General features: G+C 35.6%; 1 protein-coding gene across 9 annotated transcripts; it reads right to left on the bottom strand.

Moving 5' to 3' along the window:
- Window positions 1-13,300: 13,300 nt before the first annotated feature.
- On the bottom strand, window positions 13,301-63,751 carry LOC145664971 (uncharacterized). Of its 9 annotated transcripts, none has more exons than XM_081732125.1 (8): window positions 63,511-63,751; window positions 57,519-57,624; window positions 52,481-52,640; window positions 41,227-41,385; window positions 37,488-37,720; window positions 32,567-32,728; window positions 23,004-23,115; window positions 13,301-17,193 (listed from the first exon to the last, which is right to left on the bottom strand). In XM_081732125.1, exons 1-8 carry the CDS (start codon window positions 63,557-63,559, stop codon window positions 17,161-17,163), a joined length of 1,014 nt encoding a protein of 337 aa, XP_081588251.1. In that variant the 5' UTR covers window positions 63,560-63,751; the 3' UTR covers window positions 13,301-17,160. The 9 variants fall into 9 exon arrangements, 8 of the variants coding, with proteins under 8 accessions (XP_081588251.1, XP_081588252.1, XP_081588259.1 ...); XM_081732126.1 differs by having other exon boundaries at window positions 23,011-23,115; window positions 63,511-63,750; XM_081732133.1 differs by lacking the exon at window positions 63,511-63,751 and adding an exon at window positions 59,302-59,679.
- Between the last annotated feature and the right edge of the window lie 8,338 nt (window positions 63,752-72,089).

Raw genomic sequence — 72,089 nt, 5'->3', positions numbered from 1 at the left:
AACATGTGTATAATGAGTTTGTTGGAGGAGATATGTCTTATGATAAATTTAAAGAGATATGTTCAAAATGTTGGCAAGATGATTATGGTTTTATAGTAATTGATATGACAAGGAAGGTAAACAATGGTAAGTATAGGAACAAGATAAAACACTTCTTAAACGTTTGATGTTTATTGACGTTTATTTATGTTCTTTGATGTTTATTGACGTTTATTTATGTTCTTTGACGTTTATTGACGTTTGTTCGTTTTCTATATAATAAATGGATGAGAAAGATATTAATAAGAATATCAAGTTAAAGGAGTTCTTGATAAAGGGCTTCAAATCTTGGAAGAAAGAAAGAGCAGGTATATATGATAAATTTAAGACACAAGAACAACCTGTAATTGATGCTATTCAAAACTTAGGAAGTGAGATCAAAGAAGTAGCAGAACAAAATAAAAATCTAATAACTGAACTTGTTCCAGTTGTACATAAGACGGTTTCAATAGATCCTAGTCTACTAGAAACACCTAAAAAGATAACTTATGATAGTTCCCCAAGTAGTAGTGATACGCCTATAACGGGAGAAATAAAACAAATGAGAAAACAAATTAAAGACAAAGTTGAAGGAGTAGAGCCTTTAACAACAGCTCAATCATTTGGTAAGATTGCAACGAAATATTATAGTAAAAGAAATGATAGTGTGTTTGGAATAAGAACTGTAGAAGAAGATGGAAAAATAATAAATAAGATAGGAAATTCTGAAGTTAAAGTGAATGGCGATGATTTGATAATTAATGGTAAAACTTATAAGGGAACAGAAGGTCTATGGGAATTGTTAACGATGAATACTAATAAAACCATTGAAGATTATGATGATGATGATTTTGAACAGTACAAGGAAATAATAATAGAATCAGATGCTGCCTTCCAAAAATATAATCGAGATAAAAAAGTAGCATCTAATAGAGGTCTAAGTACATTAATATTATCAAGCCTATTTGGGATAATTATATTAAACCATCTTTACCTCCAACTCCTAAAAGGACTGGTGAAGGAATTAAACAATATACAGAGATACCTAAAGAATATATATGGATGGATGATGTGAGAAAGTCAATTGATCGGTTAATAGTTATAGATGGAGAAGAAAAGGCTGGTAATAATAACTTTTATAATGAGAAAGTAGGTATAGTGGGTATGATTAATAATAAGCTTTCACAATTTATTCCTAATGATCCAAAAGGTATAGGTTATTTGATAAAGATCTTAAATACATTACCACCACGATTCTGGAATGATGAGAAGCTTGGAAAAGAACTAATGAATAAGATTTTAAACATGAAGGGAATACCGGAGTTACATATACCAGGCTTCAGATTTTGCGGGCCTTTTACGAAGCTACAAGAAAGGTTAGAGAGAGGTGATGAAGGTATTAACCCATTAGATGAGGCTTGTAAAGAACACGATATATACTACAGAGATAATAAAGATACAGAGTCAAGACATATTGCAGATAAGGAACTAGAAAGTAAAGCATGGAAAAGAGCATTTAGTAGTGATGCGTCAATTGGTGAATGATTAGCTGCTTTTGGGGTTGGTACTGCTATGAATGCTAAGGTTAAGTTAGGATGGGGATTATATGTTTTTAATTGTTATTATGTATGATTCTTTTATGGGTATATCCCATAAAAGCGTTGTTTCAAGATTTTCTTTATAATAAATGGATAGTGTTGAGAGTTACGAGTTACAAAGCTTTAAAGCTAACACAAGAACATTTAATAATTTGAATGAAGCTAACAAAGATATTGAGTTTGATTTCGATGTGGGGGATGGCTTTATACATCCACACAAAGCAGATTGTCATATGACTTTTGAAGTTGTTGGTGCATCAGTCGGAGGAACATTTGGTGCAAATGATACTATAAAACTTGTAGATAACTTCTTACCATTCTTCTTTTCTCAAATTGAGGTTAGAAAGCATGGTGTTGTTATAGATAAGATTGAGCTACCAGGAATAACATCTACAGCTATCGGAACATTAAAGATTTCCAAACCAGAAGTTGAATATCTAAAACAAGCAGGATTTGAAACAGATGATAAACTTGGTCTAAGAAAGGACTTTAGTGTTTTATATCCATTAAGATTAATTCCTGGCTTTTTAAGCGATTATAAAGAGGTTATGTGGAAAGGTGGATTGAGAATAACATTTACAAAAGCTAACAACAATAACGATGTCTTGTATAAATGGACTGGATCAGGAGCAGGTGCAGCAGCTCCTCATGATGGAAAAATAACAATAAAAAGTATGGAGATAAGAATGCCTATTGTTGAATACGAATCTAATTATGAAAACAAGTTAAAGTTGAATATTCTTAAAGAACCTAAAATCATGTTTTCATTCCATACTTATCAATGTGTTCAAAAGACTGTTGTAGGTTCTTTCTTGGAGTTTGATGTTACTAAATTTAATTCTAGACAATTTGATATGCCTGATTTCGTAGTTGTAATGTTCCAAACTGATAGAAGTGGCAAACAAACAGCAGATGCAAGTAAGTTTGATCATTGTAAGGTAAAGAATATCTATCTTAAGAATGGAAGGAATGAGGTGTTTCCAAAAGAATCAAGAAACTTAGATATTGCTAACAAAGATTATTTTAAGATGTACGAAGATTATACTGCATTTAAGAGAATAACATGTGGCAATATCGAAATGTACTATGATCCTAAAGAGTTTATAGATAACAGACCAATGTATGTGATTAATTGTAGTAAGAGAAAGAATGTATCGGTAAATGAGAGAACAAACATAAAGATTGTAGTAGACTTTGCAGAAGCTGTGGCTGCTAATACTATATGTTATGCGAATTTTAATTGGACAAAAGAACTTTACATATGACCCTAAGAATGAGAAAGTAGTAGAAGAGTTTTAGATAGTTAAATGTATTAAAGTTTTTCCATAAACAAAATTGATAAAAAATGATTAAATATTTTTTTGGTGAAGATAAAAATTGAAGAGTGTTCGTTGATTTTCTATATAATAAATACGATGTCAAGTCATATTGAGCTTTTAAATAAACTTGGAAGTCTTGAACAAAAACAAGTTATTGGATTAAGAGAATTAGAATTAAATACAGAATATAAGATTGTGAAAATGGAAAAGATTAAAACTAAGTTTGGGAAGAGTATTTTAGTTGAATGTGAGGAGTTTAAGGTATTTCTTCCACCTAGATTTACAAAACACTTAACAGATAAAATGATTGATGAGATCGTTAAAGATGGAATAAAAATCAAATACACTGGTTTAAAAGATAATTATCCAACTGTTGAGTTCTGTATGTAAATTTTATGTATGTAAATGAGGATTGGTTTTATGAATTTCTCATAAAACGAACATTTTACTTATAATAAATAAACTATGGCTAATTATTTGAATAAAAAAATGATGTTAAAGCATTGAGATTCCTTCGCATAGATGAGTTAGAAAAAGGTAAAGCATACGAGATAACATTATGGAAATTGATTCAAACACATCGTTATGGTCAAAGAGTTTTAGTACATTTAGATGAGAAATATAAGACGTTATTACCACAAAGATATAATGATGAAACTGAGCAAGTATTGAAAGATTTGAAAAAGTATAAGCTGTTTGTTAAGTATGAGGGTTTGAAAGATTTAGATAATGGTTATAAAATACATCAGTTTTACTTTAGAAATGAATCCAAAAAATAAAACTTGTAATTTTAAGTGTATGTGTTCATTATCAATATCCGAACTTGTATTTTTAAGTGTTTTTATAGTATCAGACTATAAAAAACTAAAACCTTTGGATATATAGAACATAATGTCATTTGAATTTTAAAGATACATGTATAAATAATGGATTTATTTGAGTTTTTTGTAATTATATCCTTAGAGTTATGCAATTTATAAGACATTCAATAGATAGGAAATTTATTTGTCTATTGATTGTCGTTTGAATTTTGAAAATCGGTTAATAAACAACGGAGATATAACAAATTCGGAATATTATCCTTAGAGGTATGCAACCCACAATACATTCGAAAAATTTCAATTGGTTTCTCTATCGATTGCCGTTTGAATTTTGAAAATCGGTTAATATTTGATGAAGTTACAGCAAGTTCAAAATTTCGGGAATTTTTACGGGTTTATTTTTAAATTTTCTGGAAAATGTTATTCTTTAAAAAAGTCTTAAAATTTTATTCTAATTATGGTAGTATTTTTATTTTTTCGATTTGTTGAAATTTTGTGGAGATATTGAAAAAGGGAAAAGTATCCTTTGGGTTATGCAGCCATTTATGCATTTTAGAAAATTGGTTATGTTATTAGTATTCATTTGCCGTTTGAATTTTTGAAATCGGTTAATTAGGAGCCGAGGAATTAAATAATAACGTTATTTGGGGGTGGCACTCCCCAGTGTTGCCAACTCATTTTTAACAATTATCATATTTATTAGTAATGGGGTGAATTCATCCCTATATGTTTTAAAGCGATATCTTGAAAATTTAAAATCCTGGAACGTTCCGAAAAAATATATTGGGTTGGATACACTGCATGGTAAAACATTAGTTTCGTTGGCGGGTTTATTTAAACAGTTTCTCGTTCATGCTAGCTAAGTAACACGGAAAGTTTTTTAATTTGCATAGTTGAAGTTGTCCGTTCAAAAATTTTCATGAGGAATAACCTTGAATCAAGAAATCGAAGACAGACACTCCGGCAAAGGTTTCATCTGGGTTAATGCTGGCGGAGTTGCTTATAAAAAGAAAGAAAATATGTTGCAGCTGCTATAAGACTCTATGTGTATGCATATATGTATGTTGGAATGAGGAGAAGGAAAGAGAATCGAATTGGACGGTCCTGTGCTGGTACTGGAATCGTTCAAATGAATCAGTGACAGATCACCTATTCCAGTAAATGATTTTTTATTATACATTTCTTCTCATTGGCTTTTTAAAGCTAATTTTTAATCGATTTTCATGATTCAAGTGTCAAATGAAAGCTTATAAACTGGAGATTAACATGAAGTTTTTAGATGTAAGTTTTTATGATTTTAAATGTCATAAAAGCATATTCAATCTCACTTTAACATTGTAGTTATGGGCGCTCTGTAACTTTGAATAATTAGCTGGCTCCTTCTGCGTTAAAGTGTAATGGTTAGTGGTGGGTTCATAATGTTTTGGTAGTTAGGGGGTGGAAGGGGGGAAAGTGGGGCAGAACCTACATATGTACTCTACTTACTTTCTAAAATTATGCTTTTAAAATGAGATCCTTCTGGTCTCTTTAAATAACCACAACCATGTTTAAGGTACCAACCTTATGTGTAAATTGCTATTATGCTTTTTATGCTTTTGGGTTGCCCTAGATATTAATGTTATATCATATATATCATGGATCTATGGATACAGGACAGTTTAAAAGTGAGTAGAATGTGCATTTGTATATTCATTTGGCCTCATTAAAAAAAATCTAATTATGATGAAAGAACGTAGCCATATTTCAGTCATGAAATACACGAAGTTAAGACATTTCTAGCCATTTTTGAAGTTCTATTTTGCCAGTTTGTGTGTAGCTGTTGGTAACACTGGTCGCCACACGAGTTTTAGCTCTTCTTTACTTGTGTGACGCATTTTTCCACAACAATCACCAATAGTTCTTAATGCATATCTTGCGTTACGTTTCTTTGCAGTCAGCAAATTTTTCGAAGACAGGACTGAATGATGCCCTCATACTTCTTCCTGTTTTGAATCGAACATTTGATTTGGTAATATGAATAGATATCTCAAAAGTCCCGGTTTAAACAGGATAATCCCGGATTTGCATCGTCTGTCCCGAATAATTTTGCTGGACGTCAAAATATCCCGGCTGCTCTTCAAAAGACAAATTAATATCATTTGTGCGATGTTTAAAAAAATCATCGATAAACTAATAGAAATAAGTTACTTGGTTTGTAGCATTATGGAGCGACATAGTATCTCCTCTTATTAGGCTTTGCGCCAAAGCCACGTAAAATCAGCATTTAATTTGCGATATGAATAACATTTATAACTGATTTCTACAAGTTTTACGGTGCGTTGCGTTCTTCAACATTTAAGAAGGGATATCAGATAAGGTCCATAGCCAGCTTGAAATGTACTTATAACCAAGGGCGACGATTTCTCTGTAAAGGAGGGGTGGCGAAAAGGGCCAAAATCGGCCCCCTTGATTTTTCAATTCATTTATGCTATAATGGTAGTATTAGAGCAGATATGTATGAAAAACAGAATGTTAACAAAATATATTTTGCAATTAAGGTTTTACACAGCACCATTTGTTAACAAAAAATGCACAATCTTATGATATTGTAGGTAACATGGACAAGAAACTAACATTACTAATGAAAACGAAACAAAATGAATATTAAAAAGACAAAACTTTTCCTTTTTTAATGTTGTCAAAACACTATTTGTGGTATCCCGTATTAGAACTTCGTGATATAGGTCTACTACAGAATGACAATATCACAATAGTCATTTTATTAGTTTGTTCTTCACAGACCACTCAGAGCCGTAACACAACATGTAGAGAGACACATGGTTCTATTTTCACTTTCCTGTCAATCTGAGTCTCCTGCTTTGTCATCATCAGCATCTTCGTCATCAGACCAGCCAACTGCAGCATCTTGTATAAAAGCTTGATAATGTGCGGAGTGTCTTTCTTGTTGGTGATGAAGGTGTCGATAGTAACCAAGAAACCACAACACACAAGCAATGTGAGCACAGCATTCAACAACACGTGCTCCAACTTTACACTGGCAATACCAAGATCCAACTGTAGCTATATTATACTGTATCCATAGAGTGTGTATCTTGGACGATGTGTGTGGGCTCTGAATTAAAACTCTTATTACATCTGAACATTCTCTGTGTGAGAACAACTTGTAAAGCCTAGTTCATCTGTATGTTCTGTTGTATAAGAGGTCGCCTGTTTCAGCTGATATATACCCAAGGTCAGTTGTTTAAGTTCTTCAAGTGTTAAACGAGGGAAGTCGGTCAGTGTCAGCAGTCATTTCTTGCCAAATAACCCTTTTTCTTAATCACTTTTCTGCAGTCACGCGGTGTTGCAACTCATTGGGATGGAAGTGCAATGCTAACATTCTTTCTCCAATTATTTTTGCACTTTCCTCATCTTCCATTATTCGAGGAGGCCTAAATGCATTGCAGATGCTACTTACAATTTTGACATAGTTTCCTATGTATGGCACTTGAGAATTGGGCACGACGTGGGCTAGTGCTTGAAAAGTTTTTAGCAAACCATTTGAGGCTTCTACTACCCATCTCACTGATGTAACTAATCTCGACTCATTAGCCTCTTGTGTAGTATGTTGACTTTGTTTCTGTAGGAAATGTGGCATCTTTACTATTAGATTCAAGCCTTCCAAAAGATTCACACTGTCTCTGAATCCTCTATCTGCGATGATGATATCATCCTCATTAAGCCAACGTCTTAAACCCTCTGCTTGTTGTCGCATATGCGCTGTGATAATAGAGGCATCGTTGTTCTTCCCACCTGCAAAATATGGACCTAAGACATCCAAAATGTACCCTGTGGTGCTCACAATCAGCATGGGTTTAACCAGGGGTCTACCTTTATGGATTGAATATGTCCTCCTCTGAAACTGGTAGTTCGAGCTCTTCTCTATATAAATGTAAGTTCCATCCACAACTATTACAGCTTTATCCTCTCCTTGTGTGAAGATGGTCTTCGCAAATGCTCTGGTGTGTTTCTGAATAAAATCATCTCTAGCAATATGATTGAAACCGAGATGTTTCGGAACGAATTCAGACATGAGAGCCCTACGAACAGTGTGAGCACATCGTTTTATGACATCTTTTGATAAGGCAAAAAGGTTTCATTTACACTATGAGCGCTGTGGAGTACTGTGGCCATTTTTACAAATGTTAACGCTTATCTACTCCTACACAACATACTTAAAAATCATTTTCGTACTCCGTTGCGCTATATACGTAATAACTTAGTAAATGTCGAAAAACAACCCCTTTTCAAGGATTTTCTTGCAACAAGCCTCCTTCCACAAATATTTTCCTATAAACCACTCTGCACTGTATGAAAATGCTTATTATTTTTTGACGTTTTATATCTTATAGATTGCTCATATAGGTCAAATTCAGTCCGTACCGCTACTTTAAAAACGACCCCTCGCGGGGGCCGATTTTGGCCCTTTTCGCCACCCCTCCTTTGGGAGGCCCCATTCAAATGCAGAAGGTATATATATGAAGATTTTAAGACAAATTGCACTCAAATTATGCCTAATATTGTATATTCATAAATACAATACGAGGCCCACCTGAGCTTTGGGGGGCCCCTCGGCTCCCCCAGGATCGGCGCCCTTGCTTATAACTGTATATTAGTTACAGTTAATGGTGTAGTGAGGGTAGTGTCAAAAAATATCGGTCCAATGATGCGCGTTCCTGTTACACCGCACCAAACGCCGATTTTTTCATCATGGAGTGGTTAGTAACAAACAATATTAGGGTTCTCCGTTGCCCAGTACCTCGTGTTCTGTGAATTCACATGATCAGAAAGATGAAGCCATGCTTCATCACCCATGATGTAATGAAGAGAGTCTAACAAACCATTCTTGATGTTATTCAAAGGGGATACGAGCTACTTTTAACTGCGCCACCCTTTACATCTTTACTTAAACTGTCTGAGAATGTACAATATAGATAAGAATTTTTTTAAAATTGAACTGATGATTTTAATAATTCTGATGTATTCTTCTTGACAAAAAAATTAAAAAATTAATTAAATGATTATGATTAAATTCAACAATCTATAACAGAAGTAAGCATAACTATGGGTTACTTCACATCTATAATTAGAGACGAAACTTTTTCGCAACAATTTTGATATTTTGTAACATTAATTATCACAAATTTCGCATTTTTTTTTTTTTTTTTAATTAAGGAACTTGTAAACAGCATACTTTTGGTAGTAAGATGTATATCTCATACAAAAATGAGGATATACCTTCATTAGGTGCTCATTCTAACCAGGGGCGGATCCAGGACCGACTTCTGGGGGGGGCGGTGGGTTATCATATTGCTACTTTTAAGGGCTCCAAAGTTTGGGATGAGTTTTATTTATATATATAAAACAAGAAAGTTTCCTCTTCTGAGGGGGGCGATCGCCCCTGATTCTAACTAATGTATTTATTCAAATTAATGCAACAATGTAAACACTTCCTCTAACCTTATCCTTAGTTAAAGGATAATATGCAGCAAGACATTACCAATTCTTCTTTTAAGTTTGTTCTCCTGTCAGTAAGACCATATTATACTTGGAAAAGAATATCTCGGCATCAATACTCGAGACTGGTAACCATGTTGAACGTAACGAGCTGACAGCAAAAAACCTGTGGTTAACTTTTAAACTGTTTAACAATGGTCAACTTCCTTATCCTCCTCTTGAGAACTTCAACAACCTTACTTTTAAATTCACTTTAAGCAACCAACAAATCATGAACATTTTCACCACAAAACAATGCCAACGATTTAAACAAGTTCAGTTTCGTTGACGTCTACATCTTTACGAAGTGAAACAGTTTCTGGATCAAATAACTCCCAGAGCTTTTTCGTAAATGCAACGCTTTTTAAACTGAATAATATTGGAAATGTGCTTTTTAGTTATTAGTAATAATCAACAAAAATTTCACTTTTTTCGTTTTCATTCGCATTTATCGTAAGCAATGCCGAATTTCGCAAAAAAAAAAAAAAAATCGCGATAGTATAGAAGAATCTGAGGTTTCCTGAAATATATACGCATTTTTTAACGTTTCGCACATATCACATTAACGAAAAAGTTTCGTCTCTATCTATAATTTATACGAATCTATGAGATTTCAGTTCCAAACACGTCGAGTTGAAATGGGTTAATAGCCCACATTATCTTCAAGAATGGATTCTTGGAGGAAGTAAAAAAAAAAAAGCAACAAACACTACAAAACGTCTGTGCAACTTTCAAAATTTAAAGGGAAAAACAAAGAATCGTGTTTTGGAACCTTGCACGACAGGTCATTACCCGAGAGACCACTAATTTTAAACGTATTTCACAAGCACACGCTCATAGGTAAAATTGATCATATCATAAATTTGGCCACACTCAACTTTACAAAATTTGACACCCAAACAGGGACTCCAATCCAAAACCATTTTGGAAAAACAGTAAATTGTTTTAAGGACACGTAACGTGAGTGATGGAGTTAAAAGCGTAATTTATTAGTTGAATAAATTGAACAACTTAATAAAGAATGTCATACGATCGTCTACCCCTTTCACTTTACATTCTTTTGCCGGAAAAAAAAATCAGTGAAATAGCAGTGATTTGAAAACAATACATATATTGCAATAATTTCTGCGGTAATGAACAACAGAATTTCGTTTTTAACATGAATATTGAGAAAAAATGTTCAATCTATTTAATGTTTAATCTTTTAAACAGAGTATTGGTTTTCGTTTTTTAAAATGTAGAAGTGAAACTTACAGTGTGTTCATAAAGTCTGTATACATAGTGAATTCTATTTTTTTTTTTTTTTTTTTTTTTTTTTTTGCTTTTCCAGATTGAATTATGGTTCTGTATAAAGAACGAGTCGAGTTGGTACCCTTAAGTGGACGAGGATGGTCGTATCGCCAAATTGCGGGAGAATTTAACCTTTGACACCCTCATCGTCAACCTATTTGTTTTACTGTCGGGAAATTAATCACCAAATTTAAAGAAACAGGCAATGTGTTGGCCAAACCCCGTTCCGGACGACCAGACTTCAGACGAAACGAAAGAGGCTGTCTTGGCTAAGGTTTATGCTAGCCCAAAGAAATCGCTTCATCGGACATCCACGGAGTCGGGTGTTCCAAGATCAGCCATCCACAAAATCTGGCAAAGAAGTTTCATCCGTACACGTTAAAGATACTGCATTACTTAATGAGGATGACCCCGATAGACGCATGCAGATGTATGAACGGTTTGCGGATAAATTGGATGAAAATATCAACTTTACTAAAGACTGTGCTTGTTCAATGATGAAGCTGTGTTCTATGTCAATAGTGAACAGACAAAATCTTCGATACTGGTCTCAAGGCAATCCACATTGGATGAGTCCATCCAAACAACAGGGCTGCCAAAAACTGATGGTGTGATTTGTGGAAAGCTCATGTGCTAGGACCTTTCTTCTTTGATGAACATGTAACGGGGGAGACTTATCTGAACATGCTGAGAGACAAATTGATGTCTCAAATGTACTAAAATGTGCTTTTTGCCATGTACCCAGACTTTATGGACACCCTGTAGAATAAAAAGGTAAGAAAATTAGTAGAAAACCAAATATGACCAATTAAAAGAAATAATCTGGATCGTTATCTTATCCTTTCATATTCTACTAAAATTTTCTTAACCTTTTCATGCTAATTTTGCTTCTTCTACTTTTTAAAAATATAATGTTTCATGTGTTTCACGTATACGTTTGTATTTTTAGTAAGTTAAGAAATATAGTATTATTAGTGCAAAGTATATTGTGTAAGCTTAGATAGTTCATATTCATTTTAATATTAAAATTTAGTATATGCGTTACTTTCATTTACTTGTAACAAATAATGAGGCTAGAACGTTGTAATATATGAGTTTTGTTGACACCAATGGGTTGTTTCGAGCAAAGTACTACATATTTTATGCATAAAAGCAAATATATGTGTGTGTTAATTATATTGCTGCTTGAACACTTTTAGGAGTGTTCGCTTTCATTGCTTTAATATTTTAACACTGCATATGTACGAGATTAATTTCATTACCTATCATTGAGTTCCAGTTGACAAATACGTTAGCTTTACAAGAATACTTTCAGATGCCACAATTGCGTCAGAGACCTAGAAATATATCGCTGAAGGAAGAACAGATCTGTCAATGTGGATGTGACCGCAGTGAACAGGAAATGGATTATGTTAACCAGCGTTTGGACTGGTGAAAATGCATTGAACGTAGAGACAAAAAGAAACAGAACACAATAATTGAAACAAGAAATAAACCGAAACTTCTGCAACAGGAAACACACCTAATATAGACAAAACACCGGAAGACAGTACACCGAAATGTGGCAATGAGAAAGAAATAGAAAATGAATTCGTTCAGTTTAACGATGATTATGCCCGTTAGGCTAAGGGAGACGATGATTAAGGTGAGTGAGTGATAATGGAAGAATTGGTGGAATGAAATGTTGGAGGAAACGGGAGTACCCAGGGAAAACCTTGGCCGGGGATCGAACAGGGACCCCACGCACCAGAGGTAAACGCTCTACCACTGAACCATTGTGTTCCCCGAAAAAGAAATAGAGCCTACACATATTTAAGATGCTTCGTACCTTGATGGAGGAACATAAAAGCCTAAACAAGAGGTTTGATAAGAAATTTGATAAACAGAATGATGGGTTTGGTGAATAGAATATGAAGTTTGAAGAACTCAAAGAAGACCAAAAGAAAACCCAACAGATGAGAAGACGAAAAGAATTTGATTATAGAACATATTTTGAACGCCCAACAACATAAAAAGCTGAGGCTAGAAGTAGGTCTGACGCAAATGATCAATGAACAATTCTCGGAACACCACAATTAGGTTATGAAGATGGAGGAAATTATAAATGATAGGAGGAAAGACCAACAAGCGCAACCAGGCCAGGAAGAAATCGAAACAGAATCTTTACCTGCACAGAGGGCCAGAAGCCTGCTGTGAGGCAAAGCAACTGCAAGCATACAGCACCAATCCTGTTAGGATTCAAGTCAGGTATCGATGAGTCTCTCTTTCCGATGGAGAGGCTTGTAACTAGACCAAATGCTTTGAAGACTCCCAAAGTCAAGAGTCTCGTGTCCAGCCACTTCCTCCTGTTCCTCTACCTGAAGTAATTTTTGGCCGGATAATGTTTCGACAGCATAGCTGAGTTACAGTCGGTTGTCCTGGTTTTAGTCTTTGGTGGTAGAATTCTTTGACAGAGACATACAAAACCTGGTGCCTCGTTATGACAAATGCATCAAAAACAATGGTGCGCATGTTAGTAAGTTATATAAATACTTTTTTCTGATGCTTCTTTTCATTTAACAACCGTTTGGAATTTATTTTCTGGATGCGTGTTGTAAAAAGAAAGTTCCACATGTTTTTACTCCATTGCTATTAAAATATCCAACTTCTAAGAGTTCGTAAGCTTTTAAACATCACAATGTTTTGAGTCCAGTTTTGAAATCCGGGTCTAACAGAGTTAATTAAAGATACAACTTTATTGGAATAACTAATTTCATTTTATTGAGCTCTAAGAGGAAAGACAACGAACATAGTTTCTTGCACACAGGAAACTTATTATATCAAAAATCTTAATAAAGTACTTACTTATCAAAACTATTAAAATCTTATACGGTAATAAGCTGAAAATGAACCGAACTTGTTTTTCTTAGATACCAAATAAGCTCTTATTGAACTGTGTTATTCAACTGTTCTTAGCCACTCGTTAGCAAGCTTTTATGTATAGAACACACATACACTCCTTTTATTTTACATTCTTTTAGTTGGCATATATTTAAACATATATTTATACAAAAAGATACTACATACATGAATATGAAAAAAAAAGAACCAGTGTCTGCATTGCTAAATTATAAACTTAACCAGTCACCTAACAACATACAAGAAACAAATTGTCTTTCCTATATGCTACAACTATTCACATATGATACACACCAATAACAATTATATTTCCGTTGTCACAACATAAAATGTCGTCTATATCTGTTCAACACTTACTTAGATACTTGAGTCTCTTGTCTCTCCTGAGCTCACTTGTACCTTTGACGTTTATTATATACTCCTTGTACTTTAAGGAGTATTTTTCTGGAAATTAATCACGAGTAAAAAATAACTTACACTGAAACAAAACATACATTTCTTTTCGAGAAAAAAAAAACTAACTTTCCTTTGTAACAAAATGAACATGTTGTATTAAACTTATGCCTCACACGCTGTAAAAACACACCTTAACACAAGTATGCAATGATAACACCCAACGCATCGTTACTACAATGTTAACTATTTATCGTTTTTTTAAAGAGAGAAAAAGAAACATACCCGAGGAACAACTAATAACAAATGACCTCAATCATTATTTCATGAATAGTGTAACTGCTCAGAATAGTTCCATCTTACTGATGTATATATCACGATATTTTACTTCCCATTAGCGGTACACTTCAGAAAATAAAAACATAACTGGATAGTATACTGAATTAAAATGCTGCAGGTATTAAAAAGTAAAGGTCTGCCTTTATAAAGCCGAAGTATATGATACAAAATTAGAGTTAATGCAAACATATAGTGCAAAGTTAGGTAAAGTAGCTCTAACCAAAAGCGAAGCAGTCTCTGTTTAACGAAAAAGTAAAAGAAGATATTATGAAATAATGCGTAAATAACATTATTATTTCAAGAAATTTATATCCAGTAGTACTGTATTTTCGCATAAATTCTACTGATTCATAATGGATTACAACACTGTAACAATTACATGTAAATGTCCAGTTTTATTAATAGTTCTTTTTCCCACGTGTGATAGATGAAATAAATAATTCGACAAATAATAATAAATACTAAAAGAAGAAGTTAAGGAAACCAACACAAAAAACAGCAGTTTACTGTTATGCAATTTTTTTAAACTACATAAATAGAACTTTATTGATGAGATAATGGCGAACAAAGTTCAGTTTTCGATATAAAGAAGCATATCATGGAATTATAAAACATCCAAATAATATTACTCATTGTTCTAGTTCTACTGTGCTCAAGTTGTCATGCTTCCCAACGTACACTCTAAGGCACTAAAAGTTATATTTTTCGAGTCTAATCACTACACACTTCTACTGAACCGCTACTAAGATGAACAAGAACAGGATTTACATAAAGTACACAATACGACACTAGAAAAGAACTCAAAATAATAAATATTTTCATGTATCAAATACGAACTGCATACAACCTATACATTTATAGATTTGTTTCAGAAAACGCATTCAGTTGACAAAATACTGCTGCAATACATAAAAGAATTTGACTCGTCAGCAAACACCGTAACAGTGTAATACCAAGTACTTCCAGGGAAAAAGGAGTGTGTTGTAGGAAGGAACATTGTTATCATCAACTAAATTCAAGAAACTGATACAATGCATATCTATACACAAAGAAGAAGCTATAACTTATGCAAGCCTAAGATATAACATTTGCAGCCCTGCTAGAAATTACCTATGAAGGCACGTATTTTCTGCGTAGAACGGTCACTCTCAAGAAAACTCCTCCGCGCCTTATGCACCAAACTAGATTATCAAATCTTAACTCTTTTATATAAAGCACTATAAAATTATGAACTGTTTACATGCGACAAGCATCAGAAGCCAAAAAAAATTATTATTTCCTTGTATCAGGTAACATATTAGATAAATATACAATATTTTCTTAGAAGTTATAGAGTGGTATTCGGATTACATCTACTGAATATTCTTCCGTTTATGGCATTGGATACATGACTAGCCTGAAACGTCTGTTACTGATTCCTACTAAATGTGTTGCTAAGAGATTGCACTATATATTTTAGTTGAGGTAACTAGTACCATATTTACGCTTGCATAACGGGCACCCTCATTTTGACAGAAGAAAACTGCTTAAATTATACCATACATAACGCGCAATACACTTGATATTAAAATCATTGGTTATGGCTCACAAGCAAATAGTATCATGCCAATAACTGTTGCTCTGTGGTCTACATGCTAATAGTATTGTATATAACTGTTGTTTTGTAGATAAGTCAATAGATGTGCCTATAATTGTTGCTATGTGGTACACACAGCATCGCACCTATACTACTTATGAAGACCACAATCAAATAGTATTGTGCCTATACCTGCTATGTAGACAATAATCAAATAGCATTGTGCCTATACCTGCTACTATGTAAACAATAATCAAATACCATAATGCGAATACCTGCTGCTATGTAGACCATAACCAAATAGCATTGTGCCTATACCTGCTGCTATGCAGACTACAAATGCCTAGCATCGTACTTACACCTGTTACTATTTAGTCCACAAGCAGACAGTACTGTACTCATACTTCTTGCTACGTGGACTACAAGTAAACAAAATGGTCCTTACACTTGTTGCAAGATGGATATAGATTAAATAAGTCAAAGACGTTTTCCACTCTAAACCGTGTTTGATTTCTATTCTCAGTGTTGATACTTGTATGTTATGCTTAGTGATCTAGTGGAAAAAACACATGGTTTCAATAGCAGACGGAATTATTCGGTTTTCAACAAAATTACAGCTTTTATGGTCTAAAATTACAGAAAAAATAATTATGAACGTGCAGAAAACCTGTTAATTTTCTCACGAAACTCTTTATAATTACATAGTCAAACAGAACAGTCCTAATACTCTTACCATATTCATTCAACAAGAAAGGAACAAACTTTAATCATTAAAAGACTCTTAAAAAGTTGGGAATATTTGGTTTTGAAAGCCTAAAATATACTTAATCAAATGTAATTTATTTGTCTTGAGAGGTAGATGGTAACTAACTACAACATACACATCACTTGTGATATAAAAATTCTGTCAATATTTCTTTACCTACAAATTTTACATTTTTCATGAGTTAGATGTATGTTTTAATATATCGTTGCTGTGAAATGTAAATTTATCCAAGACAAAAACTTTTACATAAAAAAAAGTTAAGGCACAATCTAGAGACTAATTTATTTTACTTTACAAAATATCAACGAACATATAAGCTTGCTAAAGAGTGAACATTTAATAACCACTTACGAAACAGTAAAGCCAGATAAATGACTGCTTGTTGAATTTGGCCGTATATCTCAAGAAAATCATGTAAATTTAGTTATGGCGTATTGTACCTCTACCCGATATAGTTATAGACTACTAATATTCTAAGCTCGACACTTTCTGTGGAACCAACTATAGTCAATTTAAGGAAGGCAGGTTTCACTGTATTTTCTGTGTTAAAAAAAATGGAGGGAGTTGTCTTAGGTGCTGAACAAATAGATCAAAAGACGAAGACTAATCATCCACTTCGAGACGTTGTTCTCCAGGAGATCTAAACAAAGAGAAGAAACAAAAAAGACAGGTTATTTATTACAAATGCACTTATTACGATGTCTCTCGAACTACTTCAAACAATAACTTAACCAATAACCCTCATTGAGTATTATTAACTACCGGAATGGGATCTGGATATATGACTATTAGCTCACTGAGCACGCGCGGAAGAACAGCGATCTTGCTTTGTAATCAGGTACGAGGCAACATTCTCTGTCAGACAATGAGGTTTCTACGTTTCTACCGTAGTCCCATCAAGCGAAGGAGAGGATGGTAACTTAAAGTGTATGTCCCGGTAAATGTTCTTCTAAAATTTCCTTCACATGGCTAGTGTCCTTGCACTTTCTTTCACTTCGTTGTTTTATTATATTTTAATATAATATAATTTTATTGTTTTGTTAGAGCCTGTGTACGGAAAACTGTTATACATGGTGTTTCAAAACAACACCTACCATGTTCGGGAGGTGATTCCTGACACCATGGTAAGACGAAGTATAGACCAACCTGGGTGCAGAAATTCATTTCAGTTATAGGCTGCCAAAAACAGGGACCTACCGTAGTCGGGTGAAGACTTCATTTGAGAACTAATATGTGCGCTATCCAAAAATACATGTTTCAGAATGTCGAGGTACTCATACAACAATTTTTATAGAGAGAGTTTGGCTACGGGCATATAATTTGAAATACTCACCAACTACTTCTATAAAAGATTGTTGCGGAAGTACCGCAGGATTCTGAAACATGGATATTTCGATAGGGCACATACTAGTTCCTAAGTAAAATCTTGACCACCCGGCTACGGTAGATCCCATAGTATTGGAGCTATGGATCTTTAAAGTTCATATTTTCATGTTTTCGGCAGTCCGAAATGATGAATTTCTGCACCCAGATTGGTCTATACTGTTTTGTCTTATCTTGGAGTCAGAAATCGCCTCCCAAACGTTGTCGGTGTTGTTTTGAAACACCCTGTATAGTTAAGGGTTTCTGCATAAAACAGTCTCATGGCTGCGTCCGAAATACATAAATGTACGACCACATCACATAACGAACAATTTTAATTTGTACAAAAACAGAAATAGTAACGGTTACCATAAAATGAATACAATGATGCATACGAGAAATACGTTAGATTTGCTTACAATTTCATAACACGCTTGAATCGTGCGTGAAAACACAAGACAAAATAATTATACAGATACGCCCAGCAAAATTACTAGAATTATTAGACAATATACTCATATATTCAGGAATTTTAACCATAATCTCACTGACTTGAAATTCTGATTACCGAATATTCCTTGCACTTCCAAACTTTCAACTCTCCCTTCGAGCCCTGTTCACAGAGATTATAAATAGAAGTAAAAGGGACAAATATGAAGTAAATGTAAAGGAATGAACTCACCGACGTACAGAAGGAAGAGACACCGGTCGCACGACAAATGGTAATGCAGCACATCATGAACTGGTAGGCAAAAGTTGTGTGCTCTTTTGTTCAGGCAGGGAAGGTTGCCAATTCATGTTAATGATTTTGTCGTTGTGACATTTTTAATTGTTGTCTTACACTCTTAAGTTTAACCAACCCTTATCTATGCTAATTTTTAAATTTGTTAGAAAAATAAACACATTTTTAAGAATCAAGTTTGTTTCACTCCTGGCTCCAAATAAAATCATAGAGTCTACTATATTATGTTGCCTTCCTTTAAATGTTTCAAATCAAAAGACGTGAAACACCACGTGTGCCGTTTTACATCTCTACGATGTAGCTTAACCTATATTTTTAATACTTTGAATGCTAATTCGGTATTTTTACGGAGTAGCTGATCTTTCGTAGACTGCGGATTCCGTACTTATACATGATGTGATTCCTAATGTATTTCAATGTTTTTGCTCCTTTATTATACGGAGTTACCGGTTCTGAAATATTCCTTGGACTTCGTAGTTCAGAATTTCGTCAATAGATGGCATTAAGATTCTAATTAACACCTTATTACCGCCAGGATTCAAATACCATGTGATTATTGTTGGCCGTCAAAATGGCGAGAAAGAGCTTGTCGGACCATTTAATACGCTTCAGTTTAGAACAGGGGCGTCATTTAGGGGGGGCAGGGAGGGGCATTTGCCCCCCCCTGAGTTGGAGATTTATATAGATTTTATCAATAGAGTAGTAGTAAATGAGTGAAAAACGCGAAATTCTACTTATATCAAGGGGTTTTGCCCCCCCCCCCCAAGCAAAATCTGAAATGACGCTCCTGGTTTAGAAGTGGAACTGAGTGACAATGATGGTGATTTGTTTGGACGAGAGCTATTAGACGATTGTGAGAATGATCCAAACTATGTAGCAACAGAAATATCAGATAAGTCAGGCAAGTAAACTTGAGATAATAATTCTCATATTCGCATTCATTTTCCTTGCACTACATGTAAATGCTATTTGTGATTTGTAATGATTCTATGGTTGGAATACAGAATATTATATATAAAAATAAAGGCAAGCTCTAAACATTCAAACGGTGCATACTGTATTATTTTAGCTTTTCTACATTTTCAGATATACGTTTTAAAAAGATTTCAAAAAAAAAAAAAAAAAAGCCCAGCATTCTTGGGGAAGCCTGCACTTCCAAGCCCAGCACTCAAAGTGTTAAATCTCTTTATCATAGCTATATAATCCACCAGCCAGTGCACTTTATCACGTGAAGTTTCGAGTTTTCATTGTGATCACTGTAACAGCTCTTAAATTCGGCAATCAGGGTGTCTACTGGAATACCAGAAAGTAAATTCATGACTTTTTCATGACTTTTCATGAACTTTTTGTTCAAATTTTCATGACCATGGCGATAAAAATTTACCATTAGTAATAATAAACCCCTACCATCAGTGGTGCATCGGTTAAGATGAAGATCACACTATGTTCTTATTTGTCTAATGTACATAATGTCGATTAGCTGACAACTAATTTTAAAATGCAAGAGCAATTTAAAAGGCAGTAAACAAATTTTTAATTGCTGTTCAAAAAGACAAAACAAATTATAAAAGAAATTAGTTTTAAAAAAATAGATCAAACTTAAAATCTGCAAACTCAAACGAATAATATTATTTGCATAAGTCTAAAGGCCCAAAAATACACAATTTACATTTCTTAGAAGTAAAGAAATAGCAGATCAGAAAGTTGGACAGTAAAAAGTTGTTACTATATTACACAGACTAGAAGATGAAATGAGGAGCAGCTAGGAAGACAGTAAAGTACCAGTTAGCCAGCACTAACTGGTGGGGGAAATTCTCACAATTACTGACCTGATACAACTGTTTCAGTACATGCAGTATGAGGTATAAAAGTATGAAGTATAAAAATATACTCTGAGATTTCAGATTTTCATGACCAGTTGGGTAAATACAGGACTTTTTCATGGCTTTCATGACCACTAAGCAAAATATATGACTTTTTCATGACTTTCATGACTTTCATGACCAGTAGACACCCTGGCAATACTAGTTTTCAAATGCTGTGCGTAAACCGTACTGACTTAAAAATCTTAATTAATACAGTTGTCAATCTGGGACGTATAGTTAGTCCAATTCATTTCTTTGGCTATGGTCCCTGACATGCCCATTTAATAGCCCATAACGCAGGGACCAGAAGTCTGCACATCATTATACAAGGTGTCACAAAAATATGTCACAATATTTTGGGAACAGATTCCTAACATTAAAATAAAGAAAAAAGTTCGTACGGACCTGTCCTCAAAAGTGGATAGTTTCGGAGTTATAGGGTGCTGAAAACGTGAAATAAGTGAACTTTAAAAATTTCAGAACTCAACTACCATGGGACCTATCGTAGTCAGGTTAAGATATCACTGAGGAACTGGTATGTGAACTATCCAAATATCCATGTTTAAGAATGCTCCAGTACTTGCACACCAGTTTTTAGAGAAGTAGGCGGAGAATGATCAAGTACTCCCCAAACAGCCTCTCTAGAAAGATGTACTAGTACCGGAGGTTCTGAAAGATAGATATTTGGATAGATTACATACTAGCTCCTCAGTGATGTCTTGACCCGACTATGATCGGTCCTATAGCAGTGGGACTGTGAACTTTTAAAGTTCATTTTTTTCAAAACCTTACAATACTTACAGAGTAGAAAAATATGGGATCTGACCTTTACAATTAAGTTTTATTTTCTTCTTGCAAAATCTACATAAAAATAATCAAACAACTAACATAATGTGGCTCAATAAAGAATCTATGCTTAAAACTAAGAATTAGACAAGAATAGTTTTTTAGCAGTTTTAAAAACTATACCTGCTGAACATTCTCTCAAAATTAATATAACACTCCATTTCAGTGACTTGTGCATTCCAATTCTTCATCCAAGTTGACTGAAATCAATCTTTATAGTGACATATGGATCACTACCGAGAGAATAGTGTCTTTTTCGTAGAGTTTACATCTGGTAGCCGACTTGAATCCACGCCTATGAATTCATGAGAGACGTCGTGATACTGAGTTTTCTCTCCTCTTCTCCTATTATCGCAATTTCATTAACACTTTTATCCACCTGCACCACGTATTCGTCTCCTTTAGGTTACAAAGTATAACCCTGAATGTTGACGTAACGATTTCACTCTCTTTTTTTCACACCTACAGTCAACGTAGGGTCCAAATCGAACCCGATCGTTTGGAAATCAATTTCTTTTTAAGAGTATTTACTATATAGAAGTTCTTTTGTTTATTTATTTATTTTTGAGTTTAGTACTCCACGATTATATTCCGAGGTTAAAGGAGACGATAATGATAATTAACAAAAGAAATGAAAGAGGTGGAATGAACCTACCATTATGCTCTTTAGGCTAAGGGAGACACAAGGCAAGCGAAAAACGATGGAATAAGAATGTGGGAGTGCCCCGAGAAAACACGGTGTTGTCCACCACAAACTTACTTGGCCGGGGATCGAACTACGGACCACACGTTATCTGACGTAAGTGTTCTACCAATGTTCAACCGGCCCCCAAAAGGGGTGGGAGGAAAGTGGAAAATTCATCCACACACGGTATTGAAATAATATGAAATCTTTCAGTTTTACGTCCCGCGGTTATGTCGACTAAATTAAAGGAGACGGTGATGATGAGAAATGAATACAATGATGGAATGAATGAAGTGGGAGGAAAAGGGAGAACCCCGAGAAAACCCACGCACACGGTGTTTGTCCATCACGAAGTCCACTTGGCGCGAGATGAGATTGACAAACCAGAGGTGAACGCTATGCCACTGAGCCACCGCGGTCCCCACACACGATACTGTCCACCACAAAGTCTTCTTCGGGGAGCTGCGTTCAAACAAATTATTACACACACCAGAGGTGACCGCTCTACCACTGAGCCACCGAGGTTCCTAGAAGCCTTTTAGCGGATGGTGTAAGATCCACTGTTGCAACTTTCACGTTCTAAGTAAACCAGTAAAAGAAGGTTACAGTCGAAACACAAATTCTCTTAAATATCAACCAAATCTTACCAAAGCAAGCACTATTAGTGTTTCGGCAAACTGTGTTAGAGTTTCGGCAATATATTATAACCTTCATTAGACAGATAACGTGCATGATGAAAGTAATGATATATCACTGAATCAGTCACACAGATTAATAATAATAATATGTGTTTGCTCTGGGCGGATTTTATTTCTGTTTACGTCATACGTAATTCCAATGTTAGAAATAGCAGCACTCAGACTATCTCTGAATTATACTGCGGTATGCAAGATTAAACCCGGAAGTTACTCCAACTTGGATGAAGCTATTGTGCTTGCACATCTACCAACCCCAAACCTGGACCATGTCCTCGAGCTGCTCAAGGCTTCATTCCCGCTGCTGGATTTCTTCGTGGGTTTGGAGAAGTCGGCTTTTCCTGATCTGGAATCAGAGGAACTCGATCTGTAGAGAAAAAGAACCCAAAATACGATTAAAAAATATATTGATTATGAGCTCAGAATATCAACTAAATATATAAAAGGCTACACAATCATCTCAGTAATGTCAAATAATAAATGTACTCAGCTAGTGATCAGACCAAGCAGTAACACTGATACTCATTCTTCAGCCAATAATTTTACTAATTTTATAATGTAAAAAAAAAAAAAAAAAAAAAAAACTTGTCATTTGTGGTAGGATGTCTTATTGTTTCTGAGGATGCAAAAATTATTTCTTAGTTTTGAAAAACTTGGGGAGGAGGAGGAGAAGGCGAAACCTATAGTTCATAGTTCCTAGAACATAATTACCAATAATGCCAGGCATTACTAAAGAGTATGTGGCTCAGTGTGGAAATTACTCCATTGTTTGGCATATTCGAATTTAGAAAGTCATTAGAAGAACTACAACAGTAGCTGTTCTAGGATCAAGTATCAGGATTTAGTATTTAGATTTTCGGGCTTTCGGTATCCATGGCTATTTAGCGCGTCACGTATGAGATGACGTCCCTCGGCGAGCACACTACCCAAAGAAAGGGAAGGAAGGACGCGGTCTGGGACCACTGTGTTAGGTACCACCTAACACAATGGTCCCAGACCGCGTCCTTCCTTCCCCTTCCTCGGGTAGTGTGCTCGCCGAGGAACGTACCCGGCATTTGCCTGGTATGAATGAGAAAAACCAGGCAAACCTCATTCAGGATGGCTGGCCTGAAAAAGATTTTTCCATTTTTTCGACCGAGTACCCCCACCAGGAATCGAACCCGGGACCGCTCGCACCGAAGGCGAGAGCATGAGCGACTACGCTACGTGGAGCCACTAGGATCAAGTATCAGTACACAGATATTAACAACCGACCGGATAGCGCAGACTCCGAGTGGGATTATACAAATCTTCGACGTTGACACAAAATTATGAGGCAACTGAGAATTCAGAGATAGAGAACTTTGGTTTAGAAGGGCAGAAATAACGTCGCTGGCAGTTAATGTGCTGACTACGCATCACTTAGGTAAAAGTGTGGCATCCAGGAGTTCACAGCTCTCCGCTGGCTAGTGCCACGAAACTGAGATTAACTTGGTAGTTAAAATTGTGATAATATTCCAATATTACTTCGAAGCAAATAAAGTTCCGCCCTGCTAAGCGAAAAGGCCTTATCTCCATTTCACATACTTTCGAGAAAATAAGCAATACGCGTTTTGGCTTAGGCTGTACGTTCAAATTTGTGGTATTTCAATAAAAATTTATTAAATATATTTTCACGATCTAAAATTTGTGTGACAATACAGTAAAATATTTTTGCTTATGAATTGCCACTTAAGGTCTTTTTGCTTACTTTCAGTTACAGTTTTGAACATAAGGTAAACATTCATTACGTCATTATCCCCTACCTATTAGTCAAACCACGTCAATTTCACTTTAGATGCAGAATTGTACTACGAACATTCCCATACCAATATCTCGATTTTCGAAAAAGTAGAGTTAAGGTCTTTTCGCTTAGGACGGCAGAGTTGAAACGTTAGTAACACAGAAACAATTAAAAGTGAAAAAGCGAACTAAAAAATGTAGAAGATAGGCATGATAACCAACTAACTGTGAACGAGCAAGAAAATGACGTTATGGAAACAAGTAAAAATAACATTCATTTTGTCAAAGGGGGAAGAAAACTTGAAGTAAATTTGCGTTTCACGTTAGTACAAATCACCCATAAACACTGAAAAACATGTTTCGGATTACCAAAAAAAAAAAATATTTCGTGAACGCTGTACAAGCTCGTGTCTATCAACCAGGCCATTTGTCAATGCGACAGTTCTTACATTGAGATGACTAAAAGGAATACGGAACTAGAATAGAAGAATACATATAAAAGACGCAAATTTATTTATTATTTATTTCACTCTAACTTCAACAAAGAATGATCACTCCATTTAAAGAGGCTTTACACTGATTTACACATCTCAACAAGTTAATATGTGATATATAAAGAAATAAAGTTGAAGATACAAAATTAAAAACATACAGACAGAGAAAAAAACGACCGTGAGATAAAGAAAGAAAATGAATATTAATTTTACATAAATTAAAAGATACATAACAAGTAATAAATAGCTCGAAGTAACAAAGCATTTGTATAGACTATGTGAAATGTGAAACTGAAATCCAAATTCTTATTTAACATGTAAGATTTTTGTTGATTGGGCTCATTCTTGTTACAGCCGAATTCTTTAAATGCTCATTATTATATTTTGAATGTACATTGTTCTTAACTTAACGTTTTTGGTATACCAAACTTGCTTAAGTAGATCGCTATTATCCAGATCATTAACAGACAATTTACATAGAAAAATATTTCGTTAGCTAAAACTCGGCTCTCCAATACAACGTAATATTTGGACTCATCTACTAACTTTTCATAATATATTCTGTTTAGAAATGCAGACATATGATACCTTTTGAAGTACTAAAAAAGCAGACACCTTTTCTGCACTTGTTCCATTCTCTCTATATTCGATTTGTTGGAAGACGACCAAACAATTGACCTTTATTCCAATTTTGATCTGTCAATATTATTAAAAAGCAATTTCAGGATATATATACACTATTAATATTCAACGCGTTACTTATTACAAATCCTAACTGCTTACAAGAATCACTAACAACATACTACACATGTTCGTTGAATGTTAATTTGCTATCTATAATTATTCCCAGATCTTTAATAGATAGCACGCAATTCATTATTTGTCCATTTATAGAATATGGAGTAAAACTTATTTTGCTTTTAGTTAGAATTGTTACATGACTTCTCTATATGACAACACTCCTTCATATTAAATTGGAGTATATTTCTTAAACTTCACTCAAATAGCGCACTGCTATCGTTTTGCAAATAATAATTATCTTCTACGTTCCGAATATCTTTGTATCAGCAGCATACATTAGACAATCAGCATATTTTCAATTTGAAACCAAGCCGTTAATATATAAAATGAACAATGAATAATGGACCCAAATTTGAACCTTGGGGTACATCTGATTTAGCAATGTATTTAGTTGATTTAAATTGCTTGTATATTACACACTGTTTCACTTTCTTAAGTACGAATTAACAAGCTTCAAGAATTGGGCTTAAAATCAAAATTTACTTAGTTTAGACAACAAAGTATTATAGTTGACAGTATCGAAAGAGTTAGAAAAATCAAAATAGACAGAGTGAACACATGAACGAGCACGTAACGTAGTAGAATATATACTTTGTACATAATTCAGGAGATCAGTCACTTTAGTCCTAAACGGAAAACATCCATACTGATTTTTAGCTACATAACATTTAACATGATTGAAGATACGATTACATAAAATTTACTCAAATACTCTTGCTGATGCACAAGGTATTGCTATTGGTCCGTAATTTTGAATATTATTTGTATAACCAGATTTAAATACAGGACAAATTTGTGGTAATTTCCATAATGCTGTGAATTATTTCTGTCTGAATATTAAATTAAATATTGAATGAACACAAAAGTTTCATGAGTAGTTTCAGACCATATGAAGGTATCCCATCAGGACCATTTGCTCGTTTGGGTTTTAGTTCCTTTATAGTATTTTTATACTCTGTATAACTAATTTTTTCAAGTAGGATATTAGGATGTTGCCAGTTATAATTAATTATTCAATACCACATCTGCTTCAACACTGTCACCATTAAAAAAAAAAAAAAAAATCAGGGTTTGTTTGTAAGATATCAATTCTAAGTCTCATATTACATTATGTTTTTGTTTACCCCATTTCTTAAAAACTAGATTCTAAAAGTGACTCGTATTATTTATTTTGAATTCTACTTCAAGAACGTATTTACTTATGCTTCATTTATCATTTTCTTAGATATTCTTCTAACCTGAGCAAACAAACATTTATAATAATCCGAATACTTCATCCTTTTACGGTGTAACTTTTTTCTTTTTAAGATTTCAATTATTTCGTTACTAAACCAGCACGGATACTTCTTATTAATATATAATTTTTCATGTGGAATTCTTTCATCGAATATACACAGCAAAAAAATGCGGTATTCAAACAACACAAAATGCACAAAATGACTACCACTTTAGGGTGTTACTCGTGTGTTAATTTAACACCAAGGACATCGCCTTCCGAGCATATCAGCAATTATAAGAAGTAATTGTCAGTGAGAATTTACATTGCATTTTATTGTTTCCTATAAGCAAACCTGTACACAGTATATTTGGCATTTGTGCCAAATAACGAATAACGTAGTATATTTTCTGTAATCGGTCACGAAAATAGTTTTGTGAGCCTACAATTACATGAATAGAAGTTCTGCCATCTATTGTTCTTATGTATTAGAATATAAGAACAACAGATGGCAGCACTGCTACTCATGTAACTGTTGTCAGACTAGACTTACAAAACTATTTCCGTGACCGATTGCAGCAAAACGTATTACGTTTTTCGTTATTTGACATAAATGTCAAATATACTGCGTAAAGCTTTGCTCATTGCAAACAATAAAATCCAACTCAAATTCTCACTGACAATTGCTCTGGTTACTTCTGATATGCTTGGAAGGCAATGCCTTTGGTAAATTAACACACAAGTAACACGCTAAAGTAGTAGACATTTTTTTGTTGTTTTAACAGCTCATTTTTTGCTGTGTAGTATTAATCTGATAAAATATAATAAGAGCATCGTCTACATTAGTGCTGCTTAATAAATAAACTAGTAAAATCTGCACAAATGCTCAGAACTTCATGGTTTCTTACTTACCTAAATGTATAAAAAAAAAACACACACACACACACACACAACTTCTGAAGACTATCACCAGCAGAAAGAAATGAAGTTTACAGTGAAGTGTCTTAACCCTCTAAGTGAGTAACCCGTCTTAAGACGCTACAAGATATGTACAGTTTGTACCTCAACGCAAGTTATTTTTATGTCAGTACTGAGAATGAAAGTTTCCGTTTAAAGACGTTAATGCATATCTTAAGCGTTGTAAACTTTGGTTGAACATTTTTAGTTTTTCTTTTTTTTTTTTTTTTTTTTTTTCCCTTACAACATTTCCATATGATCTGGTAAATTTGTATTCGGAGTAAAATGCCGTCTTGCAACAGAAATTCTGAATGCTTCTCTGATGAAGGAGCAGTAAAAGTAATAACACTGTAGAGTACTGTAATTGAAAATAAATGCCACATAATTGCATCGTATGTATGTTATATTTCTCTCTCTCTCTCTCTCTCTCAGGCACACACACACACAAAAAAGAAGAAAAAGAAAATTGATTTTTTGAGAGAAAAATGCTTATTTTGCAGTTCCACTCGTACTAAGTAATTACACACCGTACTAAGTAAGGAGTTAACAAACATGGTGTTATTTCTGTCGATCCTCTCTTCCCAATTGTTTCATTCTATAGGTACAAATTAACGAAATGAACAGTAAAATTGTAGGTAGACACCTGGCGTTGGTAGTACATAGATGAGTGTAGTGCAGAACATCACTTGTAGATCGACCCAAAGCACTATTACGTTTCATTTCTTATGGAAATTTCACGATCATTGTGCATGGCTTTACATGCATGGTCGATTTTGAAGTCTATAGTTTCTTCTGTTTGAGCACCTGTAAGTTTGTTAAATAATAAGTCACAGTATTTACATGTGTCACTTCGTGGAGAGCCTATTTCCAGATTCATTTCATAAACCAATACATTAATAGTATGTAAGGCTAACTTGAGCCTCGGGTTACTTTGTTTTAAACGCTCTGCATATTTTCGATAACGTTAAATCAGGTGTCAGGAACTGTTTGTTAGTTTTATCAGAAGGTTGCCTGGGTAAGTTGTTTAGCTTTGTTTATTATTTATTTCATCATTAATGGAGTAAGATCGATTGAAACGCTTGCCCCTCTGGTCTTTAACCTTTAGACGCCTGCCAGGGATTTTAACAAAATCGTAGACTCTCACGTTGGGGGTTCTGGTGACCCCCCCCCCTTCCTAATTTGCACAGAGTCATGATTCATACATCGTTGGAAAGCTTATAAACTACAGATTCCTACGAGGTAACATTCGTGAATTCCCGTCATATTCGAAGGAGCTAAACTATTGATGTTTGTGGTAAAATAAATGTACTTTACGTCAAAAAACTGAAATTCCAAAAATTGGCCAACTCCCCCCCCCCCTGCTCTCCCCATATAAGCAAGAAGTACAAATACAGGATATTACCATGTAGTGGTTTATTTCACTGCTTCACATACCAATTTTTATGAGTATAACCCAAGGGGAGAATGGCCCCCAAAAAAGTCTGTTGAAAAAAAAAAAACATGACTTTTACCCTCCTCCCCCGCTGTGGCACCCCCACATGCATAAAATGTCCACCGGCAGAAAGCTGCATCCTTTAGGAATAAATTGGTATCAAAATCATGTTCCTACCTTAATTAGGGGCTGAGCTATTGAGGTTTAACACTTTCAGCCCCAAACCTGTTTGAGTAAATTTCACCCCGGGACCAGACTACAGTTTGCTATGAACATTGTCAGCCAATGTGTATCTATTTGATACACGTGGTCCATCAGTAAACCCTCACTGTGTATCAAAAATATACACATGGGGCTGAAAGTGTTAAAGCTCCGACGGAGCAGCTGCGTCAATGGGGGTTTAAAAGTTAAGCGCATTGACCCCGTCTTTCATATATTTCTGGAAGCTTTGGACACGTCTGTGTGAAATAGGAAATGTGCAGACATCCTAATCTGTAACGACATGTCGTCATTTTCTGAGAAGTTGCATTTGGCGGTCCTTTCTTTCGTGCTTTAGATTCCTCTAGGTAAAGACATATCAGAAAAAAAAGAAAAGAAAAGAAAAAGGCTGTGTTCATCATAAGATATTTTATAATACTCTCGGAAATAGGACAGTCTTTGTTCAGAACTTAATTCTCTGCAGCCATATCTCTTACATTTACATTAAAGTTATCTCTTGGTTTCTTACGTTCTTACCTCTTTTACTAGTGTAAACTTTTCCACTATCCTTTACGTGTTTTCGTTTTACATCTTTCCACTCACTTTCTTTTTCCTACATCTGTTCTTTGTCAATTTATGTACAGCTTTCTAACGTGCATTTTGACTGAGGCAATCTCTTGAGATATGATCAAAACTATTTGCAGATGTGGGTCTAGGACACATTATAGACTTTTGTTCCGTGAATAACTCAACTTTCATAAACGTGTAACACAGGCATTTGTTCGCGCATACGATTCAAATGTGTTTTGTTCATATAACATTCAAACAAAACACCCAACGTTAAATTTGGACGAAGGAAACTTCGACAAGAACTGGAGTTTTACTTATAAAAAGCTTCATTCAAAAACGAAAACCTCGCGACTTTAAACTGTATAAGTAAAAATTTTTCAGATTTGCACATAGGATGACTTGTATAATTGAAACAATTTATCAATGGGATAGAAAAAAATAGGAATAAAAAGAAAGCAACTGAAGTGACACGCTTCGATATAGCTAAATACCAGATTCTATATGTTGGGCTACCCCAAAAGAGTCAATGAGGCGTAAAATCATCGGAAATGAATTTGCAAGAGACTTCCGAAAATCTAATGATCACTTTCTGCACATAAGTCACTTATTTTCCGGAAAAAATTGTCTGGAATTTGAGCCTGACTACATTAAAAGAATGTGAAGTGCTACTTTAATATTTAAGAAAAAAGGCGTAAGTCCAGTCGGTTTCTTCCAAATTTGTTTACGAAGATTTACGTCTTATTAACTCCTATAGCAGCATATCAAAGATCCTTTTAATGAGTCTGGTTTGTAATTGAATTATAGATTACTGAGAAAGACATCAGAGTTTGTAGAAGTGATTTAATAATAATAATTCATAGAACCGGATACTAAAGGTAAGAAATTTTATTTATTTATTTATTTATTCAATATTTATAACACTCACAAGTAAATAGCTAGCAGTAGCTCTAAAATACGCATGCCTACCTATCTACGCATTGACAACTACCTACCAACACAATAACATCTTTACAGCTGACTCACAAGGAACGGATATGAACGTGTCATCCGGACATCCAAATCAAACCTAGTCCATTCGATAAACATAACAAAGATATGTTCATGCACAAAAAATTAGGTGCCATGAACAACGGAATAAGTCCCTGGGGTCCATTAACCCTTTAGTATAAAGAAAATCGGAGACTCTCAGTGAAATAGCTATTGCATCAACATTAAATCATTGGAAATTTATGTTTTATAGTTCATTCTCTTCAGCATGAAACAAGCTTTCCAGAAGTGCTATTCTGAACATTCTTACTTGAACAGGGAAAGTTCGGAGGATGTCAGGAAAATTCCCTCCCATCAACTTTGGACCCCTCTGGAGTGGCCCCGGGTAAAAGCACACAATCCAAATATGTCTTGAAAAATACTATAGTAATAATAATTGGCCGAATTTTTATAGGGGATAAGAAACGACTGATTGACAGAATAGGTATGAGGGGAAAGCGTGTAATGGTATGCAAGCTTTTCCCTCGTATCTATTCCGTTGTTACCCCTGTCAGTCGTACACGACGCAACAGGACATTTTGTCTTCTTTTGATGTCACAAATCACCTTCCGGAATTTGTGCACATCTTTCAGGTTCACCCTGTATATATATAAATATGTTAATGAACGGGAGGGGATAAATTTCATCCTTTTAATCTTGATAAATTATAACTTCATTTAGTGGTGAGGACTGCGACGCCTCAAAGTAAATACACGGAGTATTCTATCAAGATTTGATTAATTTTGATGAAAGTTATCGAAGAAAATTATGCTCTTGTCACACTACTTGAATGAAGACATTTCGAAGTGTGGGGAAACTTAACCCCCCTTTATCCATTGACCCTTGACTAGTTTCAACGCAAGCAATGCCCAAAAGAAACAAAAATGAACTGTTTTACCAAAATCGAATATATATTTACATAATTCCGGATTTTTTATGTATATATACAAACTTGCAACACAAGTGGATTTTACCCCTATTACCCTTTAATCTTGGATTGCAACCCCCGAACAAAGGGCTGTTTGAGAAAGTTTGGGGAAGCTACATACTAACAGTAAGTTTCAATAAAACAGGACGGACAAGTTTTATGAGAATTAGCGTGGAACCGATATACACATACCAGTTGAACTGAATAGTAAAAGTTTGTTTGGTATCACTTCGATATCCCTATTTTCATATAATTATAAGATGCTAATTCATAAAACTACCCTTTTCAGAACAGTACCTCAAATATATTGTCTACATATCGTTACTAAATTTTGATTTCAAGCATAACTCCTGCAAGCTGCAGTACAGAATATCCAGCAACTAAAAAACAAAAACGTTAGGATATTCACCTTGTGTTTACCCTCTACCGGTTTACCTTGACCTTTTCGTCTTCATATCCCTGCTACTGCTTGAGCTAGAACGAGACCTCGATGTTGAGCGGGATTTCGAACTCGAAGTTGACGATGATGACGACGACGATCTTGACTTTCTACGAGAATGTGAAGACCTAATTTTATTGCGTGATGAATGCGAAGACCTGGGAAAGCCACACAAATAGATTTACTGTAGTCATTTAATAACGCCATCTTCTACAGAATTACAATCACTAACCATTACATATGCCCTGTGAATTCTAATCGGAGGATTAATTTCATAGTACGAGATGCACAGTGGCTCAGTGGTAGAGCGTTCATCTCTAGTACAATCCTAGAACATGTAATGAATTTTCTCTAGACAACAGGACATTAACATGAGACATAAAACAACAGATTGCGTTTCAATTCTAATAGACTGCCAAACATTAAATGAAGAGTTTCGGATTCACAAAGATTTTACATTTTATTTAATGAAGTCTTTGTATAAGGCAAGTAAGTGAAAAGGAAAGGAACGGACAGATAATTAATTAATTAATTAATTAATTAATGAAAAGGAAGGAAGTGAGAGAGATCACCTCGAGTTGAAAAGCAATTAGTGATTTAAGGTCTAATTAAAAAAAAAAAAAAGGACTAATGAAGTTCAAACTCTGCATTTAGTGTCTGTCAGTCGATGACAACACGATTGGTTTGTCGAAACTACACAAGGTATTAATTATTTGATTAGGAATTCAAGGATACATATAAAAGATAAATGGTTGTTTGTCTTAATAAAATGTGCCAAACTTTATCTACAGAATTACTTATAACGTCCATTGTTTAATTACATATTCCGCATTTTTTTTATCCTTGATCTAGAAAAGGCTTTTGACCGAGTTTAAAATCAAGAGATGAATAAAAACTCAGCGATTATACTTCATGCTGCTACACTTACAAGCTTTCACTATTTAATTATACATTCCACATTCTTCGCCTTGTTCAATTGAAGGCTTTAGATCGGGTGAACTGGGAATTGTTGATGGGAATTTTATAGAAGGTTCATTCGATTCGAAAGATCGTAAACTTTGAAGAAACTTATATATGAACTAATAAGTACGTGTTAGAATAGGGGCAGAAATAATAGAGAAGAGTTCAACTGGGAGAAGAGTTCGACAGGTATGTTGTTTTTGTTTACCTTAATTCATATCTATCTAGAAGAGATAGTAAAAAGGGCCTACCTAATAAAGATGGTATTTCGATAGAAGGTCTAATGATTAAGTGTATTGGTTTGCAGATGATATAGCGCTTTTTGCGGAGTCTGAAAAGAAAATGTTTGAAAACTTGAGGAAAGACTGAGAAGAATATGAGATGAAAATAAAATGTTAGAACGACAAAACCTATGGTATTGGAACGAAACGGTTGGTGTCAAATATATCAATAGCAGGTGAGAAGATAGAACAAGTAGTTTTCGATACCTGGCTATGGTATGATATGAAGTGTAAGCGTGAAATGAAAGCAAGGATAGGAATGGCGAAAGAAGCCTTTAGGAGGAAGAAAAGACTACTTTGTAGGACCTTGAATAAAAAGTTGAGGAAAAGACTCATAAAATGCTTCGTGTGGAATATTGTACTTCATGGGTTAGAAACATGGACATTACGCGAAAGTGATGAAAAACGACTGAAAGCTTTCAAAATGTGGGTGTGGAGAAGAATAGAGAAAATTAGCTGGGTCGAGAGAAAAACAAATGAGGAAATGTTAGGAATAGTAGGGAAAAAAGAACAATTTTTGATGTAGCTGAAAAGAGAAAGAAAAACTGGTTGGGACACTGGCTCACACGGAACTGTATTATGATGGTGGACGAGCTAGTGGGTATGGTAACAGGAAAAATTGAAAGGGGGCGAAAGAGACTACTGTTGATGTATTGTATTGAAACAGAAAAATCATGTGTGAAGACGCAGAGGTTAGCTGAAGACCGTGACAATAGGAGAGTCTCATTGTGACTGACTTGCCAATAATGGCAGAATACCTATGATAACGATAAATTTCTTGCCTGTAGATTAATGTTGAAGTAATGAAGATCTTGCAATGGTTATAACAACTGGTGAAGTCTTAAGAACTGACGAATTTCAGTGTAGTAAAATTTTACTTTAACGAATTTATTTCAGAGTCTCCAAAATGTCGGTATATTGCTATTTTACTGTATGGTTTCTTAACAAAGTTCCTACTTTTCTTACTAATAAAGCATTCATTTACTTTAAGCCCAGGATTTAAAGTTGATTTCTCTTGCTCCTCTGTATGAGATGCTCAAGTCTCGGTACAAGACTGGTAACTTTGAACAAGAACATTGCAAAGAAATATAAATAAATAAAAATTGAATTTTAAACTTTAAGAATGAAATAATACAATTTTGAGTCATTATGCGGATAATTAGATCGGATTTTTGGGATCAGTGTCCCTTTCAGCACCGAGGCTATGAGACGTTGACCTACAGCTAACATGGGAAACCGAACCACATGACCTTTCGCCAGGAATCGAATCCTGTTCTCCCACGCCTAAGACATCATACGGATAAGTACAACCCTGAACAAAGGTTTCCACCTGCCTTTACTAAACCTTATCTCTGGAATTTATTCTAAAATGTGAGTCAATAAATACATCAATAGAAGGTATAAGACTGCACAATAAACATTTCTCAAGTTTACAAGTCATTTGTATAGAGTAAGAACTAGTTATCTGATACAGTTATAATAGCTAGAACCGAAGACCGAGAGATGATTGACAAAATAGTTGACTGGGAATCTATATGGGATGGAAATCAAAATCGAAAGTCATGAGAATATCCCGTGGAAATGCGCCTTTACGGGTTGAAGAAAAACAAAGAGAACTTGAAGAGGTCAATCATTTCAAATATCTGGGAAGTATTTTGACGAAAGACGCGTACTGCACCAAAGAAATCAGGTCGAGAACTACCATAGCCAAAGAAGCATTCAACAAGAAAATTTCACTCTTAACCAGCAAGCTTAATATTGTACTTAGGAAGAAGTTGGTCAAGTGCTATATATGGAGTATTAAAAAAAAATGAAAGTGAAATCTTTTAGTTTTACGTCCCACGTGTATGCCGGCAAGGCTACAGGAGACGTCGATGATTAGAAATGAATGAAATGGTGGAATGAAGAAAGTGGGAGAAACGGGAGAACCCAGAGGAAACCCACGCACACGGTGTTTGTCCACCACAGTTCACTTGGCGGAGGCTGGGATTGAACCCGGGACCCCACACACCAGAGGTGAGCATGGAGTATTAGATTTTATGGATCAGAGACTTGGACATTACGGAAGGTAGAGAAGAAATATTTAGAGAGCTTTGAAATGTGGTGTTGGAGGAAGATGGAGAAGATAAAATGGACAGAAAGACTAACACACGAAGACATTTTAAAACGGATAGGAGAGAAGAGGACTCTTTTAGCCAGCACCCTTCGAAGAAAGGCAAATTGGATTGTACATATTTTGCGAAGAAATTGTCTTCTTCATATCACCATAGAGGTAAAGATGGAAGGAAAGCGAGGAATAGGAAGAAGAACACAACTGATTGGTGATGTGAAAAACAGAACTAAATATTAGGAGTTAAAAGAAGCTTAAAATCGAGGAACATGGAAGAAACATTTCGAGGAAACCTAAACTGAAAATTAAGAAGAAAAAACCTCATTAGTTCCAAAACCAGCCAAAAGGCAGGATACTTAATAATAATACGGACTACTTAGATGATTTGGATATGTTCTAACCTCTTTACTCTATGTAATATACGAAAGGCAAACGTAAACGCCAATTACATATATGCTGAGGACAAGCTGGCAATCCATTTGTTTGTTATGAGATGAACGTCCATTTTTACTATCACGATTATCAGAGACGTTTACTGTGGGATTCCAACGAACGTGCGTCTACCATAAACTGAAACAGGTGCTAATCACTTGACTGTTCGGAAGCCAGATCGAATGTAGAAATTATTTGCAGGTCCCGGATATGTTTAATTAGAAATAATGGATTATTATTATTTTACAAACAATAAATGCGAGTGACCAAAAAAAATCTAGTTTTACGTTTTATTCTTTGTTCTTTCATAAGAAGACATTATGAAAGGAATGGTGCAAGGAGAGTGTGGGAGGAAACGGGAGAATCTCCAGAAAACTGACAGCAACACGATATAATCCATAAAACCTGGGATCGAACCACGGACCGCTCGCACCAGAGATAAGAGCACTACCACTGACCTACCGTGGCCCCTTAAAGAAAAGGGTAAAATAAGCGATAATAGCAAGAAACAAGAGAACCCCAGAGAAAGAAACCCAATGGATATACATATGTTGATTTTGAGTTTAACGTCCCTTTCAGCAGCGAGGTCATATGAAACGTGGACTTGCTAATTAACGTGGAATCCGAACCACATGAGCTCCTGCTGGGAATCGAACCCGGGTCTCCTACGCCAAAGGTGCATACGCTAACCGCTTAGTCATGAAGAAGCTCCCAATGCATACAGTATTGACCACTAGACGCTAAGTTGCTCCCAGCTTCTGCCAATTGAGCTTTGTGGTGGACAAATACCGTGTGCGTGGGCTTTCTCGTTTCCTCTTACTTTTTTCATCCCACCATTTGTTTGTTATCCACCTCATTATCGTCTTTCTCTTGGCCTCTATACATAACCGTGAGACGGAAATAAAAACTAAGTACCGGTTCTTCCCACCAGAAGTTAACGTATCCTGAAAAGAATAGATGATACGCACAACAGTGTACAGTGTTTCGTGAGAAATTTATAGAATGTACATACCCTCAAATTACCCCAATAGACCTCTTCATTTTGATTTACTTTTCAAATTGAACTTGATACACGTACTGACACAAACATAAATAAATAAATAAATAAATAAAATATATAATTCTATTGCTTGCCTTGAGCTGGAATTGCTGCTTGAAGTAGAACTACTTCTGCTCTTCCTATTCCTGGAGTTATTTCTTGGAGATCGGGATCGATTTCTGGAACCTGATCGGGGGCTAGAAGAGCAGTGTTCGGACCTTTTCCTCTGATTAAAGTCTTTTTCTTTCTGTGCTGTTTCCTTCTCTAAGTCAGCTTCTTCATCACCCCAGCCGCTTAGGTCATACTTCGAAAGATCCTCATCGTCATCCTGTGAGTACATATAAACGCTTCAAATGGGTTCACTATCAATGCCCTTCTATGAAACAACAATGATAAAAATCACACAGAAATAATTTCCAATAAGTAGTTTATATTTATTTTATTTTTATTTACGAACATAATTCCAGATACACCTGAACGCCAGTTTACATAGGAGTATCTCCCCAATACAAGAGATAATAATATAGTAATAATAATAACATGTACGTAATAACAAGAAAGGTTGACAACAACTAACTAGAATTTATCCACTAAAATGACGTTGTAGTGCAGAGTTATGTGCAGCATCAGAATTAAATCAATCTACGGGTGTATGTGACATTTTGTTGTATAGCTTAAAGAGCCTGTAGAACAGAGAGTGTTGAAGTACTGACAGTCAAGGTCGTACTATACAAAAAAGATGTGTGTGGTATGTTTTTGTCTGAATGGAATTCGAAAACACAATTCTAAGAGGAGCGTTTCGGACCTGAGTTGACCATGTGTGAGTTTATACAGATATTTGAGATCACTGATTTTATGACAAGTGTCAGGTAGTTGAATATTTAGTGTTCGTAACAGTTCGTGTTTTGTCATCGCGTGTGTGCAAGGTACTCTGAAACGTACTATTGCCAGAAAGAAGTTTAGAACTGAGTTTAGCCGAGATACGTTTGTAGGAGCTGACATTGTCCAGGTAAGTGAACAATACTTTAATTTAGGAGAAATTATTGCCTTGTAAAATGTTGCTAAGGGAGAGAGGTTTCGTATTTCTATTATCTCTACAGAAGTCCTACAAGATGCATCGATTGCGTAATGATAGTGTTTATATGTTCTGTAAAAAATAATTTTGTATCAAAAGTAACTCCGAGTTCCGTAAGACTATTGACTCTCGTGATAGAAATATTTTTCTTTAGGGAAAATGTTATGCTTATCGGGACTCAACACCATTTAGAATGGCCTGCAAATAACAAGACTCTGTTGAAGATTGAGTTGAAGCGACTAGCTAGGTCATTCATTCTCAACATAGGACTTGTTTTGCATAAGGAAACACTATTTTTGCTATTGCAAGCACAGATATATATATACAGACATGTTGAAAACAAATACCAAATATACATTTTTTTAAAAAAATCTATACTTGTAATTTCAAACTGGCTCATGTATGACGTACGAACGCATTTTTTGATTCTGGAAACAGTAATATGAGAAGAGAATCTGGGAAACGCATAATAAGACCATTTGAGAAAAGCATAGTATGATGATGATCTGAGAAAAATGTAATAAAAAGAGGGTCTGGGCAAAGCATAATGAGAAGAGGACCTGGGAAAAGTATAATAAATACAGGATATTGGAAAAACATAGAAAGAGGCTATGGGAAAAACGTAAGGTTCTAGAAAAATACAATAAGAGCATCTTAGAAAAGCATAATGCGAAAAGAATCTGAAAAGAGCATAATGAGAGGTTGTGGAAAATGCATGATGAGATGGGTTGGAAAATGTATAATGAGAACAGAACTTGGAAAGCATGAGAAGAGGATCTAGGGAAAGAACAGGGTTGGCAAAAACCATGGTTTTTATTAAAAAAAAACAAAAAAAACGGGTTTTTTGGTTTAAACCAGGTTTTTATGGTTTAAATAATTTGCTCTATATATTCATATCATATATGGAGAGAAATAAGTTTGTTTCGCCTTGATGTTATTATGCAACAACCGGGTTATGATGGAAGGGGTCACATAAGGTTAAAGCGGAATAAAAACCGCTTCTCGAGTTACATCCGAGAGAAATTGTTCTCCATTTGAACTCGGAACCAGGACTAATTGGCCACAAATGCGATACGTCTGCCGACTCACTCACGAAGGAATCCTGATAAAAAAAAAAAAAAAATAATAAGTTACTGATCTTTACATGCTTCTTAATATAACTGTCAAGAGTCATTTCAGAAGGACAAAAAGATAAACAGTTGCACAAGTGAAACCATTACACAGAATTACATATGAACAATTTCAAAGTACTACGGAGTACAGAAGAACTAATTTAGTTCAAGTTAGTTAACAACAACTTTTATTGGTCCAAATTAAAGAAATACACCGACTTAATCTGCATATCAATAAGAAAAGTGAATAAAGATACGAATTATTTGAGTCCACTTTGGTTCAGACTCATTTATACATAAATAGATACCAAAGATACTTATTTCACTAAATGCCTCTCGTGGGGTCTGTATGACCCCCCCCACACACACACACACACAAAGTACGGCATTTTCGATGTATTTTATCAATAGTAAACATTGAAACGAAACAATATTTAGAATTTTTCTTCGATTGCAATTACATAACAATAATAATAACTACAAAAATCACAAAATAAACATTTATAAACTTATAAAAAAAAGTTGCTTTTCTATGTATAATCTTTTTGAGTAATGAATAGGGAATTAAGGTCTGAATATAATACGAATAATATGCGGGAGTGAAACGTGATAACCCACAAATGTGTGTTCATCAAGATTTTACAAACACTTACACTTTTACGAACATTTTTTTGTTTTTTGGTTTAAACCAGCCAACCCTGGGAAAGAATAATGAGAAAAGGATTTGAAAAAAGCATAATGAGAAGATGATTGAGGAAAAAAGCGTAATGAGAGGAGGATCTGAGAAAAACATAAGAAGAAGATGATCTCGAAAATACACAATGAGAAGGGAACCTGGGATAAATATAATAAGAGGATCTAGGAAAAGCGTAATGAGAAGACAATCTGGGAAAAGGATAATAATTGGATTTGCGAAAAGCAAAATGAGAAGAGGATCTGACAAGTGAGAAAAGTATAAGCAGACGAGTCCATTATCTTTCCGATCGGATGTTGCAGTGTGGCAGTACGAGCTTAGTGCCTGTCGAAAATGGAGGAAAAGCAAGAAAAAGGCTTTTGTGTGCTTGAATATGCCAGATGTTTGTCTGCTATAAGAAGAGAAAAGAACCGCCTGCAAACAAAGCATTTTGAAGTGGTATCGGCAATTCAAAGTCATTGGTTGCTTGTGTAAAGGGAAAAGCACGTGGTCTCCCAGATCTCCTGATATAATGCCCTGCGACTTCTTCCTGTGGGGGTACGTTAAGGAACTTAAGTACCCCCACTACCGCAATCCTTAGTCAAGCTCAAAGAACGCATCAGTGCTACAGTGCAGACAAGTGACAGACTATGCTACAAAATGTATGGAATGAGCTCAAGTATCGTCTGGCGTGTGTTGTCACCAAAGGAGCACATATTGATCATTTGTAGAGGGTGTATAAACTTGGTGAGTTTGTAGTTCTTTTCATATATTTGAAAATATAGCCTTTTTAAAATGAATGAATCATTTATGCCAGCTTTGTAGAACGACAGAAGTCACAAGTCGACTGAATTAGCATGCAAACATGTGTGGTACCAAAACTTCTTAGTAGATCGATCATATGTTTTGACGAGAAGTGGGTCAAGTGAAATCTAGCTAACTTTAGGGAAAGGTCACTTGATCAGAAACTGTACCTCTTCGTCTTCCTCGTCCTCTTCCTCTTCTTCAACTGGTTTCGGTAGCTCCTTCACTTTCTGTTGACTCTCCACAGGAGATACTTTCTTGGGTTCGGATCCACTGTCCTCATCCTCTTTGCTACGCCGAGCACGGAATTTCTTCTTCTTGCGACCAAACTGGAAAGTATATACATATCAACTGCGTTAATTATGTGAAAACTTAGTTCCTTTCTTCCTTGATTATAATGAGCCTCGGCTCATTTCTGGGATCTATATTTTAACCAGAATATACAGGGTGTTCCATAAATGTGCCACAATATTTCGGGAATAGATTTCTAACATCAAAATAAGAAAAAAAAAAGTTCATATGAACCTGTGCTCAAAAGTGGATAGTTTCGAAGTTACAGGGTGACGAAAACGTCTAATAAGTCAACTTTAAAAGTTCATAGCTCCACTACTATGGATCCTATCGTAGTCGAGTCAAGGCATCCCTGAAGAACTGGAATGTGAAGTATACAAATATCCACGTTTAAGAATGCTCCAGTCCTTGCACACCCATTTTTATACGCAGGGTTAAAAAGAAAAAATAAAATAAAATAAAATAAAATAAAATAAAATAAAAAGAACGTTTTTTATGATTAAAACATGTTTTTTGGTTCAAAACGTTTTAAATGTTTATTTTCTTTAAAACAATAATCTAAATAGACATACAGTTCGAAATCTAGAACCACAAATAAAAAGACACCAAACACATTACAAAATAAAAGTTAGAATCCTTATGGGATAGTCAGTATTTTGTTGGACTTCCTTTCGTCTTCTTGCATGCTTTCAGTAGTTGTGGAACACTCAAAACGAGAGTTTGGAGGGTAACAAGTGGCTAATTGTCCTAAACCTCCCTGATGACAGCTTCCAGCAGAGGCAATGTAGAGATGTCCATACCCTGTAAACGTCTCTTTATGACAGACCATAGGTTCTCTATGATATTTAAGACTGGACTATACCCTGGCCAATCTTCAAAAAATGGGACAGAAGCATATTTAAAGCCAAGATACCACACTTTTGGCTGTATGACAAGGAGCTTATATTGCATAAAAAAGACGCTCCATTTTATTTGCAAAGGACGATTCCAATACATCATTTAATAGCTCAAAATAGAGAAATTGATTCATAGTCTGGTTTCTACAGAGAGTAACTAACTCTACTACACCACAATAACTAAAGGAACCTAAGACCATGATAGTGGCAGGGTGTTTTACAGATGGACATGTGTGCTGAGGGAGGGTGGAATCGTCACCAGGAAGACGGTACATTCGCTGGAAGCCAGTGCCACTAACGAAAAACGTGGCTTCGTCAGTCCACAACACTTTTTTTTTCAGTCATTAACAGTCCAAACATAATTTTTTTTCTTCAGACAGCCAGTCTTTTCTTACGGTGATCTTCTGTAAGAAGGCGTTTCCGGGAGCTCTGTAACTTGTAGCCCTAAGTTGTCATGAATTTTCTTCTGCACCATCCGTAGGGACACGTTACCACGCAATGCAGGATTTTTTTATTTTTTAATTCCCTAGCTGTTAAAGAAGGTTGCTTCTGCAGCTACCTTTTCACGATCTTTAGCGTTTTTTGAGACTTTCCTAGACCTACCATACTTTGGTTTTGGACGGGGCATTTTGACTTCTTCTTCCTCCTTAAAACGTTTCACCAAACGCTGCACTGTTCTCAGCTTCAGATCCGTTTGACTAAAGATATCTTTGATTTTTTACCAGCTCGCCTCAGTTTCAAAAGGCATCAGAACGCAGTAAGGCATCTTGTCACAAAGAAATGAAATTGCAACACACATAGAGCAGCATCAAAATTACATGAAATACCAAGAGCACGTGCGCACCCCAAGTAATCCTGTTGACCCACCAGAGCAAATTGAAACTTGTTACTCTACAGCAAGTAACACAACAGGCGAGTGTTTCCTGCCAGCGAGCGACAATACCTTACGCAGTGTCATTAAGGAAGTACGCGGATGGTGTGTAAAAACGCGAAAAATATTGATACTAAGCTTTAGGCGTCAATACTTTCCGCGCGCACTATATATATATTACATTTTTGCAGATACTGCTTGCCATCTAACCGCTAGACCAAACTCCGGGAACTTCCCTAATTTCGATCCGTCCAAATATTCAATTACGGAGAAAGAAATCGGGAGTTTCCCGATCTCCGTTTACGGAATGTGTAGTTTAGTTTCTTTGTTTTATGTTTATAACGACTCACCAAGGGTAGTCGTCAACCTGGTCCGTCTAAGTAAGATATACAAATATTGAGTGGTAGTATTAATTTGCATGTAAAAATTATCTTTAATAATTATATAGCATTATTCTCACCTTTTCTATTAGAATGATAACGTCGATGAACGTTGCTAAAATGATTTATTAGCTGATATACTTTATAATATATTTTCCTTCAAACTGTCAAGCACACAAACTTGCTGACTAGGTATCCATAAAACATTTACATAGCAACAACTATCCCATAATAATAATTTACACATATTAAAAACATTCTTCTTTTGTTATTATTAAATTAACATTCTATTAAGTATAGTGCACATGTATGAGCACTTTCTGCCCAAGGTACAGGTAATTATTAATCTATCCAAAGTATTTTGTTATATAAAATGTCGCCCGACAAATGGACTGAATATAAAAGTCATAAGCGAGTTTGGCTTTTATGTTCAAGAACCACTGGTCCGTTTACAATACTGTTCTTACATTGCATATGTCCATCACATTTTGATCGCACCTCATATATATCTTTATTACATTTCATATATATATATATATATATATATATATATATATATATATATATATATTTATAACAAATATTACACTTCATCAATACTTATTTTTAATTACATTCATTATCTTATTATTATATTTTCTTATTAAAAATATCGTCGCTCATTTATTTAATCGTTGAAGGGTGCGAATTCAAAAATCGGAAGGGACAAACATGAGTTACAAATAGTCAGGGCGCATTATATGATAATCATTTTAGGTGATATTTTAAAATAAACATTAGATTAATAAGGCATCACAACATAGACGAATCTCATTCAAGATAGTTGTCGACTATTTAGTTTTATAGAATAGATCTTCTTCTTAACATAATCTTTGACAGTTAAGTTTTTTTTTACACAAATCAATCTAATATAAATAACCTTTGCTTTTAATCATTTATGAATCGAATTATAATTCTTACAGATATTAAAAACATTTGAGAATTATCATTGATTAATGAGAATGAAAGAGAATTAAATTGAATAAAAATAAAATAAATGTTCATGAAAATCTATAACTGATATGAATTTAACTTAATTTCATTAACGGTAATCAGGTTACGTTCGTACTTGCATATGAATCTAATAAAGTACATTGTACTGCACAATCATTATTATGTCCCGTATTATTGTTCTGTACAGGAATTACTTCAATACCTGGATCCGGATGTGAAGTGCCATCTCTTGTTCTCCAATTATGTCTATCCGCGTAGTTCGCTGTATTGCTGGAATTTCGCCATACATTCCGTCTATTTTTAAACCTATTTTGATTATATGGTCTAACATATGGATTACTACGATTAATTGGGTTAGGCGGATTCCCTACATAACTTTGTCTATTTTGCTCATTTTGATTGCTAGAATTTACTCGGCTTAGGTTATGTTCCGTATTATTCACACTTCGGATATTTAAATTCCGAACAGGCACCAAATGATCTGAATTATTCTTATTTTTACCCATTCCTGCTTGTTGATTCATGGCATGGTATTGAGTTTCATAGCATTGGACAAGCATTAACAAATGGTTTAAACTCATACACTGTGTGGAAAATAAGATCTGTTGCAATTTAAATGGGAGCAAATTTCGAATCGATGCTATTATTCTCGATTCCGATTGCAATGGATTAACGACCTTTAATTCGTTGTATGTATTTACAACAAACTCTACAATAGATTTATGCAATCGAGGATTGAAGTGTTGATTTCTAATGGTAGCATCTCTATTCGCAAGCAAAAAAGTCATTTTCATAATTTGCGATCAGTGCCGCTTTGAATTCATCATATGTATTGATGTGATCACGTACTGCTTTAAACCATAATGAACAAGGTGGGAGTAATACATGAGGAATTAATTTCATATATTGTGATCTATCTATACACATAATATTGCATTCGTCCTGGAATTTCTCTAAGAAAGAAGTAGCATTCTCGTTACACTTACCACTGAATTTGCTCATAGCTCGAATTTCACTCATCTTAACACTTAATTTTACCTTCCTTTTATCATTCCGTGTACTTATTGGGTGATAGTTCCTATCCATAACGTGATGTGTCGTTACACCATTTATGTTTCGCCCATCTGTACTCTTTGGATGTATTTCTTCCAATATAATATCATCATCAGACACCGGCGAAGGCGAGTTCATCTCTGGTGAGTGGGGAAACTCCAAGCGATCACTACACATGTTATTACGGTATGTGTTGTCCTTAACCTGTAGCATTCTAATTTCTTCCTGTAACGTAGCTATCGACTGCGTATTTGCTCGTATGTTGTTAGCATTATTGATGACCTGGATCTTTTGTTGTTGAACAGAAGATTCGGTTACTTCCAAATCCTTTTTTATATCACTGATTTCTTGGCTCAGGTGGTTGTGATTACCCTGGCATTCCTCCGATATTCCTTTTAACTTTTCCTCGAATTGCGAGGTAATATCGCTCATCGTCTGGATAATTAATTGTTTCGTTTCATCCGACTTCTGTTCCATCTTCTGTTCTATCGTCTGCTTCAATTCTTCGTATTGCTTGTTAGATTCATCAGACTTCTGTTCTATCTTCTGTTCTATCGTCTGCTTCAATTCTTCGTATTGCTTGTTAGATTCATCAGACTTCTGTTCTATCGTCTGCTTTAATTCTTCGTATTGCTTGTTAGATTCATCAGACTTCTGTTCTATCGTCTGCTTTAATTCTTCGTATTGCTTGTTAGATTCATCAGTCTTCTGTTCTATCGTCTGCTTTAATTCGGTAGACATCTGACTCAATTGCCGCTGTAGGACTAGCAAGATTCGGTCTTCCGATGTCATTCTTGATGTTACACTAGGTTCACCGTTGTCACTATTGGTGGATTCATTCTCCATTATTTCAGTGTCCATTTTCCTTATGATTATTCTACCACTTCTCAATATGGTCAAATTTGTATTCATTAACTTAATTGTAAAAGTAAATTCACCCTTACTTTGCTTCGGGGTATAGAATTTATGAAAAGTCCCGGGTGAGGTAAACCAAAATTTTTATAATCCCGGTGTGAAGGCACCAAAATTTTTATAACGACTCACCAAGGGTAGTCGTCAACCTGGTCCGTCTAAGTAAGATATACAAATATTGAGTGGTAGTATTAATTTGCATGTAAAAATTATCTTTAATAATTTTATAGCATTATTCTCACCTTTTCTATTAGAATGATAACGTCGATGAACGTTGCTAAAATGATTTATTAGCTGATATACTTTATAATATATTTTCCTTCAAACTGTCAAGCACACAAACTTGCTGACTAGGTATCCATAAAACATTTACATAGCAACAACTATCCCATAATAATAATTTACACATATTAAAAACATTCTTCTTTTGTTATTATTAAATTAACATTCTATTAAGTATAATGCACATGTATGAGCACTTTCTGCCCAAGGTACAAGTAATTATTAATCTATCCAAAGTATTTTGTTATATGTTCTATTGGTTGTCTGCATTCTTAACCTTTAAACGTCCATTAATGCAACTGCTGCGTCGCGGTTGCCTCAATAGTTCGGCCCCTAATAAAAGTAACAAGATGATTTTGGTACCAATTTATTCCTGATGGATGCAGCTTTTTCCACCGGTGTGCATTTTAGGTATGTGGGGTACCACAGCGAGGAGGTGGGAGGAGGGTAAAGGTCGTGCCTTTTTCAAGTTTTTTTTTTTTTTTTTTTGAGACCACTCCCCCCCTTCTTGGGGTTACACTCATAAAAATTGGTATTTGAAGCAATGAAGTAGGCTACTACATAGTAATATCGTGTATTTGTACTTTGTAGGAAGGGGTCAAATTTGGCCTATTTTTGGAGTTTCAGTTTTTTGACGTAAATTTATTTTTACAACAAACATCAATAGCTTAGTCCCTAATTAAGTTAGAAAGATGATTCGGTGCCAATGTATTCCTGAGGGACGAAGCTTTCCGCCAGTATGCATTCTATGTATGTGGGGGTACTACGGCCGAGGGGGAAGGTCATTTTTATTTTTTTCATCAAATTTCTTCAACAGGTTTTGGGGGCCATTCCTCTCCCCTTTGTGGTATACCCACAAAAATTGGTATGTGAGGCAATGAAGTAGTCCCCTACATGACAATAACCTGTATGTATACTTGTTGCTAATAGGGAAGGAGGGGAGGCAAATTTGGCTAATATACATTAATTTTCAGGACGGTTCCATATAAGAGAAGATATCTTTCACTGAAGTGGTCTAGAAGCATAATAGACCATAATAATAATCTAATCTAGTATAATATATTTATTATGAGAAGCATAATAAATATATATAACAGTGAATATTAGATATAATAACAATAAATAGCAGTGACGGCAGTTGGACGTTAAAAGTGGGGGGGGGGGGCGCAAGACATGATCTGAATATTTGATATCAATGTTAGTTTTCCTGGTTGCTTGTAATACTTTCTTTGACGAAATGTTGTATAACTATTAGGATACTGTCTTTTTCAGTTAAAATACCGTATACAGTGAAACCTGTCTATGTTGGCCACCATTGGTTCCATCGAAAAGTGGCCAACTTAGACAGGTGGCCAACTTACAGAAAATAAGTTGATTTGTGTATTTTTAGAATAGGATTTCTAGTATTACTTGATTGTAAAATTTTAATAAGCAGTGGCACGACATCTACTTATAAATAATGCATATAGAGTAATCATAAAAATATACAGTACTAGAAAATATTACTATAGTATGCAAGAGAGCCGATTTCTCTGTAAATTTGGGGGGGGAGTATTCAGATACAGAAGGTATATATATGAAGATTTTAAGACAAATTGCACTCAAATTATATCAAATATTGTATACGCATAAATAAAATAGGGGCCACATGAGTTTTGGGGGACCCAGTCCCCCTCGGTCTCGCCAGGATGGGCGCTCTGGATAGTATGTTTAATATATATGCATACTTTCTCTTCATGAAAATTAGTCTGGTACATTGGATTATTCGGACTGAAAACACAATAACACAAACAACCATGAAATAGAAGTGTATGTACGCAGTTTATTGAAATTGATATAGCACACTGAGTTATTCAGATTGAAAACAAGAAAAGCTAAGTTATAAATTGAGAAATTCATATGTAATTTATATGACTTCTTTTCAGTTGTTACTGAATAGTGGTTCATTCTAGACATATTTGCTTTATTCTTTTTGGCAGATATGCACATTCTAATATTGTCGTTAACTAGCTCTTGTTAATAACAGAAGTATTTCCCTCGGAGCAAAAGATGTTTTGAGAAAATCTTGAGGGAATTCATATCTCAAAACCTCCGCTACCTTTTGACATGCAGTCAGGTGCCAATAAATGACAATTGAGCTTCAACCTTGAGAATTTTCCGGAATTACTAAAGCTTCCCACTGATGAAAGGAACCGATATAGCTAATGGTTTTACCAAAACAAACAGGGTAAACAAATACGTACAAACATTTCCTGATTTCCTGTACGTGCTTTTTCTTATTCACATCTTCCTTCACCACCCTTTTATGAGGATAGTGTTCTGGCCATTGACCTCCAAGAACAAATCGTGCGAATCTACGCTTCTTTGTCTAGTCACAAATACAGAACATCTGCCTCTCATATGGGAATTCGAAAGAGTTAAGAAAAATAACAAAATTGTATTTTTCGTGGCCAAGATACGCAGGTAAATTTATCATTATCATCATAGGGTAAACATTGCTTCAGTGTGGCCAACTTCCAAGATAGACAGGTGGCCAACTTATAGAGTAGTATGTAACGAATGGCTTATGGGAAAATGCAGGTTCAAGACGAACTAGGCCAAGATAAGCAGGTGGCCAACTTAGAGAGGTGGCCAAGTTGACAGGTTTCACTGTATCTTGTTTCATATTTTATTAAGTAAATTGACAAGAGCAACTCAAGTAGTTACTAGCCCTTTGAACTCTTAAAAAAAACAAAGGTGTAAGAAGAGATTTGATTCCTTGCTCATGAATATCTGTCTGGAAAATTGTGTGATCAGATTAGGGGCCTATTTAATAACAAATAAAAAGAAAGGATAATATTAATCAAATAATCATAGTAATGAATAATGAGGCTTGTTGTGCAAAAGTTATATTGAATCTGGAAATTAATGAACAACTTACATTTTTAATTCCACGCACGCTATTATATGTGTTATTACTCTTAGGATGACAGTGAATACTACAAGCATATGCTACGACATTTAAAGAAATACTTTTGCAGCTTCCCGAAACACATTCGCTGCCATTAAGTACAGTTTTCACTTTCTTAAAATAAATCAAAACTCAGCAATACTTACAGTCACTCCACATTTCAGTTATACAAAATAATCCTAAAACCTAGAATTATGCTGAATTTACTAAATTTAATTGTATATATAAAACTGTACATGCACACCCCTAAACTCCTATATTATACTACATAATATTCCTTACTGAGCTCCTTCGTGGCTAAGCGAATAGCGCACACGCCTTTGATGTGGGAACCCGGGCTCGATTCCCGGAGGGAGCTCACGTGGTTCGGACTTCACGTTGATCATTAAGTCCAAGTGTCATACAACTTCGCTGCTGAACAGGATGTTAAAATGAAAAAAAAAAAAAAAATCAAATCAAAATATTCCTTATTATTAGAAAGAAAAAAATATTATTAGAATATATTTTAGGAACTGCTGATTTTTGTACAAATAAAGAATAACTTGTGAAGGACTTCTTTTCTTGCGAAATATTATCTCAATTAGTTCTAGAGCAGCTAACTAACATATCGAGCCCTTGCAAGAAGAAATGAAAGTACGCTCGAATTGTGGCGCTCCAATAGGTAAATTTTTGGGCCATTTTTAGTGGCAATTCAAACGCAATTCCTGTAGCTTTCTTAATTCCACGGGAAGACAACCAATACGTACTCTTGGAACGACAAATATTTTATGGCACCATTTTTATTCTATGAACCAATAATGGATACAAAACTTTATATTTCCAAATGAAACTATATACATTAATGGGTAATTTCAAAAAAGTAGAGGGGCAACTGCTCAAGACATCACTGAGGAACTATTATGTGAACTATCCAAATAGCCATGTTCAAGAATGCTCCAGTACTTGCACACCAAATTTTAGAGAGGTAGGTCGAGGGAGCTACAAACTTTTAAAGTTCACTTGTTTCACTTTTTCGGTACCCTATAACTTGGAAACTATCCACTTTTGAACACAAGTCCATATGATTTTATTTTTTATTTTTTTTATTTTTTATTTATTTATTTATTTATTTTTTATTTTATTTATTTATTTATTTTTTTTTTTTTGCGAGGAATCTGTTTCCAAAATATTGTGACAGCAAAACAATTTTAATAAAGATTTGCTTATAAAAGGCTAATAAAGAACAACATGTTTCCGCAATTCGGAAACTTATAAGTAGCGCCCGGATTTTTATGTGCTAAGAAAGTGTAAAACGTTTATTTTTTATGTGCTAAAAAATGAAAAAAGATTTGCTAAAAAGTAAAAAAATATTTAACAAAAAATAACAAGGAAAAGAATGGGAAAACACCCAACGTAAGAAAAATAAATACTGGTGCTCACAAATAGCTCCTTTTGATTAGACGTCGAAATTCCACAAGCATTGCAGTGAACAACTAACGTCTTTTGCAAATTGTCCATCGTGAAGCCATGCCTATTGTCACGGAATAATACCTTAAATTGATAAAAGGCTCACGTATTTTAAAAGTGACATATCACGAATATCCACACCATCAATTTCACTTGTGTTTTGGTCTACCCATACTTCAGATATTCTACATAGGGTTTTATAACCAAGGTTTTTCTCAAACAAATCCTTATTTTTTTTTTCTCATGAGTTCAGCTTTTTCGAAGCAGAGAGAACATTCAGCTTTCTTTCAATGCACTGTACTTCCTGTACTTTTTTAAACTGAAGTACTCAATGAATTTCCCGTAGTTTCTAGTTTCTTTATAGAGTCAGTCAAGAAACCGACATTGGCAGATACGAAAGCCAAGTCACATTTCGAACCACCGTCACTTACTAAATTTTGAACAATTTCAATGGATGAAGCATCGTCTGGGTTTAGTTTAGTTACTACAGATGCAAATGCTTAAAATTCTCCACACAACATAGTACTGCATTAAGTCATGTATACCACCGCGTGATTACGGGTGTTGGAGTAAGTGAAAGATCGGGATTTGTTTCTTTGAAAAGTTAAACTCTAGTTGGCGATTATACGATTTGTTTTCTATTTGACACTATAACTAGTTCACTTTAGTACAAAGCGCTCCTTTAAAAGCTCTTTGTTTGGCACAAGTTGCGCCAGTGTTGATAAGCAGAATTTATCACAACGCTGTTTCTGCAGGTGGGAAATAGCTTATAAATACGATGGATAGATTTATGTTGCCTATTGTTTTCAGAAATTAAAAAAAAAAAAAAAATCGTTGTAAAATGTAGAAGAAAATAACGGAAAATTATTAAAAATATGTATTTATTACCAAAATGTCCAAAATATTTATTGACATAACTTTTTTTCAGAGAATATGTATTTTTATGTGAAATAAAATTTGTCATTTACACTTGCAGACTCTTATTTGGGGTAATAAACTTTGTTTTGGGCTTGTATGTGTTTGAAAAAAAAAATATGTTTTTACATACAAATCAGGGCCTTACTTATAAGTAAACACCATACCATATGACGAAATGTAAATGACAATTTTTGTAAAGTCGAGAATTTAAGCCGCACATTAATATTCAAAATTGAAATCTAGATTTTTAAAAAAAATGTATGCAGTTTATTTTTGGGTCAATGAGGTATCGTATCTAAATTTGAAACTTTTGCAATTGAAATTTAATTTTTTTTAATGGATGCTGTTTATTTTTGGGTCAATAAGATATGGTATCTAAATGAGAAACTTCTCTGTTTTTGAAGGATTTGAATTTCTCTCTTTATATTTTACCTCATCATACTCGTCATCCGATTCATCTCGTTCTACATATTCAACGATCCCTCGGTCATTGTAGCCACCACCATAGCCCGTCCTTTCTTCCACTTCTCCATACTTAGGGGCGTTGCACATATTACATTGTTGACGCCTTGCCCAATTGACGTTACCACACCTGGAAAAAAAACAAATAACTGCAGTTACACCACAAATAACTACTAAAGGAACTAAACTTACACATGATAATTTAACTATTCAGTTAAAAACTCAGGAATCTGCCTAAATACTTATTAATGCCGAAGTTGCTCACGTGGTAGAGTTTGGTTTCGCATTCGGGATGACATGGGTTCGATTCCCGCTGCCAACCATCCTGACTGGCGTTTTCCTCAGTTCTATCAGGCAAATGTTGGGATGGTACCTGCTAAACAGGTCCTGGCCGATACCTTTCCACATCCTTTTTATTATTATTGTTAGATACCCAGTATAAAATGGCCTCTCAGCTGTATATGGTGATTGTTAAATAAATAAATAAAATAAATGAAATTTTCAATGGAAACCCGGACCTTCGTCGGCGGCTTCTTTTTCTACATAAACCCACACTACCCCCTTAATCACATCTCAATGGCTTCCACTTTGAAATCAAAAAATATCCTCCCCGTGTTGTTAAGCTTATCGGTAAAAATCCTGGAAAGAAAGAAAAAAAAATACCATAGTGGATAATTTTTAACAAATATAATAGCTTCAAATATTCTAATGTTTCTGTTCCAACCCGTTATTGTGGTTTCAATTCTATTGTGAAAATTTACTGGTAACGTTGTGCTTATCGGTAATATGCAGAAAAAACTAAAACTAAATAGTAAAAAAGCATTACCTCAGCAGACAGTCTGTAATAAATTCTGGAAGCTTTTACACAAGTAATTTGTCGAATTTAATAGCTGTAAGAAATAACAGGTATATTTTTCTTGGGAGAAAGAGAAAGCCGGAGGAAACTTTACGTTCCCTCTCGCAAGGCCTTGGATCGAAATAGGCTAGAGGTAATTACTGACTTTATTTACTAGAGGTGATTGATATATCGTTGCGTGTCGCGCATTTCACAAAAAGGATAATAATCAGAAGAGAGACACAGGAAGAAAGAAGTATTAATGAAAAGAGGAAACAACTGATTTAAACTTATAAATTTTCTGTAGGTGCGAATTCAGTAATAGACAAAGAGTGAAAAAGTACATGACTGAAACGGGACTCGAACCCGGGATCTTCGGCGTACCGTGTTGATGCGTTAACCACTATACTACCCAGCCAACTCCCGGAACAGTCATGATGGCCTGAATACAGAAGTTTAGGTCTTTCTATAATCCCAAAAGTAAATCCTTTCCAACAGACAATAGTGCTAAAGTTTCAAGTCTATCTTGATCTTCTGAATTACGAGTATAATTTTTTATTCACTTTAACGTGAAAAAAAAAAAAAAAAAAAAAAATCTTTCTAGCACTTGTAGCAGGAATGGATAAAATAAGTTCGCAAAGTATCATCACCTCACCATATGACCTGCAGGCAGTTTGATTTTAGAAAATCTAATAGTTCACTAACGCTTTTCTTCTTCCGTGAGTCACTAGAAACGTATGTTGCCATTAACTGCGACCAAACAGCAAGAAAGTCAAACATTAGGAGGACACTGTTTAAGGGATTCACGAGAAATTTCAGGGAACATTTTTTTCTTTTCATCTGAATTAAGTGGATTGGTGTATTCCAACCGTAGAAAATCTAGATTATCAAATCTGTTGTTGAGCTGTTGAACTACTGTTATCAATAATTTCACAAAGAAGGCTTCTATGAGACGTCTTTATCAGGATCATCATGTAATCTTAACTTCTTTCCCTCTGGCTCACATAGTATATTGTTTACTGTACTGTCTTTTCTCAATATTCTTCAAACCGTTCACGTTTCTCACCAAGTTCAGCATTCAATCCATTTATTTCAGTAATACAATAACCAACGTCATGGGACTTCTTTTGCAAGATGGAGAACAGTACATCACTAAGAGGAAAAAAATACTTGAAAATATCTTTTAATATAAACTCCCAAAGCAGAACAGGTAAGGGTACGACAATGCCGCAGAAAGAAAATGCGGGCTGCAGAAAAATTTTCTTCTTCGTAACAATTCAACATTAGATAGTCATGAAAATGTACTGATAAACTTGGGAGGCACGAAAGGGAAGAGTAAGCGATACATACAGTCACCAATATGAGCGCTACAGTGCATGCAGCCGAGTCGAGACTTTAGCAGACAGCTGCCCGGTGGCGGGATTTTCGCTGAGCCATTGTGCATTGCTTGGTAGAGCTACTGTCGTGGTTATAACGTGATACTTAGAAAATAGCTACCTCTGGTGATCCTGTTGTTTGTACTATTTGCTCGGAGAAAAATGTTCGTAGAAATCTTAAAACTAATTTTCATGACATCATCCGAGTTATCCTGTGAAGTTTACGTCCATGACCAGCAAACATTGAGTACATTTTTTGACGGTTCTCTGACCCCCCCCCCAAAAAAAAAATAAAATAAAAAAAAATAAATAAATAAAATAAATGAAGAAGATGAAGTGTCTCCACCGAAGCCAGGCCTCGTGCTAGTATTTTGAATACGGTGAGTAATGATGATGACACAATATGCCATCTAGGAACATTATGAAGTAGTTATTTTTATTCTAGTCAAATCAAAATAGTTTTGATTAAACAAAGTAAACCGTAAGCGAAATAACTATGGAAATAAATGAAACTGTAAAATACATTAATCTACTTACAGACCAAGTTCCATTTAGAATGTCCTCGTGATCAATGTTCTCAGCTTTGTATCCTAAATAATTGATAATGACCTTCCTCTTGGTATTTTAGCTGACAAAATTACCATCAACTACAGATTTAAGCACATCATGAGTATAAGCGTCCTCATTTTTGACATTTCATGTGAACACTTGCAAGCACCACTTGCTACTGTATTTATTTACAGCACAATTTTGTTGATGATTATATCAAGAAAAAGATTGGCAGCAAGCATTTTGAGTATATGTAAAAAGTCTGAGTTTGATGCATCATTTTAAAGAAATAATTTGGTTGGTATGGCCATCGATCACCAATATATTCAACTACGTGTAGAAAAACATGAAAGATGAACTTGTTCTAGAAACTGTTTCTGTTTCCTAGGACATAATGCATACAACTGAATTAACTGTCAAACATTCATCTCTTCCTGATCTAATTCAGAAGGGTTACACCCTCACTGATGAGGCTATAAAGAGTTCTCTACAGGGAAAAAGTATAAGCTACTTTTGTAGTCATCAAAAGAGTTTGAGGACTATTTTTTAAAAAGACAATATAATTTAAAACTATGAAATTTGCAAGCTATTCTGAGCTGGTATTTAAAACTTTTCTTGGAGAATACAGAAGTCTAGTTTTTGCAGTGGAAGAGAGTCCAGAATATTTTGCCCTAAGACAATGGCTACTTTCAAAAACAAATATTTTCATTATCCTTTAACCAGCTAACACTTCATTTTGTTTTCTTTATCAAAGGAAAATCAGTTCAGCTATCATTTTCCTTGGCAGTGTTGCAGTTCATGGAAAATACTCAAGTACAGTTAGAGAACATAATTAGATATGTAAATGATATTCCCATAATTAGATATGTAAATGATATTCCCTCGGCCAACTTCAGGACATTTTGTGTAAAGATCATTAGCAAACTACCAAAAGGCTTTTACAAACATACAAAATTGTCTTGAGAGTTTATTATGAACGGCAGTACCTTTAAACGTGTGCCTTTACTTGATGTTCCTGTGAGCAGCAAAAGTTTAAGATCACTTTCTATAGCAGCTGGCAGCGAAGCAGTGCATTAAATTGTAAAATCTTCTTAAGAGTTCTTGAAGTTTCTAATGCCACTTAAAGAACAATGTCAGACTTACCTGAATACAGATGAACAAAACAATCCTCTATCAAAGATGTTAAAATAGTTTTTTTTTTTTTTTTTTTTTTTTTTTTTTTTTAACTTGGACTAACTAACATTTCCAAGAAATAATGTAGCTAATGACAAAGTAAATAAAAGTTCTGATTCGTTCGACGCATTTTACGATATGATCAGTGTTGGTTTATGCTCATTTTTGACAACTGTTCATAAAAAGAAACTATTTTTTGATTACAAGCAATACTCTGAATGTTTAAGAAATACTGCAAAGAGCAAGTGCAGGCATACTAGGTTCAAAATATTTATTCAAGCAAGAAGAACGGACCTTCAACAAAAACATCCTCTTGGAATCAAATTGCTAAAGCCGTTGCTGAGATCCCTGTGTCTGAAGCAATTCGTGAAAGATGGGGATCTCTAATTAGCAATATTATGACTAAGCGCCCTGCAACCAGTTATTTGAAGAAATTGGCACAACTGATACGTTGGTTTACATTCAGATAAATGGACCTCCAGCTGGTTACAAGGTAAACAGGAAAGTTTTTGAAACTGGTTTTGCTTTTATGCGCTTGAAATTTTAGGTTATAATTTTACTACGCTATTACTAACATACTTGCAGAGAGTTCGTGAATTTTTCGTAAGCCGTCGCAGAAAGTTGAAAAATGTTCTGCTTTAGGGATATAAACTTGAATCTGAAGTCATTCAGTGAAACTAAAATCCACAGGCAGCAATGCATGCTTGATAGTCCATTTCTCATCTGCAAATGTGAATGTGAAATTTCACCAATTAATTAGGTACTCTTTGCTCTTTGCTTGTTTACTGAAGTTCAGCAAAATCTTGCCAACATCGAGATTATGTAAGACGTGGCTATACAGTTTTCGGTGGAACTCCAATCATTGTTATGTGCTGAGATATCAATACTTTCCCACCGGGAATTCAACCCAGATCCGTATGCACCGAAGGCGCACGTGCAAGCCAGTAAATTAGTGGGGAAGGTCTCAAACGCTTTTGATTGCTGCCTTTAGAAGGGAACACAGAACAGCTTCAAGGTTAACTGTAAATAGCTAGTAAGTCTTAAAGGAAAACAAAATCAGATGGTAAGCACTCACTTATTACACTGCCAGTCATCTGCGCTGAATAATCCTCGGCTCTTTTCAGCTGCTGCCTTTCCGATCTCCTGTCCAAGCTTCTTTTTCTTTGGTGGGTCGCCTTTATCTTGAAAGAGATATTTGACATTCATTATAAAATGTTTACGTCAAAATCAAACATCATTGTAATTATATAAAGCAAACAGCAAATTACTTCCTCAATAAGCTCTTTAATATTTCAAGATCACCAATAATCTTCCGCGTTAAGTTCAGTGGTTAGCGCGCGTGCCTTTGTAACACATGGTCAGTGGTTCGATTCTCGGTGGAAGGGCATTAAACCCACTACGATGGTTCGGATTTCACCTTAACCCTCCAAAACACGCGTGGTCAATTGTAATATAAAGGCACGCGCACGGAGTCTCACTCCGCAATATTTATTTATAGGCCTATATCTTAATTTTAATGTGTATTTTGTCTTGAAGCGATATTAAACTGTTTCATACTTTCTTTGCAACGTTTTTGACAACTGTGCATGTATATTTTACAGCACAAACTCTTTTATCAGTTCTACGAAAGCTAAAATTTTCTTATCCGCGGAGTGTGACTCCGCGGCGCGTGCGACGACGGGTTAAACTACGGTAGATCCATGCCTTATATACCTTCGGAGCTGGAAAGATACGCTAAATTTTAACAAACAACAACAATACTCTTTTTAAAAAAAATATATATATATACATAACAAGCTATGGCACTAATAATAAGAGAACAAATGTCAAGTTCTACAGTGTTGAATGAAATTTGTTAGTAGAAAAAAAAAAAAAAAAAAAAAACGTGACTCAAAACATCGCGGGTACAAACATGTTCCCGAAGTTGTTTTGAGTTGTGAATCATCTAAGGAATGAAGACATTGCCACTGCTGCGAATAAAAAGTATTAAATGTGCAAATGAAGTTGTGGGTCTCTGCAACTGTACAGATGACACTGATGAACAGGATTTTTTCGTGTCAGAGGGGATAAGAGTCACCGAAGTTGTGCAAAAATAAGATAAGTTATAACATGGATGGAACGTCAATCAGACTATAAGCAAGTTACTTTGTTTCATCTTGCCGCCATTAAGCGCTAAGCCTTAAGGAAATGCTCTCATTGAAGTGATACATTAATCTTTTTAGTATATATATAATTTGTGAAGTCTTAAAATGTAAGCACAATATACTAAATCACAGTTCATTATAGTATAGTGCTGTAATATTTTGTTAATAAAATTGTAAACATTTTCCTTTAACCATCACATAATACTAAGTTTCATTCAAGGTTGGCTGGTTTAAAAAGCTCGTCTTTTCAACAAACAAACAAAAACTCCTTTATTCTTACATTATTTGTATTATATTCAGACCTAAATTCCCCATTCATTACTCAGAGATTACACTACCAAAGTAACTTTTTTTTTAAAACAAGTTTATAAATGTTTCTTTTCTGATTTTTTAATAGTTCGTTATTGTTATGCAATTGCAATCAAAGAAAAACTCCAAATATTGTTTCGATTTAATATTGTTTACTATTGATAAAACACTTCGAAATGCCGTACTTTTCTTTCTTTTTTTTGGAGGGGGGAGGGGTTGTCATGCAAACCTCACGATAGTCATTTATTGAAATCAGAAGTATCTTTGGTATGTATTTATGTATAAATGGGTCAGAGTCAAAGTGGACTCAAATAATTCGTATCTTTATTTACTTTTCTTACTGATGTACAAATTAAGTAGTTGTATTTCTCTAACTTGGACTAATAAAAGTCGTACTGAACTAACCTGGACTAAATTAGCTCTTCTGTACTCTACACTATTTTGAAATTGTCCATATGTAATTCTGTATAATGGTTTCACTTGTGCAACTGTTTATCTTTTTTGTCCTTCTGAAATGACTTGACAATTATATTAACAAGTATGTAAAGATCAGTACAATGTCTTTTTATCAGGAGTCCTTCGTGAGTGAGTCGGCAGACGCATCGGACTATGCGGCCAATTAGTCCCGGTCTCGAGTTCAAATGGAGGACAATTTCTCTCGGATGTAAGCCGAGAAGCGGTATGGATTCCGCTTTAAGCTTATGTGACCCCTTCCAGCATAACCCGGTTGTTACATAATAACACCAATTGCGAAAGAAACTTATTTCTGTTCATATGTGATATAAATACATAGAGCAAATTATTTAAACCAAAATAACCTGGTTTAAACAAAAAAAAAAAAAAAAATGTTTCAATAAAAACCATGGTTTTTGCCAACCCTGGTCTCATTACATAGTGTAAGACTATTACACAGGTGTATATGCATCCCTCAATATCAGTGAGCTAACGAGTTTCGAATTTAGAAACAACGTAGCTACATTTCTCCTCTAATTGAAGCTTATAAAGGCACGTGTCTCTCAACTGTTCAATACAGAAACCTTGTTAGCAAAAAAAGCTGGATTTTTATGGAGATCTTTATTTTGATGTCCTTCTCATCATATGATTAAAAGTACTCTTGATTTGAGCAATATTTTGGGGGATGGGGCGTAGGAGCACATTTTTTTTTTTTTTAATTTTACAATTATTTCGAAAATTATAATTTTTTGAACATAATAATAAGGGAAATTGTAGTTCATAAAATAGTCTACTCAAGAAAAAAAAACGCCTTACTTTATCTTCATAAAATCAATTTTTTCAAAGATATAAACTGACATATAACTGAACAGAAATAACGTGGGTATTTTAATTTACTAAACTGTTTCCTTTCTACGTTTCCTAAGTAACGTTGGTGTCCTCTTCCGCGACAGACACAAGATAGGGAGATACAAATAAGTCTAGCGTAACAGTTCAAGAAGTTACTGAAGAAAGAAGCAGGGAATACTGAAATTGTGTAACAAAAAAGGTTGTTCTTTTTATGGAAACAAGGTTAGTAATCTCAAATCATGAATTTCTGTATAACAGTTCGTGAATTTGATTAGGGTTCACTCGAGAAGACGGTTCTACGAAATAGTAAATTTATAGGTAAAATACGATGTGAATCAAATTTCGTGAAGGAATGAGAATGTGAATATAAGTAATTACTGTCAGTGCCATATTGAAATGAACTTTGAGTGATAGTGAAAGTATTATATGTATAAGTGTGCTCGTCCACAATCCTCGTTTATGCGTATACCCTCCATCGCTGACGCGCCTGCTTCCTACGGACGCAACCCTTCGCTATCGCTCGGCCCTCTCTGTTGCGCTCCTGCCTTGACTCGGTTAGACAGCATTCGTGCTTTTTAGTGGCCACCTAGCACAAATTGGTTCGTGTTTTATGTACTGTAGTTTATGCTATACGTCCATACTATTTATACTGAGCCCTCCTGAAGTCATCCGCAAGTAGTAATGGAGCTTCTCATTTGGTACATGCTCTACTAAAAGAAATGCAGAGCTCTAACCTAACCTAAAAATATAAGAAAAGTGTCAAAATTTGGTAGAACCGTTTGCTGCAGTAATGCCTTTTAATAATAGCAAGATCCAGATTTTTAAAAGTTACTTCTCATTTGTTATATTTAAATAACACCCTAAAGGATGGTAACATAATACCTAACTAATAAGATATGAAAAAATACAAATGACGCCTATCTTGTAAGACTTCGTTCGCGAGATAATGAACAAAATATACGTACTAGAACGACATATTGCATTTTCCAATGTCACCTAGCATTCAGCACCCAACCCTTCTGCCTTCACTCACTGTTGCTTTCTCTGGCTTTCCCTCACTTTCAATTGAGCCACAAAGCAAATTCTGTCTCATAAGCATACCTAAACGGCGTGACAAACATTTTGGCATTTGAAGGCGGCGCTCCAAAGTCCCTTTAAATGCTGCTAGCAAATGAGAGGCTAGCGGTATTGCCACGTTTATTTTGTACACATCCACGTCTATCCTCTGCTATCTGATCGCACTGCAGTTTGTCTGCTTAGCCATAGCCACACCTCTTAGCACACGGCAACATCGCGTCAGAGCTTGCGTTTTATTCGTTTAGCTGAAATGCCAAGATGTTTGTCACAGGCTATAGTGAAGGTAGAAAGTCACTACTAACGAAAGACGACAATTTAGAAACACATTCGAGTGTACGTTGGTAATGCGATGTCATATTGATAATAGCTACACACACATCACACTTTTCGATAGAAATACCGGTAGTATTCTAATGTCTTCTACCATCTTCACTTTCTTGGCGTTTCTTCAATTGGATATAGATTCACAACACCGGTATGCCAAATTTATATGCTATAGGAACTACTACATTTTTCAGCGTATTAGCGTAAAGAAACTAATGAGTGAAAAACACGGACCAATTTGAAATAGGTGGTGGCTACAAGTTACTTTCGCATTTATTCTGGTTCAGGGCAGAATATGGGTCTGCATCATGCAAACAGGCGTGTTATATAACAGTGGATATGTGTATAAAGAAATCGGCAATGCAGTGAAATAAACATGCATCAGCCAGTGAGAAGTGGTTTGTACTTTGCTGAGAATTACTTACTAGCCTATAAGGTTACTAGTTTTTCCAATGAATAAGAGAACGCTTCAGGAAAGTACTTTGATAAAGGATTATCCGTGAAACGGAGACTTCTGGTTACCTTAACACAATTTTTAATATTCTTAACAGATAACTTACACGTCTTGCGCCTACGTAGTACCTTTGGTGCTGGTACAATTTATGGGAACATACATTTGTAAAATTTACCTAAGAAATATTTTCAGCTTAGCGTCCCACGGTTATACCAGTTAGGCTAAGGGAGACAGATGATTCAACCAAATGAATGATCATAAAAGATTTGGTGGAATAATATTGAAAAAAAACGAAATGAAATCCTTGAGTTTTACCACCGCGGACCCTGCAATGATATTGTAAAGGATACGTGAGCACCCAGAGAAAACCCACAGACACAAGTTGTCCATCACAAGCTTACTTAGCCGGGAATTGAATTAAGACCACGCACCAGAAGTAAGCGTTCTCTTACTGAGCTACCATGCCCCTTAAATTTACCAAAGAAATATCTAATGTTATTTCAGAAAAGGAATATGTAAGTATTCGAAATACATGGAGATTTTACTGTGACATCACCATTAATGTTAAAAATGTAATGCTAACGGTACTCTTTCAAAGAGGTAATGGTCCGTAAGGAAACCACGAACAATTAAATTCCACGTGCAGTGTAGGTCATGATCTGTAACCATAAAGCTGTTTGACAAGATCTAACAACTTCAAAAACAGTGTTTTCACTATCAGCCATTACCCGTATAAGACGCTAATTCTCCTGTTCCCTACGCGCGTTAGACATTTCTTGCTTATAGCATCCAAGTAGCCCTATCCACCTAGCACAAGTTAGTCGATTTTTGCTGTTTTTGTGGTATATTCGCACGATATATTTATACCCATAGTGGTTAATTCTCCTAAAGTGAATCTGCACCGACGAATGCACCTCCCCACGAATAAAGTATTAGAATTCGATTTTCTTGTGAAAGTAAGTCATTAGTTCAATATAGTCCCATACACTGGAACTGCAACATTCCTTGAGCACTGCCTGTTCCTGAGTTTTACATTTTACTTTTTTTGTGTGTGTGACCCTGTACTGTTATCACGATTTGTACAAATGAACACTTTTATCATACTGTATCTAAATTTTCATGTCTCAGGTTGTTGAGACTAAAAGGAAGACATCTTTATCATAATGAAAAATAGAAAGACATCATCATGAAGGTAAGGATTAAATAAAATTGTAACAAAAAGAGAAGTTTTTGATTTGTGGGAAGAAACACATTTGCACTCATCGCACATGGCCTATATCTTGTTGAACTGCACGTAACGTTTATCCCAGAACATAAAAGGTATATAAACATTTCCGACCGTCATTTGCATATTTCGTGCAGTTTCATGATACTTTAGATTCGGGAGGAAAATTAAGCAGTTTCAAAATCATTGCATACACAAAGAAGAGCCGGTAATACCCTGTGGTAACACTTACATTCCTGCGCCATCTTATCGACACTGCCGCTTTCACCAAAATTAGACATTTGAACAAATATTTCTAGGACAGCCTAAAAACTATGTTGAATTAATGGTAGCAGATATTCAGGATTTTGATGTACACGCACAACGAATATTAATAACAGTCAATTATGAAGTGAGAGAACCAAGCAAAAGTTCAAAATGTAAAGGCGATTAGCCATGACGCCACATTCCGTAGCAGTCTTCGCAAAATTCTACTACAAAAACGCAACGCAAAAATGAATAAATTGTAACTTCTAAACTAAAATGGAAATTTTGCGTTCCATTGACGCAAACCGTTACTAAAAGAACACCATGAACATCCTTTTTTCTCGTTTTTAATTATTCTTGTAGGTAAGTATGTAATAATGGCTCTTGAGGGAAGTCAAAGTTATAGAATAAATTAATTTTATCGCTGTAATAACTACACAAAGAAAGCTTCATACAACTTAAAAAAAAAACTGTATACAGAATAAATACATTACGTAATTCCGTTGCGATAATCGGAATGGCATTTACAAACGCTTGTTTCAAGTTTTAGAGAGCTGGTTACGCGAATGTATATATTTTGGGTGACATTTTTAAAAATTTAATATGTTACAATCAAATTCCAGAAGGTAAAATTTTTGATAGAATGATAAATTTGGGGTGAATGATAAATTGGAGGGATTGTGCAAGCTCCAAGGTTGGAACAGGCATCGATTGTTTCACCACATCGTTCAATAGAATAGTGTGACGTCACATCCTTCTCGTTGCCATGGTGATCGCCATTTTATTTTCTAAACAACAAATATAGTCCAGGAAATCTAGAGCAATTTTACCCTCAACCTGGGCAAAATTGCAACCTTTAGTTTTACACCTGTATTTTGTTTAGGTACCCCACCTGATGAAAATATCCAAAATCCGACAAAATTGGACCACGGGAACACCTCCAAAAACGGGTTTCAAAATGGCGGACCATGGTTTTTCAAAAAAAATCGTAGACCTTTACGTTGGCGGCTCTAGTAGTCCTCTTAATTGACACAGAGACATGAATGATACCTCGTTGAAACGCTCATAGACAACAAATTCCAACGAAGTGACTTTTGTACCCATCATGCCCAACCCCTAGAAGAAGAAGAAAGTTGATTTTTTGTTTTTTTCTCTTTTAAATTGATATTTCTTGGACCCTTGCAAACACTGTACGTCCTCATACGCCTTCAGAAAAATTCCCACACGTAGACCAGATATTGGTAACAATAACATTAAAAAATGAAGGACGTAGGTTCAACAGTAAGGGAGATAAAAATTCGGAACCGCGGACCAAAGAGGGTCACTCTGTATATATTTTACAGTGGTCCAACTTACGTTTCTTAGATCTAGCATCCTCCCTAATTGTCACAGACATGGAGCATACCGCATTGGAAAGCTTATGGAACCCCCTTGCCAACGACGTATAGTTTGTGCCCCCTGTGCCCAACCTGTAGAAAAAGAAGAAGAAGAAGAAAAAGCCTTGAAAAAATTGGGAAAATCTACACTTTTACCTTTCTTGGGCTCTGGCAACCTTAAAAATCGTTGTGTAAAAGATCCTGACGATAACCTCATCACACTTCAAGAAAAGGGAGCTGAAGGAGTGAACATTGCCAGTAAGGCTCGCGGTAGTAAATTCTCGCCGCTGTGGGTATGGTGGTTCATGTCTCTTGTCGCAAATGTTACGTTGATAAGAAAGATATTGCGATTGCCCTAAAAAGAAAAACGTCATCGCCGATTCAAAAACGAGTTACTCGCTCGTCGGATGGATCCTTCAACAGCAACAGTGACTGCCTGTTTTGCGGAACGCCTGTCTTATTTGATGACCGTCACGTGTTGAAATCAGAAAATGGGCGAGTGAAAACACAAGCATTGCCACACAGCATTTTAAAGTGTTGCAATGAACGAAACGATAACTGGTCACAAACTGTCCGAGGTCGAATTGAGTACTTCTCATCTGATCTTCATGTAGCAGATTGTGTCTATCACAGATCATGTAGTATCAACTTTCGAACAGGTAAAGCAATTCCTCAACAATACTGCACCGATAATCAGTCAGCGTCAAAAAAGTTCCGGGCTGGCCGGGAAATCATGAGAGAATCCGTGCATTTTAGCGCATCTGTAGTTATTTGGAAGAGCACGATGATGAGCAACTAACTGTTACAGAACTTGTTACAAAAATGGGCACATTTCTTGAAGGGACTGATCACATTGCATATGACAGACGGCACATGAAGCGTCAACTAATGGAGTACTTCGGTGACAAAATTATAATTTCTAGTGACAGTGGAAAAAACGACTTCATTACACTTCGAGAAACTGCCAATCACATTTTACGGGCATATCGTGATTTGCCACGAGAGTATGATGAAGAAAAGGAAAAACATAGAATCATAGAAACCGCAGCTCGACTGATCAAAAGCGACATAAAATCCAAACTACAATCTGCAAGTGATACATATCCTTCACCCAGCGAGTTGACCATTCAGGAATCCCTTCAGTACATTCCACCTAGCCTTAAACTATTCTGTGCCACACTTTTTGCCGGAAAGGACAATGAAACCAAAATAGCATCGATTGGCCAGTGTTTGATGCAAGCAGCCAGACCAAGAGCTATATTAGCTCCTCTGCAGTTAGGTGTTGCTGTGCAGCTGCACCACCACTATTGATCGAAACATCTGATTGACACGCTACATCACCTGGGATTTTGCTCTTCATACGCGGAAGTGCAGCGGTTTGAACGCTGTGCTGCAAATACATTTGGTAATCGTGTGACCGAAATGTCAGCAGACCAGACTCTCCTCTTTGCAGCGGATAATGTAGACCATAATCTCCAAACGCTGAGTGGTTTAGGCACATTCCATGGTATGGGAATGTTGGCGGCCATTACTCCATCCACTACTACCAGTCTAACCATTCTTCGGAAGCCTGTCTCTGATGCTGATGTGAAGTCCCTTGCCAGTGTTCCCATTCATGCATACACTGAAGCCAGGGCTATTCTTGAAAAGGTCAACTGTGAACTGGTAACAGCACCATCACCGAACGAAAGCTCCCTGGACATTTTGTAGAAACTTTCCTGGCACTTTCCGTCACGCACTCCAAACTGGTCAGGAATGATGCAGGCCATTCACGCAGATACATCTCTTCATCATCCAGGGAAATCCACTGTTCTCTGCTTACCGATTATTGACCTCCCTCCATCTGATATGTCATGCATCTATTCCACTTTAGTGTACCTGAGTAATGTTGCGAGAAAATATAAAGTCACACCAATCATCACCTTAGACCAACCACTGTTTTGGAAAGCTTCACGTATCCTGCATGACAGAGCACATAACACCAGTATTAAGGACACGGTTCTCCTGTTGGGCTCATTTCATACTCTGATGAACCTTCTAGGAGCAGTTGGTTCCTTGATGGATGGTTCAGGCTTACGTGAAATCTTGCATGAGGTTTATGGAGAAAATTCGGTTGTACGTATGTTAAGTGGCAACTCCGTAGCAAGAGCTTTCCGTGCGCACATGATGGTTGACCTCGCATTAAGTGCATTGCTTGTGGAGAATGTTTTTCTGGAGACCAATAACGGAATACACAGAACTATCAACGATGCGTACTCTCTCTACCAGAGTCTGATGTCGGGTGAGATTAATGTAACTGGAGCTAGTTCTTCACCTCTTCTTCAAGAAGCCCAGAAAAAAATAGAAGAACGAAAGTCAGAACAAGAGCTTGAACAAGAACAGTCAAAAACAAGTCAGTTGTGGCTTGCATACCAGCTCATGTTGACTACAGCAAGGAAACTTGTGGCAGCAGACCGAAGAGGAAGCTGGGAGGATCACCTTGATGCTATAGCAGAGTGCATTCCCATATTCGCTGCAGCAGGACACTTCAATTATTTGAAGTCGACATGCTTGTACCTGCAAACAATGTTAACGCTGCCATCGATTAATCCAACAGTTCACGAAAGCTTTCAAAATGGGTTCGGAGTTATTAGAAGAAGCAACCGTTATTGGGTTGGGTTGTCTTCTGATCTAGTCATAGAGCAGGTTCAGATGAGATCACTAAAATCCACTGGGGGTCTAACCCATGGGAGTGGAATGTCGGAGATGCAACGATCTTTGTGGGTGCTCTCAATGCTAGCATGCTCCGAGTATAAGCTGGCAATGCAAACTCTTACTCACACAGCATATGTCACTAGCGAACAACATAAAGAAGCCGAAACGTCAAGAATGTCACGTGATATCAGTGACACACGTTGCATTCTTGCACGACTGCAGACCATCTCACCATTTGACAGAGACAAATCATTGAGAAACATTGTCACTGGCGTCATAGCGGATTCCTCGGTCAACGTCCATAATTTATTTTCAGTTGGGGAAGAGCTTGCAAAGAAACTATCTGGCAAAGACCTGTTCACTGTGAAGTGGAAGCGTGCTGATAAAGTCAAAACTCTAGCATCCCCGAGTAGTGTTAAAATCAGCAACGATATCTCCGTCGATTCGAATCTTTTGTTTCAAAGACTGTTAGTTGTCGCTAATGCAGGCAGCACAACTTTAGAGGAGACCTTAGCTCATGAATTATGTGCCTACCCACCAGCTTTATTTGAGTCACCCAGCATGATGCGTAAGGCAGACAAAGCCCCACTGGCCCATGTGATACTAGAGTTCAGCAAGCAGCAGACCGCACAGTTTGAGGAAACGGAGCAAGACAATATTCTGTATGTCTTAGACGGAGGATCTTTGTTACATAGACTACAATGGTGTAAAGGCAGTTCGTACGACAATATCGCTGCATCATTTGCTGAGTATATAGTTCGTAAATATGGCACATCAACCATCGTGTTTGATGGGTATGGATCACCATCAACGAAAGATGTCACACACCGCCGTCGAGCTGGATCCTGTGCTGGTCCAACAGTGCATTTTATGCCATCGATGGAATTCGTGGGCAAAAAGGACAGCTTCTTGTCCAACAAAAGTAATAAGGAGCAAATGATCGACCTCATAACAGTCCACCTAGAGAAAGTAGGTTGCACAGTGCTTCACGCTGACGGAGATGCTGATGTTCTGATAGCCACAACAGCAGCCACAGCTTCCAAAACCTATCACACTTTTGTGATTGGAGAAGACTCAGACGTACTACTTTTACTCCTATATTACTCACAACCGACTCCATTCCGCCTCGTCTACCGCAGTGACATAAATACAAGAAAAATCGTTAAGCCCGATTATGACATACACCTAATTCGTGAAAGTCTCAGTCCCAGCTTGTGTGAACATCTCCTCTTTTTGCATGCCTTTACTGGTTGCGACAGCACATCATGAGTGTATGGGCTTGGAAAGCAGAAGGCATTTATAAAAATGCAGAAAGACTCTAGACTTCGAGAAATAGCTTCTGTATTTTGTTTTCCTGGCCAGCCAGCAAGCGCAATAATCGAAGCCGGGCATAAAGCAATGGTTCTATTGTTTGAGGGTGATGATCACATCGACCTCACTCGTCTTAGACATCGCATGTTCAGTGCAAAAGTCACAACAGCCAAATGTTTCGTAGCTCCAGAAAGACTGCCACCAACTGCGTCTTCCACCAAATTCCACTCTCTTCGCACCTGCCACCAGGTCCAGGTGTGAAAGTCGAAACCTGCAAACGCTACAGAATGGCACTGGTAAGAAAGGAATGGTGAGCTCCACCCAATCTTATGTGATCTACCACCAGCTCCAGCGAATTTGCTCACCATTGTTCATTGCAACTGTGTTACTGGGTGTGCAACAACACATTGTACTTGCAGAAAGCATGGCCTTCCATGTGCTATTGCTTGTTGTGTCTGCCAAGAAACTGAATGTTTTAACTGTTTAAATGAATATAGTGAGGACAGTGTTAGCGTAGGCGATGACGATGTAGATGTGTAATTAGCCTCCAAAAGTCTTTCGTCTTCCCATTCTTTTGCTTTCGAATATTTTTGCTTTATATATAGGTGTTATGTTTCTATAAAACGAATTGTCTTGTACACTGTATTATGGTATGACCTTCTATTTGCTATTTCTTGTGGTTTGTGTCAAGAAACTGAATGTTTTAACTGTTTAAATTAATATGGTGAGGACAGTGTTAGCTTAGGCAATGACGATGTAGATGTGTAATTTTCCTTCCAAAGTCTTTCGTTATTCCCATTCTTTTGCTTAAGAATATTTTTGTTTTATGTATAGTACTTATATTAAAACGACCTTTGATTTAAAGAAAGAAACAAGATTTTTTCGAGCGTACAACGATTATCAGGGTTGCCAGAGCCCAAGAAAGGTAAAAGTGTAGATTTTCCCAATTTTTTCAAGGCTTTTTCTTCTTCTTTTTGTACAGGTTGGGCACAGGGGGCACAAACTATACGTCGTTGGTAAGGGGGTTCCATAAGCTTTCCAATGCGGTATGCTCCATGTCTGTGACAATTAGGGAGGTTGCTAGATCTAAGAAACATAAGTTAGACCACTGTAAAAAATATACAGAGTGACCCTCCTTGGTCCGTGGTTCCGAATATTTATCTCCCTTACTGTTAAACATACGTCCTTCATTTTTTAATGTTATTATTACCAATATCTGGTCTACGCGTGGGAATTTTTCTGAAGGCGTATGAGGACGTACAGTGTTGCAAGGGTCCAAGAAATATCAATTTAAAAGAGAAAAAAACAAAAAATCAACTTTCTTCTTCTTCTAGGGGTTGGGCATGATGGGTACAAAAGTCACTTCGTTGGAATTTGTTGTCTATGAGCGTTTCAACGAGGTATCATTCATGTCTCTGTGTCAATTAAGAGGACTACTAGAGCCGCCAACGTAAAGGTCTACGATTTTTTCGAAAAACCATGGTCCGCCATTTTGAAACCCGTTTTTGGAGGTGTTCCCGTGGTCCGATTTTGTCGGATTTTGGATATTTTCATCAGGTGGGGTACCCAAACAAAATACAGGTGTAAAACTAAAGGTTGCAATTTTGCCCAGGTCAAACCGTATTTTGACTCGACTAATAGCGTAAATACCTAAAACCTATATGCAAAACGAAAACAGTGATGAAATATTTCGGAACAGTAAACATTAGAGTGAAAGAAATACTTATGTTTCTTTTTTAAGTATTTCTAACCAATGAAACTGAAGGAAAAAGGTACAAAAGGTAATTAGAAAAGAAATTGTTAAATACTGTTACGTGCATGAGAAGCATAGAAACTGAAATCAACGAGTTAACATGTCTTCTGAAATTTTCCTTCTGATACTGTATATTTTGAGAATTTCTACATTTTCAGGTTAAATTAAATCTTAAAGTCTCCTTACCTTGTTCATAATCATATATTAACTTTAAATAATTCCGGAAATTTTTTCATTCAATAATATGAACATGATATAGATATACTATTTCAAATTTGAACAGGATCATTGTTTAATAGTTGTTTAAAAAATGTAATGAACCATGCATAATTGGATGTGTAATTATTGTACCTTTTTAAAAATGCTTTTGTTTAATAAAAAGTTGATAGAGAATATAAGACAAGATGTTACCTATCTCCACTGATGGTGTGGATTGAATATTTCTAAAGGTAGTCTTTTTTTCTTTTGTAGTGTTGTATACCGGTACTTAGAAATAATACTGTGCGCTCCCATTACAAAAGCAGCCCATACACGTAAACACATGCCTGAAGAAACAGCCCGACTTGTATGAAAAATGATAAAACCACAGGCAAGTTAATCGTGTATGGCCTCGTTCATTCATGTTAAAAGTTTTCAAAATCTTCTGAAAACATGTTTGATGTTTTTGCCGTTCTGCGTGCATGTTTACCGTGTATGGGGCTCGTTCATGCAAGGTGGCTGTTTTATATTTAGGTCCGCCAATCACGACAGCGGAAGAAATCACGTGAGTCTCTCCTCCGTCGCATGCCAAGGTCGTGCAGTTGCAGAAAGAAAAAGCACGCGTTTCCTCGTCCTCCACATTTCTCCAACTACTTTCAGTATGTTGGACAGCACGTTGGTACGTGTGTGGGCAAAAAATTCTTTCAAGATGCTTGATGAAAGAAACCTTTCATACATGTTGGTAATGCAAGTGCGTGCGTCTATGGCCTGCTAAAGAGTAGACATTAGAAGTGTAAATGCCCCAGGAGCGTCATTTCAGATTTTGCTTGGGGGGGCAAAACCCCTCGATATAAGTAAAATTTCGCGTTTTTCACTCATTTACTACTACTCTATTGTTAAAATCTTTATAAATCTCAAACTCAGGGGGAGGCCAAATGCCCCCCTAAATGACGCCCCTGAAATGCCCCAATTGAATTAACATTATTCTAAAAGATTTTCTTCTTTTTTTAAAATCATATATTTTTACAGCTCTCTCTGTGCCGACAGTTTGTCAATCTACATGTTAGGGAGTTTATATTGCGTATAATTGCTTCTTATGGTGGATTACATGATAGATGTGCTTACATTAACTAATCGATTACTACCTTATTACTTAGGGATGTAGAGCTTTTAGAAATAAGCTCCATTAGCTCCATTAGCATCACGCGTTTGTATAAAAAAAAAAAAACATGG

Source organism: Thermobia domestica, chromosome 11 (assembly GCF_964235325.1).
Source record: "Thermobia domestica chromosome 11, izTheDome1.hap1.1, whole genome shotgun sequence".
Classification (NCBI taxonomy): Eukaryota; Metazoa; Arthropoda; class Insecta; order Zygentoma; family Lepismatidae; genus Thermobia; species Thermobia domestica.
The sequence above is the reverse complement of the archived record's forward strand: the minus strand, read 5'-3'. Positions and strand labels throughout refer to the sequence as shown.

What these genes read in the sequence shown, in the direction of transcription:
- LOC145664971 (XM_081732125.1), bottom strand. Translation starts at nt 63,559, where the DNA reads ATGTCTAATTTTGGTGAAAGCGGCAGTGTCGATAAGATGGCGCAGGAA. An exon ending in GATGACTGGCAGTGTAATAA is followed by an intron (nt 52,641 to 57,518) that starts GTGAGTGCTTAC and finishes TTTTTTTTCCAG; the next exon opens with GTGTGGTAACGTCAATTGGG. An exon ending in AGCAGCAATTCCAGCTCAAG is followed by an intron (nt 32,729 to 37,487) that starts GCAAGCAATAGA and finishes TGGCTTTCCCAG; the next exon opens with GTCTTCGCATTCATCACGCA.